Raw genomic sequence first — 72,089 nt, forward strand, 5'->3', positions numbered from 1 at the left:
ACCACTAAGCTAATCCCAATTGCCCGCATTTGACCCATATCCCTCAATACCCATCTTACCCATGTAACTGTCTAAATGCTTTTTAAAAGACAAAATTGTACCCGCCTCTACTACTACCTCTGACAGTTTGTTCCAGACACTCACCACCCTCTGTGTGAAAAAATTGCCCCTCTGGACACTTTTGTATCTCTCCCCTCTCATCTTAAACCTATGCCCTCTAGTTTTAGACTCCCCTACCTTTGGGAAAAGATATTGAGTATCTGGCTGATCTGTGCCCCTCATTATTTCATAGACCTCTATAAGGTCACCCCTCAGCCTCCTATGCTCCAGAGAAAAAAGTCCCAGTCTATTTAGCCTCTCCTTATAACTCAAACCATCAAGTCCCGGTAGCATCCTAGTAAATCTTTTCTGCACTCTTTCTAGTTTAATAATATCCTTTCTATATAACCTGTGCTTTGTTTTTAAATAACATTCTTGTGTTTAAACTGCATGCATTTACATTCTATTTTACAATTATTAATATGTAACACAAATATCTTTGGCCCAGTTTTTATGCTGGACAAGTTGTAGGGTTTTGAATGTGTTAAAATCTTGTCTTGTATTAGTGGGAATTGTAACTGCTTACAGCTTTGTAGAGTTGCATAAACGTTAGTCTCTGGTGAAAATAACATTGTGTATCATGGACTGTCTGAAATGCCGCACATTAAAATCAATGTGTATAATTTCCGTTTGGATTTTTATTTTTAGATTCTTCAAAGCTGAGCCCCACTGAACGATTTTCTCTTTGAGAATATTTCCACTGGCTGTAATTGGCTGTTGCTGAGAATCAGCTGATGGAAGTTCTGCCCCTTTGCTGCTGTCCACGATGAACTCAGTTTGGGTCATGGGAAAAATCCAACTTGAGCCTTGATGTCAAAGGAATATTTTCTGCTGCCGGATTCCCTCTGGGTCCCTCGCACAACATTTAACATTCCTGTATTGTCCCATTTGGAATCCAGGGGCGAGGAGTTGGACCAAACTGTGCGAGATCTTGTCCAGCTCTGGTTTCTCAGAATTCCTTCCTCTTTTCTGGTTCCTTTTGCTGGTCTTTACTCTGAAAGTCAGGCTCACAATTCCACATGCAGCAAGGGGGAGTTCCGTCAGGAGTGAGGAACTTCGGGATTTGGTGCCAGTTTCAAATATAAAAAAATTTAAACCAAATAATTGAAGGGAGCGCGCAAATAAATTTTATTTAAAAATGTGTGCATTGGACCGGAATCTCGGAAACCCTCCAGGTATATTCTGCAGGAGTGAGGGACTTTCTTAATGGGGATCATTTCAAACTAAGACCATAAGATGCAGGAGTTGAAGCAGGCCATTCGGCCCATCGAGTCTGCTCTGCCATTCAATGAGAGGCTGTGATAGAAGAAGTTAGGAATTAATTGGAGCATAACATGAAAATATTTATATTTACCCATTTTGTTTAATTCTCTCAAAATACAGTTCTGCTACTTTTGTTTCTCTTCCACTTTTTTGTTAAATGCTGCAGCTGACAACAGATCCTTGACACGATGTAGTTTAAGAGGTTGAGAATTTGCTTCGGGTAAGGTCTGCCACTGTACTGAGGGACCTTAGTTTTGACAATCTGAATATGCAGAAGCAGAGGAATCCTAGTGAGAGAGATACAGGAAGCCTTCATTTCAGAAGTATTATTCTATCCTTCATTTACAGGATGTGGGTGTCGCTGGCTAGCCTAGCAATTATTGCCCATCCTTCATTACCTTTGAGAAGGTGGCGGTGAACTGCTTTCTTGAACTGTTGTACTGTAGTCTAGGTACACCCACAGTGCTGTTAGGGAGGTAGGTGGACCCAGAGTTAGGGAGGGAGTTCCGAGATTTTGATGCAGAGACAGGTTAGGGTTGGAACAGTGATATATTTCCAAATCAGCATGGTGAGTGACTTGGAAAGGAACCTCCAGGTGGTGGTGTTCCGGTGTGTCTGCTGCCCTGGTCGGTGTCGATGTCTTGGGTACCAAATGACTGGGCAGGGAATTTTTCCAGTAATGTTTGTAGAAATTAGCAATGCCAAATAAAATCAATCAGGTGATTGGTGCAATAGGAACAGGAGTGGGCAATTCAACTCCTCAATTACATCATTCGATTGGATCATTGCCAAGACTCACTTTCCCAGACTCAGATTCACTTCCCTTCAGTAAAGAACATTCTGAGTATTGGAAGTTTCACAACTTCCGCTGTTCTTTAAGGGAGTGAATTGCAGATTCCCACAGGCCTTTGTGTGATGGTTTAATCCTGGAGATTTTGCATTGTGTAATCTCAATGGCCAATCAATTCTCCCCGAGTCATTGTGCCTAAAGCTGAATTCAGAATTCCACTTGTGTCTCTTCTTGCAGCCTTGAGAGAAAGGCCAACTTTTCATCAGCCTTTGTGTCTGTACAACAGCATTTACTGATTTCACTGGCAGTGCTTGGATGGGCACCATAAGTCTGCAGGGCAGTGCCGAGGGTGCGGCCGTGCGTTGTGCGGGGGTGGTTGTTCAGGGGTGGGGCATGCAGGGCGAGGGGCATGCCGGGGTGGTTCGTGAAGTGAATCATGACGAGGAGGGGATGGGGTGAATCATGTCGAGAGTCTGCCAGGAGACTCAGTGAGGGTACTGATGCGCCAATTCCGGTGACCTGCATTGGTATGGAGGTGAGACAATGTCCACGGGGGGGGGGGGGGGGGGGGGGTAGGGGTTTTGGGGCTGTGGGGGTTGGGGGGAGGTCTCCTGATTCACGAGGATGTGAGGGTGCCCTGCACAATGGCGCTCTGAAGCCGGCTTCACCGGTGCTTCACCAAGGCTCTGCCACATCCCCACCCCTCCCCCTCCCCAACAGAGCAACAGAGCAACAGAATGCCGTACTGAGTTCAGCCAAAAGACCCATCTGGAGGACTCCCTTTTTCACACTGTTATGTTACTTAAAGTTTAAAGTTTCTTTATTAGTCACAAGTAGGCTTACATTAACACTGCAATGAAGTTACTGTGAAAATCCCTCAGTTGCCACACTCCGGTGCCTGTTCGGGCCAATGCACCCTAACCAGCACGTCTTTCGGACTGTGGGAGGAAACCGGAGCACCCGGAGGAAACCCACGCAGACACGGGGAGAACGTGCAGACTCCACACAGACAGTGACCCAAGCCGGGAATTGAGTGCTAACCAGCGTGCCACCCATTCGAATTTGTTTGGGAAAATTCCACCTCTTATTCTTAAACAGTGACCCCATGTTCTAGATTCTCGCACAAGAGGAAGCATCCTCTCCACATCCACAGCTCTAATATTACACCTGTGCTGAAGTGCATTCTTCTGGCACATATTTTATCATTGTTTAGGGGTTATTTTCATTTTTGGGGGGTGAGGTTGAATATCTTCAGGCTCATTCCCCATAAATGTTACCCCAGGACCTCACAGTCCTCCCCAAGACCTCATAGTCCTCCCAATGACCTCATAGTCCTCCCAATGACCTCATAGTCCTCCCAATGACCTCTTAGTCCTCCCCACGACCTCTTAGTCCTCCCCACGACCTCTTAGTCCTCCCCACGACCTCTTAGTCCTCCCCACGACCTCTTAGTCCTCCCCAGGATCTCATAGTCCTCCGCAGAACCTCCGTCCTCCCCAGAACCACTTAGTCCTCCCCAGGACCTCTTAATCGTCCCCAGAACCTCTTAGTCCTCCCCATGACCTCTTGGTCCTGCCCAGGACCTCTTAATTCTCCACCATAATGGAGTACAACCGTATGGCCATCAGAAATGACATAGCTGTCTCTGAGATGGTTTCGCTGTTGTGAGTTACTGGCTGCCTCACATTCCCACGGGCAAGAAAAGTATGTTTAGACTCAAAACCAAAAATATAAAACTGCTCCACAAAACAATTCATGGCTGTAGTAATTTTATTTCAAATGATATTACAACTAACAGCTCAGATAGTGACAATGAGTTAAGTGAGTACATCCTGTTACAAATACATTCACCTAATTATGGTCAAAGACAGAGAAATTACTGAATCATACATGTAAATGTCTGTAAGTGACTTAACTTATTGGTGATAGAATATATTACACATAATGGTTGTTAATACAAGTTATTAGTATAGGTGTAATCAGTACAAAGTATTTTTCATCATCGATTTGGTTTTAATGTAACACTCCTCATCTTGTCAAACATCCTCTCATTACCCCAGGTTACTCACATGTTCCTCCAATGAGCAGCAAATAATGATACATAAAGGCAGAAAGATACGACTGATTGGCTAAACTGCTGGCCCTCATTTCTCTAATAATGTCAAGTTAACATTCTTAATTCAGAAAAAAAAGTTAAAATTCTAGAATCATTGTTTTCGAAAGCAGGTCAGAGTTTACGTGACTCCAATTCGATGTTAACTGTGCATTTAAATTTTCATTGTCCATTATTCTGCCCATGTATGAAGTCAGAAAAGAATGTGACTGGCCTATAGCAGTTCAATAAAAGAATCTTTCTTGAACTTTACAGACAGAAGAAAATAAATCCCTTTTTTCTTAACGGAACCTGTATTTCTTTGGAGTGTTGAACGGAGAGGATTCACTCTGTCTCGATGCGAGCCTTAACATGACGGGTGTAAACTGAATTTCAGAATCCCTGATATCCACTTTGTTTTTGGCCAGAATAAAGGAGGTGTCAAAACTAATCTTACCTTTCAACTGATGAGTCTGTTTTAATATTATACTCACCTAACCGCCCTTTAGAAAAAACAACTAACCAGTTTTATTGTAACTCAGGCAATCAAATAATTAAACCAATTGAAAATCCCCTTTTCCTCAAGGTTAAACTCAAAACAGCAGCAATAAGATAGATGGAAGTGATTGTGATAACAATGGATCTGTTGTTTAACCCCTTAACCGCTGGTAACACGCAGACTTGCTTAAACCCTTTGTAAAACTAATGTGATTTCATTTCACTCATTTAATCTGAGTCATTTACGTTCACTTTGCTAATGTTCCAGAAATTCTAAATGATCAAAACCTTTGATACATATTCACCAAAGTAAAGAATAAATTTACAGAAATGTTCAGTAGAAATGAAACCATCGCTTTCCCGAGAAACAGTAAAGGAGTTGCAACAATGCTTTGAGCAATGCCAGGTTAAAAATATATAGTTATGCGAAACCGGAATACATTCTGAGCATGCTAATTTAAAATTCCAGCCCTGTTAACCAGGCAATGCTGCCACTGCAATCCATGGCTGTCACTGTAAATATTATCACACAGAGGGAGATACATATTTCTGACTAACTGAAATTGCTTTAAGACTTTAACCTCCGTTACTGAGCATCCCCAGCAGGTGACTGGGTTCCATTCCAAGCTGCTGGGCGATTCTTTGAACATCAAAGCCCATGTTCATCAGGAGCTGGATCATGTTAACTTCCTGGCCTGTGACCTGGTCACGAAGAGCGGGGCAGGTGGGGTTACAGTGTGGCAACCGGCACTGATCAATCAAATGGAAGGAGCAGTTTCTCACAGGCGCTCTGGAACTTTTATTGTCCTGAAGACTTCGGTCCCAACACTGTAAAGCTCGGTTCAAGGAAATTCCCCTCACCTGAAAATCCAACCAGTTGCTAAAACAACAATATTGAAGAATGGTTATACAAGTACACATTGTTGGAGTAATAAAGAGTCTAGCTTGGCTCTACATAGAAACATAGAAGATAGGAGCAGGAGGAGGCCATTCGGCCCTTTGAGCCTGCTCCACCATTCATTACGAACATGGCTGATTGTCCAACTCAATGGCCTCTAATCCCGTTCGCTCCAAGTGCTATATCCAGCAGCCTCTCGAATACATTAAATATTTTGGTATCAACTGCTTCCTGTGGTAACGAATTCCACAGGCTCACCACTCCTTGGGTGAAGAAATGTCTCCTCATCTCCGTCCTAAATGGTCTACCCTGTATCCTCAGACTGTGACCCCTGGTTCAGGACTCCCCCACCATCGGGAATATCATTTGTGGTTTTAACAGTTTTATTGGTGTGGCCAAATAAAACTCTCTTGAAAGTTTCGAGCAAACTTTCAACTTCAGTACAGCGTTGGACCAAGTGTGTCCACCAATGGTGAAGAATCGGCACGGGTTTCTGTGCTTTTGGGGTATGTCTGAATCCAATCATATCATTCAAAGTAGTTTGAAAATATAACCATTTCATTTACTATACAGCAGTTTTGAAGATTTCCTTTATTATTCTTGGTAAAATGGTCAAGACTGAATTGAGAGTTTAGGATTTAAACAAACTGATTAATTTTAGATTCATATGAGTACACGAATGTCTTCAATTTTTACACAAATTGTCCAATGTAACCTTAGCAAAAATCCTGAAGAAATGTCCTAAAAAGTCATTGATCCAGTCATTTCCCCCAATTTTTCAGTCAGGTTATGGTGGGAGATTGGCACAACTCCATGCAAATTCGATCAACAAGAAATCACAGGAATGGTACATGTTATCAACCAGATCAGAAAAAAGTTAAACATCAATAAATCCCTTCATTAAAATAGCCGACGTTAATATTAATTAACCAGAACTGAGTTTACAATTCAATCCAACACCCATCCCAGAAAATATATATTTAACCGCACAGTGCAGAATAAATACTTTATGAAATTCTATTATTTTCAAAATGTGCATCTCCTTCCAGCTTTACAAGGAATTTTTTAATTGTTTTGGTGGTTCCTGATGACAGAACGGGAATGTATCAGAATAACATCGAGTTGACAATGTAAATTTAAGAGTAAAAGATTTCAAACAGCGAAATCTAATGCCCCGATTTCCTGTTCTGCTCACACGGAACCTGTCACGAAGCCTTATCACTGGACCATCAGCAAATTGAACACGTGTCTAATACAAGACTGTTAAGGTACAACAGTGTGCCATTCAGCCCCTCCAGCCTGTTTCACCATTCCTTCGGGTCATGGTGAAATTATACCTCTATTTCCCACCCTTAAGCCACATCTCTTGATACTCTACAAAATTAAAGCAAAATAGTGTGGATGCTGGAAAGCTTTCTTTTTGCAATTGGTTCAGCAGCAACAGCCGACTGGAGTCAGACTTCCATGTTTCACTCCCTTGTGAGTGAAAAGTGTTCCCTCATTTAGTTCTGAAAAGTCGAGCTCTTAATTTAAGATTGTGGACCCCACTAGAGGAATGAGCTTTTCTCCATTTAGCTTAGCGAATCCTTTTAGCGTTTCAAACACCTTAATTAGATAACTCCTTAACATTCTAAACAAAGGAAATAAAACCCATGTCACTGCAGCCTCTGTCTCTGTCCTCTGGCTCCACCCACAGATTGCCCCCTTGGTTCCTAATGGGCCCTACTCTTTCCCTGGTTATCCCCTTCCCATTGATATTCTATAAGTATATCTTGGGATTTTCCCTATTTTTACCAGCCAGAGCGCTCTCATATCCCCTCTTTGCATTCTTAATTGCTTTCTTAAGCTCCACCCAGCACTTTCTATACCTCACTAATGCCTCCACTGATTTGCTTCCCTTGTACTTTTTAACCCCTTTCTTTTCCTTCTCATTGTATCCTGAATGTCTCTGGTCATCCACGGTTCTCGGGGCTTGTTATTCCTACCCATCACCCTGGAGGGAACATGTTGGACTTGCACCCTCCCCATTTCCTTTTTGAATGCCCCCCACTGCTCTTCTGTGGATTTTCCCGTTAGTAGCTGTTCCCAGTCTGTCCTGGCCAGATCCTGTCTTATTTTACTAAAATCCACTCTCCCCCAATCCAAAACTTTTTTTTGCAGCTTGTCTATTTCCTTGTCCATAACTAGCTTAAATTGTACCATGTTGTGATCGCTATCACTAAAATCCTCCCCCACCATCACCTCAACCACCTGCCCGGCTTCATTCCCCAGAATCAGGTCCAGCACAGCTCCCTCCTGTGTTGGACCCTCCACATATTGATTTAAAAAGTTCTCCTGTACACATTTCAAGAAATCTACTCCATCCAAGCCTTTAACACTGTGTATATTCCCAGTTAATGCTGGGAAAGTTGAAATCACCGAATATGATAACCCTATTGTTATTGATTTTACACCCCCCCCACAAACTGAGCACAGATTTGCTCCTCAATATCTCGCTGGCTATCTGGGGATCGATAATAAACACCTAACAATGTGGCTGCCCCTTTTTTATTCCTAAGCTCTACCCACAAAGCTTCATTTGATGCCCCCTCCAAGATATCATCTCTCCTCACAGCAGTAACTGACTCCTTAACTAATAATGCAACGCCTCCTCCTCGTTTACCTCCTCCGTATCTCACCTGAAGATTCTATATCCCGGAATGTTGAGTTACCAATCATGTCTTTCCTTTAACCGTGTCTCTGTGATGGCGGCTATATCACACTGCCACGTGTCAATCATCGCTCTCAATTCATCCCTTTTACCTGCAATACACCTGATGTTAAAGTAAAGGCCCTCCAGCCTGGCCTTACTCCCTTGAAACTTAATACAGCTGCACTCCCTCTGACTGGTTTGTTTTGCTGGATAATTCCACGCTCTTTTTTTTTTTTCCCCCATATTGGCCCTGGGGTTTTTCACTCTGGGTTTTCGCCTCTCCCTGGAGATCACATGGTCTGGAATGGGGGGGTGGGGGTGAGTTAATAGGTTGTAATGAACAAAGCATCGTAGCTGTGAGGGACAGCTCGGTGGATAGGATATTGGTATGTAGATAGGCTGGAAAATTGGGCGGGGATCTGTGGTGGACCTCAGTTGTGCCTTTGTCCTATATGGACCACCGTTGTGTGTGTTTGTCATACCTGGACACATCCCCTTCCAGTTTGGTGCCTCCCCTCAGCACCTAGTATAAAGGTGGCTGTCTCCTCCCCCTTGTTCAGTCCAGGTCGGTTAATTGTTGGGATCTGCTCCTGATTCTGTTGTGAATAAAAGCCTACACTTATATTGGCATATCGGTAGTCTTTCGCCTTATTGATAGTGCATCAGGATCCTGGATTCAGGATTCAATCCTGGACCGGGGAGCGGGCTTGGAGGGCCGAGGGGCCTGTTCCTGTGCTGTATTGTTCTTTGTTCTTTGTTCTTTGTTCTTATTCTGCTAACAGTCTGTGTCCCCTCCCCCTGCCAAATTAGTTTAAACTCCTCCCAACAGCCCGAGCAAAACGTCCCTCAGGGATGTTCTTCCCGTTCTGGTTCAGATGTCGGCCGTCCCGTTTGCCCATCATTATTTTGTGACACTAAGGAGGAGAAAGGACATCACCAATTTTGATCGTATCAGGCAGGAACTTTCAGAAGTTAACTGGGGGCATCAGTGGGAAGGCAAAGGGACAGCTGGTCAGTGACACGCTTTCAAAAAAGTGTTAACCAGGGTTCAGGGTCAGCACATTCCTCTTGGAGTGAAGGGCAAGGCTGGGAGAAGCAGGGAACCCTGGATGACTCGGGATATTGAGGCCCTGGTCAAAACGAAGAAGGAGGCACATGACATGCATAGGCAGCTGGGATCAAGTGGATCCCTTGAAGAGTATAGGGGGTGTAGGAATAGAGTTAAGAGAGAAATCAAGAGGGCAAAAACGGGACACAGGATTGCATTGGCAGATAAGGCAAAGGAGAATCCAAAGAGCTTCTACAAATACATAAAGGGAGAGAGTAGGGCCTCTTAAGGAACAACAAGGTCATCTATGTACGGATCCACAAGAGATGGGTGAGGTCTTAAATGAATATTTCTCATCAGTATTTACTGTTGAGAAAAGCATGGATGTTAGGGAACTTGGGGAAATAAATAGTGATGTCGTGAGGAGTGAACATATAACAGAAAAGGAGGTACTGGAGGTGCATCAAGGTACATAAATCCCCGGGACCTGATGAAGTGTATCCCAGGACATTGTGAGAGGCTAGGGAGGAAATTGCGGGTCCCCTAGCAGAGATATTTGAATCATCAACAGCCACAGATGAGGTGCCTGAAGATTGGAGGGTGGCAAATGTTGTGCCTTTGTTTAAGAAGGGCTGCAGGGAAAAGCCTGGGAATTACAGGCCAGTGAGCCTCACATCTGTAGTGGGTAAGTTCGAAGGTTACTGAGAGACAGGATCTACAGGCATTTAGAGAGGCCAGTTCGCTTGTTGTTGACTCTCCTACTAGCCATTCCGTCTTTGCCTTCACAAACACTTTTCCCTTGCATCCCTATTTCCTGAATGGAAAAGACTTCTTCCAACCTTCCTGTCAAACCCACCCTGACTCATTAACTAATAAAAGCAAAATACAGCGGATGCTGGAATCTGAAACCAAATGAGAAAATGCTGGAAAATCTCAGCAGGACGGGCAGCATCTGTAAGGAGAGAAAAGAGCTGAGGTTTCGATCGGTTGGAGAAGGATATAGATCAGTTGGAGATTTGGGCGGAGAGATGGCAGATGGAGTTTAATCCGGACAAATGTGAGGTAATGCATTTTGGAAGGTCTAATACAGATAGGAAATATACAGTAAATGGCAGAACCTTTAAGAGTATTGATAGGCAGAGAGATCTGACACAGGTCACTGAAAGTGGCAACACAGGTGGAGAAGGTAGTCAAGAAGGCATATGGCATGCTTGCCTTCATCGGCCGGGGCATTGAGTTTAAAAATTGGCAAGTTAAATTGCAGCTTTATAGAACCTTAGTTAGGCCGCACTTGGAATATCGTATTGAATTCTGGTTGCCACACTACCAGAAGGATGTGGAGGCTTTGGAGAGGGTACAGAAAAGATTTACCAGGATGTTGCCTGGTATGGAGGGCATTAGCTATGAGGAGAGGTTGCAGAAACTTGATTTGTTCTCACTGGAACGACGGAGGTTGAGGGGAGACCTGATAGAAGTCTACAAGATTGAGGGGCCTGGACAGAGTGGATAGTCAGAAGCTTTTTCCCAGGGTGGAAGAGTCGATTACTAGGGGGCACAGGTTTAAGGTGCGAGGGGCAAGGTTTAAAGGAGATGTACGAGGCAGATTTTTTGCACAGAGGGTGGTGGGTGCTGGAACTCGTTGCCGGGGGAGGTAGTGGAAGCGGATACGATAGTGACTTTTAAGGGGCATCTTGACAAATACATGAATAGGATGGGAATAGAGGGATATGGTCCCTGGAAGGGTAGAGGGTTTTAGTTCAGTCAGTAGCATAGTCGGTGCAGGCTTGGAGGGCCGAAGGGCCTGTTCCTGTGTTGTAATTTTCTTTGTTCTTCTTTTTTCTTTGTTCTTTGAGTCCAGATGACCCTTTGTCAAAAGCTAACCCATTTCCTCCCCTGCTGTGTGTTCACCTTTAGTGAAATGCTGAGAAGTTTTACTCGTTGCGATTAACAGAATTCATTTTTCAAAAAGCATTTTTGATACCAAAAGTCCCTTGTGTTGTTCATCATTAAAGACCGTCTGAAAATCTCTAACATTGATACCGAATGTTCAGAACTCATAAATGTCTAGGTCCGTAACCAATAACAACAGGAGAAATAATTGTTTGTATCATTTTGTTTACAAACAAATGAACTAAGGTTATCTCAGTAAAACTTTGCAAAATTTGGATTAATCCATTTCCTATCATTTGTTACCTTATTTTAGCGAGACAATGATTAGTTTAACTGGAACTTTGCCCTCAATATAAAAGATGATTTAAATATAGCTGTGGCAATGTGCTAATCTCTTGTCTAACAGCGCTGTGAAGGCTGTGACTGACACAGTGCAGATGTGCTCTGACAGAAGCTGCTCTCTGTATGTGATTTAATCCTCACAGAAAAATACAAATCCAGTTGTACTTTTAGGTAACAGTTTTCAGATTGTTTAACATTTTAATATCTTACCTCTTTGAGATCATGGTGTGTGAGAGACAAGCTGGGGCAAAGACAGCTCTGAAATAAAGATAATTAGAATTATGCACAAACTCTTAGACGGTGAACATCTGTATAGTGCACACATTTACAAAACACTCGAACTATACAGCTCCTTTCTCAGGCATCTCAGGCCGTTGAAATGAAAGGATTTATGAGCATTGCGTACAGATTGAGTGATTTACAACACTCTTGTAAGACCCAGAAATGTGCTAACTCACGGTTTAAATGCTTCCACACACTGAGAACTTAAATTATTTCAAGTCCTGGCAACAGTTTATAACTATTTAAAAATAAATTGCTCGCTGTTCTAATGAATACTTTACAGTCTTCCATGCCAGATTGCCTGGGTGTTGTCAATATCGACATCAGGCTGTGAGCATGTAATCCAGGCTGACAATTCACAGCAACATTTAAACCTTATTGCTCAAGGAAACATTCTTCAGATGCAAATGTTAAACTGACTCTATCTGCCTGTCGTCGTGCTGCAAGTGGACAGTTACTATTCCTGAGCTCCCACATAAAGAACAGCACAGTGCTTTCCCAATTTCCCACACAACACTCTTCCTGGAATTTGAAATTTAGAACCAATCCCAGATACAAAGCGATTGATCACAGATCAGTTATTGGGAAGGAAACTCCAGCACCACATACAGCGAGAGATCGATCCACTGTCAGTTTAAAGTTTAAAGTTTATTTATTAGTGTCACAAGTAAGGCTTACATTAACACTGCAATGAAGTTACTGTGAAAATCCCCTAGTTGCCACACTCCAGTGCCTGTTCGGGTACACTGAGGGAGAATTTAGCATGGCCAATGCACCCTAACCAGCACGTCTTTCAGACTGTGAGAGGAAACCGGAGCACCCGGAGGAAACCCACGCAGACACGGGGAGAATGTGCAGACTCCACACAGACAGTGACCCAAGCCGGGAATTGAACCCGGGTCCCTGGCACTGTGAGGCAGCAGAGCTAACCACTGTGGCACCGTGTCACCTGCCTGTTTTGCAGCACTGCCCAAGATGAATTTTGACATTTCCATTCCACAAGAACTCCAACATTTTCCAGAGACATCTTTCTCAAAGAAAGTTTGAGTTTTGTTTTCCCTGGGATTAAGGCTGTGGGGGAACATGATCATTGAAAAGAACTTAATTGTCCCAATATGTCATCTGTGTTGATGCTTGCTCAGGTTTTTCAGTGTGCGTGTGATTAAGCTGTCACTCACTTACTCAGCTAGTGCTACGTGAATGTTTTTACATGTTCCATGGATGTGTTCAGGTGTGTATCAGGAGTGTGCATCCCTTTGCTGCAGGAACAGAGAGGAAGAGGTTTCCTCGCTGCCTGAATTAATGTAATGTGAGGCAGCGTCACTGAAACTTACAACAGTCTCCCACCTACCCCCCACCACATCCCTCCGTCCACACACCCCCCCTCAACCTCTTCCAGAAGTGGCCAGGGAGCAGTGGGTAACTCTTGTTTCACTGAAGGGCAGACTGTAGCCAGCTTCAGGGACGTGGAGACAGACTATACACTTCTCTTCTTCACTGTTCCAATCACTCAGGTGACCCGGCCAGAAGCGAAACAAATGCAATCCACAGGAGGTTCCTCTATGCTTCGTTACGGTGAGAGGGAAACCCTCACTCCTCAAAGCAGCTGCCCACCTCTTGTGATTGAAAAGAAAGGCAGCTTTGATATCCCCGTGATGTATATTTTAGGAGTAGAATGATTATTGATTATTGCTCAGACTGGAATGAGTTACAATAAAAGAGAAGGTTCTGCTGGAGTCAAAGAGACTTGAAGTTCCCGGAGGCTCCGCAAGGTATACTAGCTCGAGGAAATACTCACTGTATACTACAGTGTACAGTGTGATTCTATAATATATACTAGATGGAGGAAATACTGTATATTAAAATGTACACTGAGGTTCTACAGTATATACTACTTTGAGAAAATGGCCATTGATTTAAAGGTCAATGGGATGTCAATGATGTCAGAGGAAACTCGTACAGATACGCAGAGTTGCAAGGAGGAGATCAGATATCCCTTGCCACCATCATGAAGCATTTCTCTGACTGCGAGTCCCGCTCATAATCTATCACCTCCTTCTCCACCTCCAAAGCAACAAGGGCCACTTGCTCAGGGATATCCATTGGCAGGTCATTTTGGACACAGAAATTATGCTTCTCACAGTGCGCACCAGATTGGTGAGACACACACGCTGGGGCATATCCATCAATACAGCAACTTCACCTTCCATTCCTCTGTGCTACAGCTCCAGTGGGAGGTCCTTTGCTGTTGCACACTTCAGCTACTCATTATCTAGAGTAACAAGGTGCCGGTTTTGTCCAAGAAGAACAGAATAATTCAGGAGAAAAACATCAAAACAACACCTGAGTAAAAGGCTAACTCAAAATTCAGAATCAGCATCAATTGCAGTGGCTACAGGAGCAGGTCAGAGGCAGGAATCCTGCGGCGAGTTACTCACCTCCTGACTCTCCAAAGCCTGTCCACCCTCGACAAAGCACAAGTCAGGATGGTGATGGAATACTCTCCACTTGCCTGGATGGGTGCAGCTCCAACAACACTCAAGAAACTCGACACCATCCAGGACAAAGCAGCCCTTGATTGGCACCCCTTCCACCACCTTCAACATTCACTCCCTCAACATTGCCTGCAGTGGTTCAGGATGTGGGGATGCCAGTGTTGGACTGGGGTGAACACAGTAAGAAGTCTCACAACACCAGGTTAAAGTCCAACAGGTTTATTTGGTAGCAAATACCATAAGCTTTCGGAGCGCTGCTCCTTCGTCAGATGGAGTGGAAATGTGCTCTCAAACAGTGCACAGCGGCACAACATCAAGTTACAGAATACTGATTAGAATGCAAATCCCTAAAACCAGCCAGGTCTTAAAGGTACAGACAATGTGTGTGGAGGGAGCATTAAACAAGGAAGGCAGCTCACCACGACTTTCTCAAGGACAATTAGGGATGAGCGTTAAATGCTGGTCTAGCCAGCAATGCCACATCCCATAAATTAATTTGAAAGTATTATATTTTGCTGCTTTACTTACGAGACGTCCCGCAGAGAATTCCTCAGGTCTCTGCCCAGATTCTGGATATAGTTCCATTGGTTTTCTGTGAGGGAGTGGCTTCCAAGTTGGATATTCTCCATTTTCAACTGTTCTTCATCAAACAGCCACTGCACCACAAACACTGGCGCTGAAACAGGAACACTGCAGGTTACACTGAGCCTCCAACCCACACAGAAATACAGAAATCTAACATGTTCAAAGCTCCATTTACATTTTAGGGACGAATACATCCTGTAGCCAAAGAAACATTGCCATTCATCTCCACGCCTGAACTGTTGTCGGCACCTTTCAGGAACGACTCCATTCCACAACCTGCACAGAGAGCTCTCATTAGCCCATTGTAAAACTGCAGAATAATGATAACATTTAACAACACAAGACGACAGGAAGCTGCTATTGAACCATTTTTAAAATTCATAAAAAGACCACACTTCCCTAAACACAAACAACTGACCCGTTCAAATGTATTTTTTATTTTCATCGTAACCTAGGGGATTTTCACAGTAACTTCATTGCATTGTTAATGTAACACTATTTGTGACGCGGATAAAAATAATAAACATTAAAGTTCCACAACTTTTTCCGCTGTTGCCATTTTGAGAACAATATCTCAATGATCTCCTTCAGGATGCACAACATTACAAACAAAAACAAACTCCGACACATCAGGAGGTCCTTGGCCATCAGTGGGGTGGCTGACAGGCCCCAAATCACACACCCCACCCCACACACATCCCACTCCCCCTTCCCTCCCCCACACACCCCACATCCCCCTCCCCACACCCCCCTCCCCCACACATCCCACTCCGCCCTCCCCCACACCCCCCTCCCCCACACATCCCACTCCGCCCTCCCCCACACCCCCCTCCCCCACACATCCCACTCCGCCCTCCCCCACACCCCACTTCCCCCTCCCCCACACACACCCCTCACACACCCCAGTTCCCCCTCCCCCACACCCCACTCCCCCTCCCCCACACACCCCACTTCCCCCTTCCCCACATCCCACTCCCCCCTCCCCCACACACACCCCCACACACCCCACTGCCCCTCCCCCACACCCCCCCCACACACCCCACTCCCCCCTCCCCCACACACCCCTTCCCCACACACCCCTTCCCCACACACCCCTTCCCCCACACACCCCACTCCCTCCTCCCCCATACACCCCTTCCCCCTCCCCCACACACCCCAATCCCCCCTCCCCCACACACCCCAATCCCCCCTCCCCCACACACCCCAATCCCCCACACACACCCCTTCCCCACACACCCCACTCTCCCACACACCCCACTCCCCCCCCCACACATCCCACTCCCCCTTCCCCTCCCCCACACATCCCACTCCCCCTTCCCTCTCCCACACCCCCCCACGCATCCCACCCCCCCACACACCCCACTCCCCCTTCCCTCCCCCACCTCAATTTTCAACTCCTGGGTGACTGATTTGAACTGTTTGCCTCCGTCTCTTTGTTTTGTCTTCTGAGAAAGGGAAATGGGAGATATTGGCCGGACAATATCCAGCCCATAAATAGCCTGATATGTGGCTGGGTCTGGGCTACAATATTCACAGTTTGCAATTCCACATTGTGGATGTGTGGACTTCTCTCTTTTTGGTTCCTTCTCTTTATGGAGCTATTGTCATGCAGGAAATGACGCGGTGAACTGGGAAATTAAAAATAACAAACTCTGGGAAGTAATCTGCTGCATTCACAGCAATAAACTGAATCCCCACCTTGAGTTTTTACAGGTTTTGAAAGATAATGAATTCGTTTGTTTACCTGAGTCCCTTTTTAATGACATGGTTTGGACTGCAGGAAGTTACATCTGGGCATTCAGTCTGTCGTGGTTGTTTATTGTCCAGGAACCAGCCGGAATCCACCAAACCCCGGACCTGCACATCAGCACCCAGCTGTGCCAGCAGATTAGATACCCGTTCAATATTCAGCAACACTCCAGTCCCACCAGCACTGCACAGATTACAAACCGTAAAGTTAGAAAAACCTCAAGGACTTCCAAGGACATTTCTTACAAGTTTCATCATTTATTCAATCTTAATTTTTTAATGTATTCTTACTGCTGCTGCAAATACTTATTTTATTAAAATACTCAGCTCTCCATCTCATGGAGAATCCAATACATCATTATATCAGATAACAGGTTAAATATTTAATTACATAATTATATCAAACTGGAATCACATTCCCAATCTTGGCGACAACAATCTTTTTTTTTGTTCCAAAATTAAAAGCTTCAAGCCACCAACCTGACTCCGAGTTAGTAAAATGTTTCACTTAATTTAAAACGCAAAAGTCGCAAAGAGAATTTCACCAATCACAGGTTGATGCCACAGAGGCAAAGAATTGATTGGCTCAAGTGTCAGTGAAGTTGTGTATTAAAGCTAAACCAGACGGCCTGTGAAACACAGCTCACAATCTACTTCACACTGAGAGGGGAAGGAACAATTGACAAATGGCAGGCTGGTTATCCATGATGGTGCCTACTTGTTTTGAGAATGGTGAGGAATAATCTCTCAGAAGTCAAACCCTAAGGAGAGTGGAAAGGTAGACAGTCTTCTGGCAAAGCGGCACAGTGGCACAGTGGTTAGCACTGCTGCCTCACAGTGCCACGGACCCGGGTTCGATTCCTGGCTTGGGTCACTGTCTGTGTGGAGTTTCCACATTCTTTCCGTGTCTGTGTGGGTTTCCTCCAGGTGCTCCGGTTTCCTCCCACAGTCTGAAAGACGTGCTGGTTAGGGTGCATTGACCCGAACAGGCGCCGGACTGTGGTGACTCGGGGAATTTCACAGTAACTTCATTGCAGTGTTAATGTAAGTCTTACTTGTGACTAATAAATGAACTTTAAAAAGAAACGGAAATAGGTCAAGGGAATGTGTTCCCTCACAACAGAGACAAGAGGAAAATTGAGAAATCAGAACAGTTTAATAGTGGAAAAGGAAACTGCGAGATATGGAACTGATCCAGAAGCTGGAAACTAGGCTGCAGGAGATCATGTTTCACAGTTTCGGTTTGTTTGAAAAGAAACCTAGGGCCTGATTTTACCATTTTGATTCTAAGTGCTGAATCTGGGAGTGTTTCAGATCCGACAGGGAAACCTGTTCTCAAGCGCCCCCATACGCACTCTGCCTGAAAAAAGAATCGCGGGTCTGAACCGCGCTGTGGGCGGGGCTTGTCACGCCCAAAACGCTCAAAGCTCTGAACTGCGCATGCGCAGTGAGGAAAAAAATTTGAAAATCGCGCCCGTGTCACATCACTCCCGGGCCACAGAAAGCGGAGAAAGCTGCCCTTTGCGAAACAGACCTTTGCTGAGCATGTCTGTTTCGTGCCGAATCTGGACGGGCGAACGTGATGGTAAAGCGGAAACACTGGTAAAGTTGGGCGGGCAGCTCATTAATTCAATTTAAATGCATGCAAATTCATTTAAATCGCCGTTGCGCCCGTTTTGGGTGCGATTCGGATCGCGGCCATTTTCAGGCCTTGGTAAAGTGGGCATTTGTGTGGCCGTGGGCGCGAATCGCGTTAATGGCCTCATGCCCGACTTTACCAAGTTTTCGCGCCTGAAAACGGGCACGCGCAATGGTAAAATCGGGCCCTTAATGTCAAAAACAAAGTAATTCAATGGTAAGAGAGCGTTGTTAATGAATCTCTTTCTCACTTTTGAAGAAGGGAAGTGAAATTGAAGGTGAGGTTTCCTTATACTTGTTGCTCTTGTGACGGTCCCCTGGAGTAATGGTTAGCAATCTGGACTTTGAATCCAGCAATCCGAGTTCAAATCTCGGTGGGACCTCAACATGTTCTGTGGGTGGCATGGTGGCACAGTGGTTAGCACTGCTCCCTCACAGGGCCAGGGATCTGGCTTCAATTCCTGGTTCGGATCACTGTCTGTGGGGAGTCTGCATGTTTTTCCTTGTGTCTGCATGGCTTTCCTCCGGGAGCTCCGGTTTTCTCCCACACTCCAAAAATGTGTGGGTTAGGTATATTGGCCATGGTAAATTCGCCCTCAGTGTACCCGAACAGGCGCCGGAGTGTGGTGACTAGGGGATTTTCACAGTAACTTCATTGCAGTGTTAATGTGACTAATAAATAAACTTTACTTTTACTTGACTCTGTTTGCTACTTGCTGTTTGTACAATAATTCAGTTTAACAATGTGTAACTATTCCCATCTCATTGAAGAGGGGAAAGTGAATGGGAAGATGAGTGCATAGAAACATAGAAGATAGGAGCAGGAGGAGGCCATTCGGCCCTTCGAGCCTGCTCCGCCATTCATCACCATCATGGCTGATCATCCAACTCAATAGCCTAATCCTGCTTTCTCCCCATAACCTTTGATCCCATTCACCCCAAGTGCTATATCCAGCCGCCTCTCGAATACATTCAATATTTTGGCATCAACTACTTCCTGTGGTAATGAATTCCACAGGCTCACCACGCTTTGGGTGAAGAAATGTCTCCTCACCTCTGTCCTAAATGATCTACCCTGAATCCTCAGACTGTGACCCCTGGGTTTGGACACCCCCACCATTGGGAACATCCTTCCTGCATCTACCCTGTCTAGTGCTGTCAGAATGGGGCGCCACGGTAGCACAGTGGTTAGCACTGCTGCTTCACAGCTCCAGGGACATGGGTTCGATTCCCGGCTTGGGTCACTGTCTGTGTGGAGTTTGCACATTCTCCTCGTGTCTGCGTGGGTTTCCTCCGGGTGCTCCGGTTTCCTCCCACAGTCCAAAGATGTGCGGGTTAGGTTAATTGGCCATGCTAAATTGCCCCTTAGTGTCCCGGGATGCGTAGGCTAGAGGGATTAGCGGGTAAATATGTAGGGATGTGGGGGTAGGGCCTGGGTGGGATCTTGGTCGGTGCAGACTCGATGGGCCGAATGGCCTCTTTCTGCACTGTAGGGTTTCTATGATTTCTATGAATTTTATAAATCTCTATGAGATCACCACTTCATTCGTCGGAACACATGGGATACAGGGAATTAAATTTAATTTCAGTGATGGTGTGAAAAGGATTATAGGAGTTTCACTGGCAAACCTCACAGCCAATTTTACATTCCATTCAATTCCTCTTGGAAGGTGGAAATGCGACCAATCTGAACCCTGTCAAAATGTCGTTTTACCTCCAATATATCCAGTCCAGATCACAAGAGGCCCTGTCATTATACCCAGTGTTGTACCATTAGGTAATTAAATGTTGGGAAGTACAGACATATCCCTGAATATAAGATGGTTGTGCTGCCGATAGGAATGGTTGGTGTAGTTGTACCAAAGTCAAAGCTGGAATTAGTGATGGTCCCAGTGACCAATCAGCTAAAGTTTGTATTTTGTTAATGATATATACTTTTCTATAAATGTAGCTTGATTCAGTTTTTCCCACAACACTGTACAGAGCGTCGTACAGGAGCTTCCAGCAAGATGTAATTAAAGTGTATTGGGTATGGTGTAGCCCGGCAGGTTAGAACACAATCCTTTTATCTCAGAGATATGAGGGCGACTGCCTGGTAACACAACACATCAGGGTCCAGCTGCTGCACTGTAAAGTACGAGGACACGGGGTGATTCCACGTGGAGAGTTCCTGATTTAACTGCTCTGTCCTGGGGATGGAACAAACAGAAACAAGGATTCTCCACGGGAGGGAAGGGAATCAAGAATCTGATTCCTCTCATGATGAACAGCATTGACTGAAGAAAAAAATAAAAGCAAATTACTGCAGAAACCAAAAGAGAAAACGCTGGAAAATCTCGGCAGGTCTGGCAGCATCAGTAAGGAGAGAAAAGAGCTGACGTTTCAAGTCCAGATGACCCTCTGTCGAAGCCCCAGCTCGAATCATCAGCTCTTTTTTCTCCTTACATTGACTGAAGATTCGGAGTTAGCCTGGCCTTTCCGTTCTGACACGAGCATTTCATAATCTGCTCACCACAGTGCTATCAGCTTCCGTAGGAAACACTCTTTCCAATATAATCACATCAGATAGTTTTCACTGTCACTCAACTGCCTCAGAACAAGGTGCTGAACTATAAGCAGTTCCTAATGTCATTTTATATGCACCAAATGGTCAAAACATTTCAAAAAGATTGTGTTTACTATCTTTTAGACATTGGGTATCACAAATCTTCTTTCATTTCACTTTTGTGCTTAATAATAATAATTCTTTTATCCATTCATGGGACATGGGTGTCGCTGGCTGGGCCAGAATTTATTGCCCATCCCCAGTTGCCCACGGGCAGTTGAGAGTCAACCACATTGCTGTGACTTTGGAATCACATGTAGGCCGGACCAGGTAGGGACGGGAGATTTCCTTCCCGAAAGGGACATTAGTGAGCCAGGTGGGTTTTTCCGACAATCGACAATGGTTTCATGGTCGTCAGTAGATTCTTAATTCCAGAAATTTTTTATTGAATTCAAATTCCACCATCTGCCGTGGCGGGATTCGAACCCGGGTCCCCAGAACATTAGCTGAGTACTGGGTTAATAGTCGAGCGATAATACCACTAGACGATCACCTCCCCATAATGCATAATTAATTAGGAGTTAACCTAACATTCTCTCTTTGTATCTGCACTCCAATCTCTCCACCAACCTCGCCAACTTCTCTCATTGTCAAGGACTGTCCCCACAGTACTGATTGCTGTGCTGTCCAGCACTCTGCCAGACAACCAGAAAATTGAATCAAAGGGGATCTCTGCCTGTCTGGATGTTTGAGTCTCCTGTCTGTAAACGTACTCCACAGCCTCGCTATAACCGTTAGGGTCAATAATTTTGGAACAACACGGAAGCTAAGTGCTGGGAATGTCCAGTCCTGCCACCAGTGGGGGTGCAGTGGGACAGAAAAAAGACCATTGACTTTCGGTGGGACTGGACAATACCAGCAGCAAGCGGGATTGGTCAATCCCAGCAATGAGTGGGATTGGTCAATCCCGGCGGTGGACGGGACTGGACGATCCCAGTGGTGGACGGAACTGGACGATCCTAGCAGTGGACGGGACTGGGCAATCCCGGCGGTGGATGGGACTGGACGATCCCAGCGGTGGACGGGACTGGATGATCCCAGTGGTGGACTGGACTGGACGATCCCAGTGACGAGCGGAACAGGATGATCCCAGCCAAAGTCAGCATCAGATAAACACAAACGTACAATATAGGACCAGAGGTAGGGTATTCAGCCCCTCCAGCCTGTGATTCCAGTTCCGCATTACACCACTAGCACGGAAAATATTAGAATCTATTGTAAAGGATGTGATAAATAGACACTTGGACAATCATGTCTGATTGAACAGAGCCACGGGAATTTACGAATGAGAAATCAGGTTTGATGAAATTGCTGAAGTTTTTTGAGGATGTTACTCACAGAATCGATAAAGGAGAGTCGATGGACATTTAATTTTCAGAAGACTTTTGATAATGTCCCCAGAGGAGGTTGAAGAGCTTCAGGTTTTTAGGTGTCCAGATCACCAACAACCTGTCCTGGTCTTTCCATGCCGATGCTATAGTTAAGAAAGCCCCACCAACGCTTCTACTTTCTCAGAAGACTAAGGAAATTTGACATGTCAGCTACGACTCTCACCAACCTTTACAGATGCACCATAGAAAGCATTCTTTCTGGTTGTATCACAGCTTGGTATGGCTCCTGCTCTGCCCAGGATCGCACAAAACTACAAAAGCTTGTGAATGTAGCCCAGTCCATCACGCAAACCAGCCTCCCATCCATTGACTCTGTCTACACTTCCCGCTGCCTCGGCAAAGCAGCCAGCATAATTAAGGACCCCACACACCCCGGACATTCTCCCTTCCACCTTCTTCCTTCAGGAGAAAGATACAAAAGTCTGAGGTCACGTACCAACCGACTCAAGAACAGCTTCTTCCCTGCTGCGTATCCTATATTAAGTTGATCTTTCTCTACACCATATCTGTGACTGTAACACTATATTCTGCGCCCTCTCCTTTCCTTCTCCCTGATGTACTCTATGAACGGTATGCTTTGTCTGTACAGTGCGCAAGAAACAATACTTTTCACTCTATCCTAATATATGTGACAATAATAAATAAATTAAATCAAATCAAATTAGCAAAATTAAAGCTCATGGGATAGGAGGCATGAATTGAGGATTGGCTAACAGGTAGAAATCAGAGAGTAGGAATAAACGGGTCATTCTCACATTGGCAGGCCATGGCTAGTGGGGTACCACAAGGATCAGTACTTGGGCCCCAGCTGTTCACAATATAGTTCAATGATTTGGTGTGTGGATCAAATGTAATATTTCCAAGTTCACGGATGATACAAAGCTGAGCGGGAATGTGTGTTGTGAGAAGGATGTAAAGCGGCTACTGGAGGATTTGGACAGACTCAGTGAGTGGGCAAGAACTCAGCAGATAGAATATAATGTGGAAAAATGTGAGGTGATCCACTTTAACAACAGGAAGAGAAATGCAGAATATTTCCTAAATGGTAGGAGATTAGAAAGTGTCGATGTACAGAGGGACCTGGGTGTCCTTGTCCATGAGTCACTGAAGGCTAACATGCAGGTACAGCAAGCTATTAGGAAGGCTAATGGAATGTTAGCCTTTAACACAAGAGGATTTGAGTACAGAAATAGTGAGGTCTTGCTTCAATTGTACAGGAGCTTGGTTAGACCGCACCTGGAGCACTGTGTGCAGTTATAGTCCCCTTACATCAGAAAGGATATTACTGTCACAGACGGAGAGTAACAAAGGTTTCAAAATAAAGGGGAAGCCACTTAGGACCGAGATGAGGAGAAGTTTCTTTCTACAGAGGGTGGTGAGTCTTTGGAATTCTCTGCCCCAGAGGGCTGGGGAAGATCAGTCATTGAGTGTGTTTAATATAGAAATTGATCGATTCTGATTAACAATAATGTTAAGAATTATGGGGATAGTGTGGGAAAAAGGCATTGAAGTGGCCAATCAGCCATGATCATATTGAATGTTGGATCAGGCTTGATGGGCTGAATGGCCTACTCCTGTTCCTACGCTCCTACATAGCTGTGTCGAAAGATTTTTTTGCAAAAGTGCCCAAACTCAGGCTGCCAATCACATAAAGAAACAAAGTCTGTTCCAGTCAAGTCTGAGCAGATGGCTGGAATCTGTGGAGAATCCGGGAATAACAAATTAAAAATTCAAATCGAACACCTTAATGTGCAAATCATAACTTCCTCCTCATCCAATACAGGAGCAGTGATGAAAATTGATTTGTTCAATCATTTCTTCTGCAGTTAAATAAAGAGCAGCACCCGCAGGTGGAAACTCTCTCTAACTCACTCTCAGCACTGTTGGATTGATAATGATGAGTAAAACTTGCTTACCTGGTTCCAGTTAGCATGACAACCTTTGCCAGTTTAATCCCCTTGGGAACCAAATCTTTAATCACTTCCTTGAGGATCAATGAACCCATAAAAGCATAATCAACTGGAAAGAAAATGTCTACATTAAAGCACAGAACCACATTTACATCTGTTTCCCACAATAATACGTCGAAGAATAGCATTAAAATGTACCTTGGCGAGTTTTGGGTGCAGTTCCACTCCACACATCACTTGAACAGTACGGCACAAAGCTGTTCCATAAAAAATACAAATGAATGAACAGTTTATCAAGTTGCTTTCAGATTAACTCTTTCTGTCTCAAATATGAAACCCACATGGAGAAGCTCTTACAGACACCTGTTTAATATTCCACACCGTGTAGCTTAATCACCAATGTCAGATCATGTTTAAATGGATTGAATCAATCAGAGACCTCCAAACACCACAGGGTGTTCATAAAAATAAAAGATTATTCTTAAATATCCCCAATGTGTATTGTGTTTTATCTAAAATATTTACATTTGTGTGCAATATAATACAGGCCATCCCAAAGTGCTTTACTTTGTAAAGTGAATCATTGTTGTAATGGTGGAAATGTCTGAGTCAATCTTCACGCAGCAAGATCCCACAAACAGCAATATAGAGACATAGAGGTTTACAGCACGGAAACAGGCCCTTCGGCCCAACTTGTCCATGCTGCCCTTTTTTTTAAACCCCTAAGCTGGTCCCAATTGCCCACATTTGGCCCATATCCCTCTATACCCATCGTACCCATGTAACTGTCCAAATACTTTTTAAAAGACAAAATTGTACCCTCCTCTACTACTACCTCTGGCAGCTTGTTCCAGACACTCACCACCCTCTGTGTGAAAACATTGCCCCTCTGGACACTTGTATCTCTCCCCTCTCACCTTAAACCTATGCCCTCTAGTTTTACCTTTGGGGAAAGATGTTGACTATCACCTATTTCTGTGATATTGATTTTGGGATAAATCTTGTCGAGGACAGCAGGGGTAAGTCTGCTGCTCTGTTTGATAACAGTGTGCTGGAATATTTTATATCTACCGGAGAGGGCAGACAAGTCCCTGCTTTACTATCTCATCAGAAAGATGCACCTCCAACAGTTCAGCACCCCCTCAGTATTCCAGAGAGTGTCAGTTTTGGTGTTAAGCTTTGGGAGTTTCGGTGTTCAAGTCCTGGGAGTGGGATTTGAATCTGGAATCTTCTGCCTTTAAAGTTTAGTTTATTTATTAGTCACAAGTAGGCTTAGATTAACACTGCAATGAAGTTACTGTAAAATTCCCCTAGTTCGCCACACTCCGGCGCCTGTTTGGGTCAACAGGCGTTTCCTGTGGAAGGAAACCGGAGCACCCAGAGGAAACCCACGCAGACACGGGGAGAACGTGCAAACTCCACACAGACAGTGACCCAAACCGGGAATCGAACCCAGGTCCCTGGCGCTGAGAGACAGCAGTGCTAACCACTGTGCCACTGTGTCTTGGAGCTGAAGCCAAGGCGGCGATGCAGAGGATCTGGGACAGCATCAGAAACCCATCTCCAGTGGAATACTAAGATAACGGCAAAATACTAGAGCTCTGACGAAGAGTCATCCTGACTCGAAACGTTGGCTCGATTCTTTCTCCACAGATGCTGTCAGACCTCCTGAGATCTTCCAGCATTTTCTGTTTTTGTTCAAATGGGTAACTGATTGGAATTCCGATGTTTGTGGGGATTAGTTCTTCATTCATACAGAGAGGTGTGTCCTGCCCAATTGGAGGCAGTAGGGGCTGGAATGGAGGTGGGTCAGGTGAAATGTGAGACTTATTTAGACTGCCCACACTGCCGTCTCTGAGGTGGCTGATGGCCCTGGGGGAGAGAGGCCACTGCAGCAGGCGATGGTGGGGTGTTAGAGGGGAGACAACAGCCTGGGACAGAGGGTAGAACAGATCCTCGCTTCATCGATGCCAACCTGGATCTTTGGAAACAAGGGCACAGATGTTGGTGACCGTCTCCCTGGAGTCAGTCTCCTGGTTCTTGGTCATTCATAGGTAATTCTGTCTTCAGTAATAGATCCTGTGTTGTGGGTTTGGCCTCCAGTGTATTTCTGCCCCTCTCTCCCCGTCTGTACCTTCCTGATGCCCCTGTGTTTTGCCCTTTGAAGGATATTGCCCCTCATTGCCTAAAATCTGATGGACATGCCCCCACTGACAGCTGGAGCTGGCCTTCTGAGCATTGACTGAATTAGAAAGGTAATTCGAGGAAGTGATAAGCGGCTGATCCGAAACTGTCAGTTCACCCCTCCTTCCAAATTCAGAAGTTCCTCGTACATTCATTATCAAAATAAATCTCTTTGAAAACTGGCTGGTGACAGATTATTGATGAGTTCAGATTGTGGTTAAAAATGTGAAACTAATTTCCCTTCTTTCTTCACTGAAGTACAAATGGATCTGACTGGGTCTGAGATCATTCCTTCCCCTGGTCTATGGGTTCAGCTGGTGCAGGGTACGCACTGCGCACATTGCCATCACCAAGGGCAGTGTCCACCCACCCCCCCAGCCAGTGTGATGCTCGATGGGAGTGACGGTCAGGATGTCAGATACCCCCTGACCTCTCCCTGTTCCTGAGTGCGAACCGGTGCTGCCTAAAGTCAGATGGACAGAGTGTGAGCAAAGGCTGATGGGAAGGATGCCGGCACGTGTGTGTGGCGAGTGAGGTTATGGGCTGGATGAGGAGATGAGGTACACAGGGTGGATTGTACCTACGCTGAGGGAAGCCATTGGATCAGAACGAGGATGTGTCAGGCTCTCTATTATCAAGTGAAGAAAACCTCGATGGCTTCATGAGATCTGAGCCCTCTGCAGATCCCCAGGAACAGCCATGATGGTGACTGCCACTGCTCAAGAGGACATGTTGTAATCTGTGGCAGTAATATTTACACACGGATCTTCAAGAGGTTCCCACCCATGGAGAGGTGAGGATGAATGCAGGCCAGGATCCCAGAAATCAATGTCTTTGACAACAAGGAGACAGGGAGGATGCTGACAGGCCTGAATAGTTCTCTGCATGCTGGCTTTGGCACTCTTGGCCTGAGTGCTGCCTCTCAGTCAGGTTCCTGGATGCGAGACAGAGAATGTTGGACAATTGCTGCTATTGGATCTCATGAGGAGCTGGGCGATTTTGGAGACATGCGGTGGTGGGTGGGTCCAGTGAGAATCGTAGAGCAGCCATTGCCTCTTGCTGGTTTCCATTCCGACTGGGATGTGTGAGAGACACTGGAAAGGCAGGATCCATCTCCAGGACAACCTACTCCAACTGGCACACAGTTCAGGAAGGACATCTTCTCCCAAAGTCTCACCATTCTTCAGATGGCCAAACCACCTACCCGCACATCTTTGGACTGTGGGAGGAAACTGGAGCACCCGGAAGAAACCCATGAAGACACAGGGAGAACGTGCAGACTCCACACAGACAGTGACCCAAGCCGGGAATTGAACCCAGGTCCCTGGCGCTGTGAGGCAGCAGTGCTAACCACTGTGCTACCGTACCGCCCTTTGGATGGATTGCAGTGAGACTATTTGGCATGAGCTCGGTGTCCCCTGTACCAATCACCATGGTTAGTGTGACCCTCTGAGAGTTCTCTTACCCTGGCAGCTTGGCTGAGGAGATTCATCCGGTTCAGGGATTGGAGGGATGGCCTGTGCTGGAGGCTGTGGGCACTGACTGTGGTGGCGACTGCCTCTCATGCAAGTCTCCCTGCCCAGCCCCCTCCTCCCAGCAGCGAGGTACAGGATGTCCCTCCTGAGCTCCACGTGGTGGAGGAGGACGGCCAGGGGTTAGTCGCTAAACTTTGGCACCAGAAGTTCCAGTCCCCTTCCAGCCACCTCTATCACCCTTGTTAGAAAGTTACTGGCCGGGCACTTGGGTAAGATTCCATTCCATTCAGTTCACCAAGCGATACCTCGGGAGACCCCCAACAGGCCCGGGCCACGCAATACCCGCTCGAATTCCCAGTGCCCTCCTGGACCAGAAACACTCCCTGTCCCCACCCCCACTGGACTACAATCCCAGACAGGGAAACCCACACAGAGTACTGGGAAAACACAGCTGGTCTGGCAGCATCTGTGTCGGCAGAAACAGGGAGAATGTTTGGAGCCCAATATGAATCTTCTTCAGAACTGAGGAGAGGCAGAAATGTGACGGATTTGATGTGTTGACAAAGCTGGGAGGTCAGGAATAGGTTAAAGGGTGGGAAAGATCCAATTACAGGATGTCTTTCTGACTGAAATCTGCTGCTTAATTTTATTTAGTGAAGAAATATCAAAGCCATTGCAATCTCGTTCAGAATGTTCATTCCAGTGTGTGGCTCTCACAAGTTTGCTAAATTCACTGGATGCCTGTTATTTAGAAATTGAAATGCTTTTTAATGATTTGAGAATGGCTTTGTGAAGTCACATTGAAAACATGGTAATTAGATGTGGATGTTACAGCGATCGGGGGAATGAAAGGAGGTTGCTTTTTGAAAAATAAACAAAACACTCGGTAAAAATCTGATGAATAATGGGCAATTATCTTCAGCAGCTGAGTCTGAGCCAGTAATTTGCCGTGCGTTCAAGGGAAACCTGTGCAAGGATCAAAAGCAACTAATTGACCATTTCACTCATTTTGAACTCAGCGCCCAGTTACCGTGCCGTGTTTTTATTCAGCTGTGTAATTACCCTATGCATATTCAGTAATCCAGTATTGAAATTATTATTTTTCTGATGTATAATCTCCTGTTTGGGGCTCAATATTTCATTTAAGAAAATCGGTTTATTGTTACAAAGGTAACCGGCGCCCTGTTCAATGAAGCAGCTGGAATTATTGAACTCATTATTCACTTTGTGAAGTATATTTGACTAAGTTACTCCTCTCCTCTTTCACCCTCTTGGTGAAACCTCTTGTGCCGCCTATGTTGCCCCGTTAAGATAGGCTGGAACTCTTCTCTATAACTTGTGACCTGGAGTTTGCAAGACTAAGCAAGGGGAAAGTGTTCTGCCTCGATCCCCGGGGAAATCCCCCATGCTGCTGCCATCTCTCATTAAACTGAGGCAAAGTTTGATGACTCCATGGTTCTCATGCACTGGGTGCTGAGTAGAGGGAGGTTAGGTCAGAGGGTGAGCAATGTGTGTATCTCCTAACAACTGCCTCCATTGACACTGCCGAGAAAGGCTTTTTTGCCTTTAGTTTGAGAATTTCACACGTCAAGGTGGAAACTAACTGCAAAGATAACTAAACATGGGAGGGACGGGGAATATTTTGTCTTAAATATATAAAATAGAAGCACTTTTTAGTCATGGTTTTATTTCAAAGTAAAGTTTAAAGTTTATTTATTAGTGTCACAAGTAGGCTTACATTAACACTGCAATGAAGTTACTGTGAAAATCCCTTAGTCGCCACACTCCAGTGCCTGTTCAGGTTACACTGAGGGAGAATTTAGCATGGCCAATGCACCCTAACCAGCACATCTTTCAGGCTATGGGAGGAAACCGGAGGAAACCAAGGCAGACACGGAGAGAACGTGCAAACTCCACACAGACAGTGACCCAAACCAGGAATCGAACCCAGGTCGCCGGTGCTGTGAGGCAGCAATGCTAACCACTGTGCTACTGTGCTGCTGTGAGGCAGCAGTGCTAACCACTGTGCCATCGTGTCGCTGTGAGGCAGCAGTGCTAATCACAGTGCCACCTGGGTCCCTGGCGCTGTGAGGCAGCAGTGCTGACCACTGTGCCACCGTGCCGCCCCAACCATTCAACTGTTTGAGCAAAATAATTCCTCACTGGTTACATTTGAAGTTTTGCCAGTTTCACCTCGCTTCGTGTGAAACAAGTTCTTGACAAACAGAAAGTAAAAGAGGAACTTACACAGTGTTTGCATTCCACCAGTGTGGGTTTTCTTCCGGTTGGGCTGATAGGATGCCAGAACCTGCCATGGTGAATAAACAGTGTAAGCAAGCTCTTTCCCCAGAGCTATCAGAGCTGATATTTTCCCATTGACGATAATACTTCTTCCTTAATTTCAAAAATAAATTACTTCTAGAAGCTGTTTTAGATAAATCAGCATCAAAGGAAATAATGGATCAGGATTTGTTGCCAGTGTAACAGTCGGGTTAATGGGGCTCCACCTTATTTCTGTGTAAATTTCACAGCCCTTTAGGTGAAGGGAGAATCACAGTCAAACCTGGAAATCCAAGGGCCGCTCTCCGAGATGCCATTAGCTTTCTGAAAATCACATCTCCTGGTCTGATCTACTATTAAATGCAGCAAATGGTGTGACACTCCAGTATATCACAGAATCCCTACAGTGCAGAAGGAGACCATTCAGCCCATCTAGTCTGCATCAACTCTCCAACAGAGCATCTTACCCACGCCCTCTCTCCCGCCATATCCCTGTAACCCTGCACATTTAGCATGGCCAATCCCCTAACCTGCACACCTTTGATGTGTGGGAGGAAACCGGAGCACTCGGAAGAAACCCACACGGACACGGGGAGAACGTGCAAACTCCGCACAGACAGTGACCCAAGGCTGGAATTGAACCCGGGTCCCTGGCGCTGTGAGGCAGCAGTGCTAATCATTGTGCCACCATACGCATGGTTAATATGAATTAAACTTACCACAGACAGTTTGGGTTGTCTATTTCAGTCTTAATATCCTTTTTCTAAGTATGATAAGTCTCAACCATTGACAAAAAAAACCTCTCAGGCTCCGAGAATTAACTTTAATAAGTGTGGAGTCTCATTGCCCCAAATTCTAATTGTTGTTAAATATTATAAATGCAGATAATAAAGCAAGTGAATGGAATGTTGGTATTTACAGCTAAAGGAATAGAATATAAAGGTGAGGAAGTATTGCTGCAACTATACAAGGCATTGGTGAGGCCACAACTGGAGTATTGTGCACAGTTTTGGTCCCCTTATTTGAGGAAAGATGCAGTGACATTGGAGGCCGTTCAGAGGAGGTTCACTAGATTGATTCCAGAGATGAGGGGTTTGTCGTATGAAGAGAGATTGAACAGTTTAGGCCGATACTCTCTGGAATTTAGAAGAATGAGGGGAGATCAAATTGAGGTATACAAGATGATAAAAGGTCTGGATAAAGTAGACGTGGAGCAGATGCTTCCTCTTGTGGGGCATTCGAGGACGAGAGGTCATAGTCTTAGGATAAGGGGCAGCAAATTTAAAACAGAGTTGAGGAGAAACTACTTCTCCCAAAGGGTTGTGAATCTGTGGAATTCGCTACCCCAAAGTTGTGGATAGTCTGGAGGGATGTCAGAAGTTACAGAGGAACATAGATAGGATGCAAGACTGGGCGGACAAGTGGCAGATGGACTTCAACCCAGATAAATGCGTCGTGGTCCATTTTGGTAGGTCAAATGGGATGAAGGAGTACAATATAAAGGGAAAGACTCTTAGTACTGTAGAGGATCAGAAGGACCTTGGGGTCCGGGTCCATAGGACTCTAAAATCGGCCCCGCAGGTGGAGGAGGTGGTTAAGAAGGCGTATGGTGTGCTGGCCTTTATCAATCGAGGGATTGAGTTTAGGAGTCCGGGGATAATGATGCAGCTATATAAGACCCTCGTCAGACCCCACTTGGAGTACTGTGCTCAGTTCTGGTCGCCTCACTATAGGAAAGATGTGGAAAAGAGGTGCAGAGGAGATTTACAAGGATGTTGCCTGGATTGAGTGGCATGCCTTATGAGGATAGGCTGAGGGAGCTCAGTCTTTTCTCCTTGGAGAGACGAAGGATGAGAGGAGACCTAATAGAGGTATATAAGATGTTAAGAGGCATAGATCGGGTGGACTCTCAGAGGCTTTTTCCCAGGGTGGAAATGTCTGCTACAAGAGGACACAGGTTTAAGGTGCTGGGGGGTAGGTACAGGGGAGATGTTAGGGGTAAGTTTTTCATACAAAGGGTGGTGGGCGAGTGGAGTTGGCTGCCGTCAGTGGTGGTGGAGGCGAACTCAATAGGGTCTTTTAAGAGACTCCTGGATGAGTACATGGAGCGTAATAGGATGGAGGGTTATAGGTAGGTCTAGAAGGTAGGGATGTGTTCGGCACAACTTGTGGGCCGAAGGGCCTGTTTGTGCTGTAGTTTTTCTATGTTTCTATGTTTCTAAAGTGCGGTGGATGCTGGGACAGTGAGTAAATTTAAGGAGGAGTTAGACAGATTTTTAATTGGTAATGGGTTGAAGGGTTATGGGGAGAAGACAGGAAAATGGGGATGAGGAGCATATCAGCCATGATCGAATGGCAGAGCGGACTCGATGGGCCGAATGGCCTCATTCTGCTCCCAGATCTTATGAATTTATAAAGAAGGATTTACTTTTAAAACTTTCTCTTTCCTTTTCTTTCTCTCTTAATCCAGACTTTCCTTCCTTCCATTGACTTGTCTTTCTGCGCTCGATGTCCGACTATTGTGAATTCACTCTGTGCTTATTCAGAGTGATATATCAATCTGATTGGTTAAAGAGTGCCCCAGTTGCTTACCCTATTCACACAGGCTGTGCAGAGGGTGACAGGCTGGAGAAACCTCAGCTCACAGCAACGTACAGCACCAAGCTCTCAGAACTGAACCAGACCAGACCGAACAAATGGCGTGTTCCTGGGCTACAGTTAAATTCAGGTCCGTCAGAATATCTTTACCTTTGTGAACTTGTGGCCATTCAGAGGAACTCATGAGCCGTGGAATCGATCTGTACCTTGCATCACAGCTTTCCTTGTTATAACAACACCAGCCACCTATGTTCATTCACAAAAGAAATAGAAAATAAATAAGGCTCAACTCCTCACTTGACTAACAATATTTATCCAACACTGAAGATTATTTATTTATTAGTCACAAGTAGGCTTACATTAACACTGCAGTGAAGTCACTATGAAAATCCCCTAGTCGCCACACTCCAGCGCCTGTTCGGGTACACTGAGGGAGAATTTAGCATGGCCAATGCACCTAACCAGCACATCTTTTGGAATGTGGGAGGAAACCGGAGCACCCGGAGGAAACCCTCACAGACACGGGGAGAATGTGTAAACTCCACACAGACAGTGACCCAAGCCAGGAATTGACCCCCCGGTCCCTGGCACTGTGAGGCAGCAGTGTTAACCACCGTGCCACCGTGCCGCCCCCTGCATAATTTATCTAATACAAATGGAGCTTCATGAAAGCTTTTTTTATTCATTTGTGGGACATGGGCGTCGCTGGCTGGCCAGCATTTATTGCCCATCCCTAGTTGCCCAAGGGCAGATAAGGACAGCAGATTTCCTTTCCTAAAGGGACATTAATGAACCAGATGGGTTTTTCTGACAATTGGCAATGGTTTCATGGTCAAGAGTAAATTCTAAATTCCAGATATTTTTTATTGAATTCAAATTCCACCATCTGCCATTGGTGGGATTTGAACCCGGGTCCCCCAGAACATTAGCTGAGTTTCTGGATTAATAATAGTCTTTTTCCTTGGAGCGTAGGAGGCTTAAAGAGGTCTATAAAATAATGAGGGGCATAGATCAGCTAAATAGTCAATATCTTTTCCCAAAGGTAGGGGAGTCTAAAACTAGAGGGCATAGGTTTAAGGTGAGAAGGGAGAGAGACAAAAGTGTCCAGAGGGGCAATTTTTTCACACAGAGGATGGTGAGTGTCTGGAACAAGCTGCCAGAGGCAGTAGTAGAGCAGGAATTTTGTCTTTTAAAAAGCATTTAGACAGTTACATGGGTACGATGGGTATAGAAGGATATGGGAAAAATGCAGGCAATTGGCACTAGCTCAGTGACAAAAACTAGGTGACATGGACAAGTTGGGTCGAAGGGCCTGTTTCCATGCTGTAAACCTCTATGACTCTAACAATAATACCACTCGGCCATTGCTTCCTCGTAAATAATGAAAATTAAAGTAATGAAATTGAGTGGGATTTTGATTTGGTTAAAGAGTTTACCATTGATGTCAGCATATAAATCAACCTATGAAGCCTCGAAATAACTGTGAGACTAAGGTCGATCTGTACGCCGAGTATAAAACTGAAACACTAGCGTCGATGTGACAGGCCACCATTTTGAATTGTCTTCCACTCCTGATACAAAGAGGGATCATGACTCAAGCACACAAACATTTTCACACCACAGCTGGTTTCGCCTGCTTGCTTGCTTGCTCCCAGTTATAAGGTATGGGAAGTAAGGAATGCATTTGCAAGGTGCAACATTGAAGTTGGCAGCTAACATGAGCATGGCACATTGTGGCTGGAAGTGGGAGTTAACTTATACACTAGTGTATGCATCCACCTCACCTACACACTAAGGGCAATTTAGCACGGCTAATGCAACTAACCTGCACATCTTTGGACTGTGGGAGGAAACCGGAGCACCCGGAGGAAACCCACACAGACTCAGGGAGAACGTGCAAACTCCACACAGCCAGTGACCCAAGCTGGGAATTGAACCCAGGTCTCTGATGCTGTGAGGCAGCAGTGCTAACCCACAGTGCCACCCCAAAAACATTTTTTTGGGCCAGAAATATTGACTGGGTTATACACTGGGTTGTCTTATATGCTGCAGTTTACAATATATAGAAACTAGAAGCAGGAGTAGGCCATTCAGCCCTTCGAGCCTGCTCCACCATTCATTTTGATCATGGCTGATCATTGAATTCAATATCCTGTTATCCCCCTTCCCCCCGATATCCCTCGATCCCTTTAGCCCCAAGAGCTATATCTAATTTCTTTTTGAAATCAGACTACATTTTGGCCTCAACTACTTTCTGTGGTAGTGAATTCCATACATTCGCCACCCTCTGGGTGAAGAAATTTCTCCTCAGCTCAGTTCTAAAAGGGGTAAATCTTTTATCATTTCTATGATAAAAGGTTTACCCCTTATCTTCAAACTATGACCCCTAGTTCTGGACTCCCCCACCATCGGGAACATTCTTTCTGAATCTACCCTGTCTAACCCTGTTAGAAATTTGTAATGTTCTTATTCTGTTAAAATGGAAATGTTTTACTTCAATTTTAATAAAAATGACACTTATTTATCACTTACCTTGCTACTTTCTTATATAATTGAGTTTACCAGATTAAAGATAAAGTCCAGATAAATCCTAAGATAACTGGAGGCCAAGAGAAAGGGGCGAGGTATTAAATGAGTATTTTGCGTCAGTATTCACCAAAGAGAAGGACTTGGTGGATGACGAGTCTCGGAAAGGGTGTGTAGATAGTTTGAGTCACGTTGAGATCAAAAAGGAGGAGGTACTGGGGTACTTGAGAAACATTAAGGTGGACAAGTCCCCAGGGCCTGATGGGATATACCCCAAAATACTGAGAGAGGCAAGAGAGGAAATTGCTGGGGCCTTGAGAGAAATCTTTGTATCCTCACTGGCTACAGGGGAGGTCCCAGAGGATTGGAGAATAGCCAATGTTGTTCCTTTGTTCAAGAAGGGTAGCAAGAATAATCCAGGTAATTACAGGCCAGTGAGCCTTACATCTGTGGTAGGGAAATTACTGGAGAGGATTCTTCAAGACAGGATTTATTCCCACTTGGAAATAAGTGGACGTATTAGTGAGAGGCAACATGGTTTTGTGAAGGGGAGGTCGTGTCTCACGAACTTGAACAGGTTTTTTGAGGAAGTGACGAAGATGATTGATGAGGGTAGGGCAGTGGATGTTGTCCACATGGACTTCAGTAAGGCCTTTGACAAGGTCCCTAATGGCAGACTGGTGCAGAAGGCGAAGTCGCATGGGATCAGAGGTGAGCTGGCAAGGTGGATACAAAACTAGCTCGGTCAAAGAAGACAGAGGGTAGCAGTGGAAGGGTGTGTTTCTGAATGGAGGGCTGTGACAGGTGGTGTTCCTCAGGGATCAGTGCTGGGACCTTTGCTGTTTGTAATATATATAAATAATTTGGAGGAAAATGTAACTGGATTGATTAGTAAGTTTGCGGACGACACAAAGGTTGGTGGATTTGCGGATAGCAATGAGGACCATCAGAGGATACAGCAGGATATAGATCGGATGGAGACTTGGGTGGAGAGATGGCAGATGGAGTTTAATCCGGACAAATGTGGGGTAATGCATTTTGGAAGGTCTAATACAGATAGGAAATATACAGTAAATGGCAGAACCTTTAAGAGTATTGATAGGCAAAGGGATCTGGGTGTACAGGTACATAGGTCACTGAAAGTGGCAATGCAGGTGGAGAAGGTAGTCAAGGAGGCATACGGCATGCTTGCCTTCATCGGCCGGGGTATTGAGTTTAAAAATTGGCAAGTCATGTTGCAGCTTTATGGAACCTTAGTGAGGCCGCACTTAGAATATAGTGTTCAATTCTGGTCGCCACACTACCAGAAGGATGTGGAGGCTTTGAAGAGGGTACAGAAAAGATCTACTAGAATATTGCCTGGTATGGAGGGCATTAGCTATGAAGAGAGGTTGGAGAAACTTGGTTTGTTCTCACTGGAGCGACGGAGGTTGAGGGGAGACCTGATAGAAGTCTACAAGATTATGAGAGGCATGGACAGAGTGGATAGTCAGAAGCTTTTTCCCAGGGTGGAAGAGTCAATTACTCGGGGGCATCAGTTTAAGGTGCGAGGGGTAAGGTTTAAAGGAGATGTACGACGCAGATTTTTACAGAGAGTAGTGGGTGGCTGGAACTCGTTGCCGGGGGAGGTAGTGGAAGCGGATACAGTAGTGACTTTTAAGGGGCGTCTTGACAAGTACATGAATAGGATGGGAACAGAGGGATATGGTCCCCGGAAGGGTAGGGGGTTTTAGTTAGTTGGGCAGCATGGTCGGTGCAGGCTTGGAGGGCTGAAGGATCTGTTCTGGTGCTGTAATTTTCTTTGTTCTTTGTTCAAAGATTTTCTATCACCAACTTCTCAACAAAATGCAATCATTTTAGTCCACAATCACTTCTACAACTTTCGCTCTCGTAACATCCTCGCTTGACCAAGTTATTTTTTTCAGATTTTCTTTCTATTGGTTTTATCCCCATGTGTTTGACCTCACGGTGTCTCCGAATGCGTCACAGCTAATTTCAAAGAGTAGTCATTGTTGTAATGTCAAGAATGCGACAAAGAGTAATGAGGTCATGATCAGATTTGGTGGAGTTGTTTGAAGGATTAAAGGACATCACACTCGGGAGAACTCTTCCTCAAATAGCCTCGTGAGATTTGATTTTACATTCACCTGAGGGAGTCGACCTCAGCTTCACATCTCATACGAGAGACGGTGAGCTCTGAGAGGGCACAGAAGTGTCAGCATAGATTATCTGCTCAGGTCACTGAAACTTTCTGACCTGGGGATGAGCTGGTACCCATTGAACCATTACTGAAACATGTCAGCCTATCGTGATGCCTGATACCATTCAGGGACTTTAACCAGAACTTGCACGAGAATTTAAATATACTGCAGACATAAATAATGTTTCAAAACCGTCTGCATAGCATACCAGCACACTGAAACTCTGACTGGCTAGTAAACAGATTGAAACTGGGGTCTACACTGAGACTGCTACAACCTATTTGCAACTAATTTCAGAGGGCAAGTAACTGCCCTCTGAAATGGCCTAGCCAAGGGCAACTAGTGATGGGCAATAAATGCTGGCCAACCAGCAACGCCCATGTCCTACGAATGAATTAAAAAAAAGTTATCCAGTTCCACAATGCCAGTCGCAGAGCAGGAAGTGTACAACAACATAAGGTCAAAATTCTGAGTTGAAAGCTTCACAAAAACAAAGGGGCAATTTTAACCCAACCGTGAGACTGTAAAACCATTAAATGTAGGAGCAGAAATAGGCCATTCGGCCCATCGAGCCTACTCTGCCAATCAATGAGCTCATGACTGGTCTGATGTGATAATCCTCAACTCCACTTTCCCGCCTTATCCCCTCGATTCCCTTACTGATCAAAAACCTGTCTGTCTCAGCCTCAAACATACTGACCCAGCCTCTACAGCCATCGGCGGTAAAGAATTCCACTGTTCCATTACCCTCCACATCTCTGTCTGAAATGCACAACCCCTTAACTCACCAGGTGGAAAGCCCATAGGATGGGGTGAGATGTTGATATTACACCCTGTCCAATATCATTCAACGGGCAGGAAAATCAGGCAGGGTATGAACCCAACACTGTACCCAATTGCTCCAGTTTCTCGACATGCGAGTCAGGTTAAAATTGTCCCTTTCCAGTGAATTCACTGCATTCCTGTGGACATTATTAATGGATTATTGCCTGTATTAAAATAGCACGCGAGGTATAGCATTGCGCTAACTGCTTTTACATAGAGTTCATAGGTTGAAATTTCTAATGTTGTTTCAATAAAACATCGACCTAATAATTAACTATCGAAAAATTTCATAAATTCATTAAATGCATTATCTATGAACTCAGTTCAAACAAATTATAGAACATAGAACATAGAAAAGCTACAGCACAAACAGGCCCTTCGGCCCACAAGTTGCGCCGAACAATTTCCTTACCTTCTAGGCTCATCTATAACCCTCTATCTTACTAACCTCCATGAACCTATCCAAAAGTCTCTTAAAAGACTCAATCGAATCCGCTTCCACCATCACAACCGGCAGCCGATTCCACGCACCCACCACCCTCTGAGTGAAAAATGTACCCCTAACATCTCCTCTATACCTACTCCTCAGCACCCTAAACCTGTGGCCTCTCATGACAACCATTTCAGCCCTGGGTAAAAGCCTCTGAGAATCCACTCTATCAATACCCCTCAACATCTTATACACCTCTATCAGGTCACCTCTCATCCTTCGCCTCTCCAAGGAGAATAGACCTAGCTCTCTCAACCTATCCTCATAAGGCATACCACTTAATCCCGGCAACATCCTCGTAAATCTCCTCTGCACCCGTTCTATGGCTTCCACATCCTTTCTGTAATGAGGCGACCAGAACTGGGCACAGTACTCCAGGTGGGATCTGACCAGGGTCCTATACAGCTGCAGCATCATCTCCCGATTTCTAAACTCAATTCCTCTATTGATGAAGGCCAGTATTCCATACGCCTTCTTAACCACAGCCTCAACCTGCGACGCCGCTTTGAGCGTCCTATGAACCCGGACCCCAATATCCCTCTGTTCTTCCACACTGCCAAGCATCTTACCCTTAATATTATATTCTTCCATCCTATTCGACCTGCCAAAATGAACCACCACACACTGGGTTGAAGTCTATCTGCCACTTCTCCACCCAGTCTTGCATCTTATCTATGTCCCGTTGCAACTGCTGACATCCCTCTACACTATCCGCAACACCTCCAACCTTTGTGTCATCAGCAAACTTGCCAACCCATCCTTCCACTTCCTCATCCAGGTCATTTATAAAAATCACAAAGAGCAAGGGTCCCAGAACAGATCCCTGGGGCACCCCACTGGTGACCGACCTCCATTCTGAAAAAGACCCATCTACAACCACTTTTTGCCTTCTGTGGGCAAGCCAGTTCTGAATCCACAAAGCAACGTCCCCTTGTATCCCATGCCCCTTCACTTTCTCCATAAGCCTTGCATGGGGCACCTTATCAAACGCCTTGCTGAAATCCATATAAACTACATCTACCGCTCTTCCCCCATCTAAGTGTCTAGTCACATCTTCAAAAAACTCAATCAGACTCGTAAGGCATGATCTGCCTCGGACAAAGCCGTGCTGGCTATTTCTGATCGTACTATTCCTTTCCAAATGTTCATAAATCCTGCCTCTCAGGATTATTTTCCAGTTAATGTGGTGATTTTAATAATTCCATTCACACATAAAGAGTCTACATCCATTAGTTTGCTATATTTCACATACCTTCTAAAAATATTAACCAGCGCTTGCTCCCTTTGGACTCCCTTATGTAATATCTGTGAATTAACAAGTCATAAATGCAACAAAAGTCAATATAAAATCCATAATACACAATCACAGCAGCCATATGTTGTGTTAATTTGATTCTAATTTAAAAATGTCAGTTTGAATATTTTAATCTTTAAGTAGACACAATCAAACTGGAGACATGTGTACTTTTTCTACATTTAACATATTTAAAATGTATTTTATACCCTGCTGGAGTTCCATCATTGCATGTTACTGTTGTACTCTTCAGAAAGTTAAGTTTCATCTCATCAGTAGAGGCTGATTTGGAGCATTGATACAGGGTCTGGGCGAGAGTCCTGACATGAGACACTAGGTTGTTGCTGTTATCTTGCGACGCAGTGAGATTACCATGCGGTGGGTCTTCATTATTGACTGTTTGTGTTGCTTCACCAGCTGGATTCGGAGCCCTTCGACTTGGGTTAGAATTTCTGGATATACCCTTTGAATTTGACCTGTTCTGGGACATTGCTGCTCCCAGCAAGGCGATGAACAAGACAAAGCTGAAGAGGTTCATGGCACAATGTGAGCTGCAAAAAATGACACACTTGTTAAGCAGTGAACTTTGTCAACTTGAAAAAGAAAGTTTCAAATAATGCATACCTTTGTAAGTGTGCGGAAGGAAGTCGTTGCAATGGTGATCTTAGTTAGATTCGGAAGCCTTTTGGTCTCAATACTCTTTGAAAGACAGTGAATGAGTGAGGATTAGTCTTGATGCCAACCTAGTGCAAAGAAAGAAATATTGGATCTACTCAAATCTCGGATGTGAATTTGATTTTATATTGTTGCCATCTGGATCAAATTTCTCTTTCTTAAAGCTTGCTTTGAGCTGGTGCCAAGAAGGTGAAGATGACATGGATTGGACATAAAGGCATGAATGTGAAGGCTATAAATCTCGCCTTTGTTCTGACACCTACAATCCCGCTGCTTCTAACTTCCTTCTTTTACTCTTCCGGAGAAGCTCGGTTGTGGGGCTGTTTAAATCAGATTCCGTTCTTATATGGAATTCACTTTGCAGAATCCACAAAAACAAACTAGCAAATAGAAAGATCACAGAAAACATTCTCAACACAAAGATTTCTATAAATCTGCTCTGTCACTTTCTGCTTCTACTCAAACTCATTGATTCTTTAGAGCGCTCAGCTGTAATTAAAATTTTAAAAATAAAATCAACTACCTGCTTGTCATTATGCTAAATGACACAAGTTGAAGAAAGCATTGTGTGTTTTACAATTTTTTCACAGTATTTCAGACCAATGCTTTGGAAGCAACGCAATCCACTTTCAAAATAAATTCAGCAAGACAACTTCACAAAGATTCTTTCTACTTCTTGTCAGAAGCAAATTAAGAAATATCCTAAAGTAAGTTGAAATAATCGCAATACTTGGACAATGTGGTAAGGCTACATTGGAACAATTGATTCAATAAATATGGCAAAATTCTACATAAAAACCTAGCTGGGAATAGCTCATTCTGTTAAAAAGCTCAGAAGTTATTAATAATCACAACATCATTTGGCAATATTAGGTGTGGCACAACATAGATTACTGAAGCAGGTTTCGTGGCTTTACCTTTGAATTCAGATGCAGAGTTCCTCTCCAGAGAGCCTGAAGTAAATAGCCATCAGCACCAAGTTTCTGTTGAACACTTTGAAGGAAAACAGTGGCTATTTGAACCTGTCCTGCATATCATTCAGATAGCAGGAGGATGACGTATTGATCATTAAAGGAGATCACGAGTGCTGTGCTCTAACCAAACACTCATCAATGAAATGCTGGACATTCACATTTGTCAGCCCTACTAGTTGAGCCAGTGCTAAGATCCATCATTAGAACCAGTCCCCCATTACATCAAAGATTGACAGGATCTGTCATTACAGGAAAGCAGGGTCTTTTAAGTGTTTATGGGGAGCGACACCAGACTCCAGTATCTTTCAAGCAATCATTTAATGTTGACAGATTGTTTTTTGATGCCAAAACGTGGCACAATTTCTCACTGAGTGCTAACCAGTTACTAACAACCTTGAAATTAGCATGGCTTTAAAGTTACTGAGATCTTCCTGTCAATCATTGTGTGGCTCAGGCATTTATCTGATTTTTATCATTGAAAGTCGGGAAACAAATGAATTTTCAAACATCTTTGGGAATTGTCTCTTTGCATTTTATTTACGCTGCCGTATTGTTATTGCTGAAGGAATGTTGCTGAATTAAGATTTTTCACAAGGTCCTGGGGAGGCTGGGAATAGCTCAGTCTGAAAGCTCAATGGAAAATTGCAATTCCATTGACCAGGGGACACATTTCCCGGAGCGGACGCTGGATCACCCACATCTCCAGTGTTTTACGTGAGGTTTTTTCGGGGAGGGCAATACATTAATGTATTGAGGCTGATGCAATCCAATCATTGACTGGATTTTGTAACTGCATCACCAATTGTGTCCTCATGGACAATGCTTCTGTCCCAAACGAGAACGTTCCTTTAATGCAACGAATTGTTTATAAATAAAATAAGTCTGAATATCGGAAGCTGTTATTGACAATTATCAAGGTTTAGCTAATTCACAGAGTTATGACTCCTCATCTATTGTGAATAACATCTTACTCTTTGAGTACTGGATTCCTGAGTCTGAGGAACTGACAGATAACACTCCCTGTTTAATGTCTGTTCAGGAATTGAGCTCAGAGATGGACAATTTGATCAATTTACTGGAAAATGTTACCAACACCTTTTAGAAGCACATCAAACGGGTTTAATTTCAACTGGATTAACTGCTCCAGTGGAATACCTCACAACAGAGAACAGACATTAATGTTTTATTATCTTAGAATAATTCTTGGTTTTATAAGATGAAAGATGTACATTTACTTTGTAACTTTCTTACTCCCTTATCATCTGTAACACGAAACAAGAGCTCGGTTTGTGTATGTGTGAAAATACTACCTTGTATCTGCTGCATTCAGTCCACAGGTGTTTGATGGAATTAATCATGGCTTTTGCTTTACCCATGTAAAAATCTCTTTGATTTTGTAAGGCAAGGGGCTAGATTTCCAACATTCCAGGCATTCTAGATCTCAAAGCCCATCGCAGGAACCACCCAAGGGGAATGGAGATACAAAATTGGACAATTTTTAAACCAGCCACAAGGTCCACTTGCTGGTTTGCTGCCTGGATGGAACGTGAAAATCAACGCAAAGATCTCTAAAACACATCAAGGCCAATTGAGTAACTAAGGGAAGTAACTAAAGTTAGTCTTTTATTTAATTTATAGTTTTCAGACAACTTGGCCTGGAGTTTCCACTGGATGTTTTAGTTATTTCAGCACAATTCACCTGAAATCTGCTTAACTAGGGCAAAAGATCGAGGAATTTCAGGAGTAAATGAGGTCCACTGCAAATTGGATTTCCATGGTCTTTTGTTTAAGTGAAACACTAGAAGCTGCCCGAACCCATGTGATTGATAACAGCCCCACATTGGTTCATTACCGTGGCTAGTTCCCATCAATTGTCTCTCTTTGTGGGTCTGAGAAAGGAACTTTATTCTAGGCATAGGCCTTAATAATCACGTGTTTACTTTGCTGCCTCACTCCGATGTGACATGAAGTGGTTCTGTATTGTTCTTCTGGAGTTTTTTATTTAAAACTGAGTTACTCACGCGAGTGGTGGACTAGAACCTTCGATCAAACATGCTTTGTTTTCAGGCTGATAAACCCAACTCACTGGATGAATAAAGCTGCACTGCATTACTCGTCTTCCACATACACAAGGAAAAAATGTTACTTTTGAAAAAGGCTACATTCTGAAATCCTGCCCGCTTACACTTGTTTATGATACTTTCTGAGTTTGGTAAATACAAATGACGATTACTTCATCAAAATGGACGCTTGCTGAAGATGGTGCAAGTTTCACCTGAACTGAAAATCTTAGCCCTTAAGCACCAATCCATCACACAAACCAGCCTCCCATCCATTGACTCTGTCTACACTTCCCGCTGCCTCGGCAAAGCAGCCAGCATAATTAAGGACCCCACGCACCCCGGACATTCTCTCTTCCACCTTCTTCAGTCGGGAAAAAGTTACAAAAGTCTGAGGACACGTACCAACCGACTCAAGAACAGCTTCTTTTTAAAGTTTATTTATTAGTCACAAGCAAGGCTTACATTAACACTGCAATGAAGTTACTGTGAAATTCCCCTAGTTGCCACAGTCCAGCACCTGTTCGGGTCAATGCACCCAACCAGCACATCTTTCAGACTGTGGGAGGAAACCAGAGCACCCGGAGGAAACCCTTGCAGACACGGGGAGAATGTGCAAACTCTACACAGGCAGTGACCAAAGCCAGGAATTGAGCCCGGGTCCCTGGTGCTGTGAAGCAGCAGTGTTAACCATTGTGCCACCTTGCTGCCCCTGCTGCCATCAGACTTTTGAATGAACCTACCTTGCATTAAGTTGATCTTTCTCTACACCCTAGCTATGACTGTAACACTACATTCTGCACCCTCTCCTTTCCTTCTCTATGAACAGTATGCTTTGTCTGTATAGCGCACAAGAAACAATACTTTTCACTGTATACTAATACATGTGACAATAATAAATCAAATCAAATCAATATCAAATCAAATAATCCTTCTGACGTTTAGCTTGAAACTGTAACCCCTAGCTTTTGAACCCTCTCCCAAGGGAAACAGATTCCTTCTGTCTACTCTACGTGTGACGATAATAAATCAAATCAAATCAAATTAAACCATCGCTTCAATAATATTCATTTTGCCGAGATCCAAAATGGTAAAAATTGTTTCCAGCAATTAGGGGCAAGGGCTTTGATCGAAGAATAAATATTGAATTGAAATTATCAAGCGATGTGAATGGATAGTACTTTGACAGCTGGAGATTTAATTTGTGATAATTCATGGAACCATGAATAGACGTTTTCCGAACATAAACTTTAAAGGGAAATTTCTGTAATAGTAATTTGCAACCTGACCACAGGAGGGCACACATCAACAGTGTGGTTTAAATAGCCTCATGTCCAGATCACAAGGACCATCTGAAGAAGCTCATCTCCACGATAAGGTGATCTGTACCAGCGCTGTTGCACTGGCAATGGTTCTGATGTTTTTCGAGGACATTTGATTAGAAAATCATCGCTTATCTCAACATTTTGAAAGAGGAAATCTCATATTGCCACTTTAGAAATATTACAATTCCTATGGGACAACTTCAAATAATAAAAATTGTTGAAACTCTATAAGATTATGCAAAAATGTAATTTATTTCCTCTTAGCTTGCTTAGTTTGACATTCTCTTTGTAGTTTTGAAGAATTGTACCATAATTATTTAATCAGTGTTATCATTTTAGGCACACTTAAACATGTCAGAGGCAGCACCTGGAATCCTGATTCCATTAACACGTGAAATTATTAGGATTTAAAAGATAGAATCCTTACTTCAGAATACCAACAATCATTTGGAACAAATATCAGATTTAATCTGAAAATATGTAAACAGATTCAGTTGCATTTTTTTGAACAATTCAGAAACTGGTACCTGGAATCATAGAATCCCTACCGTACAGAAAGAGGCCATTCAGCCCATTGAGCCAGCACTGACAACGATCCCACCCAGGCCCTATCCCCAAAACCCCATGTGTTTACCCTGCTCTGACACTAAGGGGTAAGTTAGCATGGCCAATTCATCCTACACATGATTGTCCATGTTAAATTGCCCCTTAGTGTCAACTTTGGGAGGAAACTGGAGCACCCGGAGGAAACCCACGCAGACACGGGGAGACTGTGCAAACTCCACACAGTCACCCAAGGCTGGAATCAAACCCAGGTCCCTGGCGCTGTGAAGCAGCAGTGCTAACCACTGTGCCACGTACCGCCCACCACTGTGCTACCATGCCGCCCTCTTTGATTCCATTCATTATTTTGTTAAAAGGATATTTCAAACACCTCAGGACACAAGGAACCACATAAAGTGATAAGTGGTCGGTTTGCATGAGTTTCTTTTATCATCATGAGAAGATATCTCAGAGTTCCCCTCCATACTTTGCTATTCGAACATAAGAACAAGCAGGAGGAGGCCATTCAGCCCCTCGAGCCTGCTCCCCCATTCATTACAATCATGGCTAATCTCATCTCAGCCTCAATCCCATCTTCCTGCCGACTCCCCATAACCCTTCATCCTGCCACTAATTAAAGGCCTATCTGTCTCCTCCTTCACATTGACAGAACTGTTCCTACCCTCTTCCTTCACACCACACATTGGGTGGGGTTTTACCGCCTCACTCGGGCAAGACCAGAAATCCCTGCCTGAGGTCCACAGAAATTTCCTGTTGTCGGACCCTCGCCCGCTTCGATTCCGTGACAGGAGAGCTGGTAGAGTTCCAGCCCTTGTGTCTGGTCCAGTACGTTTGGGCAAAGGGAGGATCATGGGGGGTGAGGGGGCTTGTTCTCTCCAAGAAATTAAAAAGATAATGCTCTCTCCATAGTTCTGCAAATGATGAAAAATTTCTCCCTCCTTGAACCCAAATGAACAAAAATGAAAATTTTCGTTAGAATTATAGAATCCATACAGCACAAAGAAAGGCCCTTCAGCCCATCATGGGCTGGTCAAAGACATACCACCCAAATATTCTAACCCCATTTCCCAGTGCTTGGCACACAGCCTCAGATTCCTTGACTTTGCCAGTGCCTATCTAAATACTTCTTAAATTGCATCCAGGTTATTAAAATTAATTTAAATGTGTGGCAAAGTTTTAATTTCAAAGAGAATGTTATTTCATTATTGCACGATGCAGCGCTAAGTATACCCCTGTCTCCATTCAAATACAAAACTGTCTTATTGTGACGGGAGATAAGGAATACCGTAGGTTGTGTTGCCTGCCTGGTGCTCGGGTCCAGGATGTATCATCTGGGTTGCAGAGGAATCTGGAGTGGGAGGGTGAAAACCCAGTTGTCGTGGTCCATGTAGGTGCCAATGACATAGACAAAACAGGAACGAAGGATCTGCAGAGGGAGTACGAAGAGCTAGGGAACAAATTAAAACGCAGAACCAACAAGGTGGTAATCTCTGGATTACTACCTGAGCCATGTGTGAATTGGTGCAGGGTTAATAGGATTAAGGAGACGAATGCGTGGCTTAAGGATTGGTGTGGGAGGAATGGGTTCGAATTCATGGGGCATTGGCACCAGTATTTGGGTAGATGGGACCTGTATAGATGGGATGGTCTCCGTTTGAACCGTGCTGGGACCAGAGTCCTAGCGAATCGTATCACTAGGGCTGTAGATAGGGCTTTAAACTAATTTATGGGGGGGAGGGTGCAGAGGTAAGAGGAATTATGAAATCAATGGTAGAGGAGAGGGAGCGAGTGCAAGTGAATGAGGGCATTCAAGTATTTAAAGGAGTAGAGGGCGAGGGAGAGGTTGATAGCGTTTCATCAAATCGGGTCCAGATAAAAGCTGGAATAAAGACACTTTGCCTGAATGCACGAAGCATTCGGAACAAAGTTAATGAGTTGATGGTGCAAATCAGCATTAATGGGTATGATCTAGTGGCCATTACAGAAACGTGGCTGCAGGGAGACCAGGACTGGGAGATGAATATCCAGGGGTATCAGGCATTTAGGAAGAATAGACAGGAAGGAAAAGGTGGTGGGGTAGCTCTGTTAATAAAAGATAATATCAGGGTACTAGTGAGGGATGACATAGGCTCTAAGGAACAAAACGTGGAATCGTTATGGGTAGAGATAAGGAATAGTAGGGGGAGAAAGACACTAGTAGGCGTGGTCTATAGGCCCCCAAATAATAATGTTGAGGTGGGGAGGGCTATAAACAAGCAAATAATGGATGCGTGCAAAAACGGAACGGCAATAATCATGGGGGACTTCAACCTGCATATTGATTGGCTGACTCAAGTCGGTAAGGGTGGAATGGAGGAAGAGTTCTTAGAATGCTGTCGGGATAGTTTCCTTGAACAGCATGTTACGGAGTGGACGAGGAAACTAGCTATTTTGGATCTGGTATTGTGTAACGAGGTAGGTAGAATTAAGGATCTTATTGTGAAGGACCCTCTTGGGTCTAGTGACCACAATATGGTCGAATTTCTGACTCAGATGGAAGAGGAGAAAGTTTGGTCCCAAACCAGTGTCCTCTGTTTGAACAGAGGGAAATATGATAGGATGAGGGATGAATTGGCTAAGGTAGACTGGGAGAGCAGGCTGGCAGGTAGGATAGTTGAGGAACAGTGGAGGATTTTTAAGGAGATCCTTTTCAGTTCTCAGCAAAAATATATTCCAGCAAAAAACAAGGATTGTAAGAAAAGGGAGAACCAGCCGTGGATAACGAAGGAAATAAAGGAGAGTATTAAAATAAAAACAGCTGCGTACAGAGTGGCCAAAAATAGTGGAGAAACAAGTGATTGGGAAAAATTTAAGAAACAACAAAGAGAGACTAAGAAAGCGATAAAGAAAGGAAGGATAGACTATGAAGCTAGGCTAGCAATTAATATAAAAAATGATAGTAAAAGTTTTTATAAATATATAAAAAGGAATAGAGTGGCTAGAGTGAATGTTGGACCCTTGGAGGACGAGAGGGGGGAGTTAATAGTGGGAAATGAGGATATGGCTGAGTCTTTAAATAAGTTTTTTGTGTCGGTCTTCACGGTGGAGGACACAAATAGTTTGCCAAATATTAACGATAGAGGGTTGGCAGCAGGAGAAATACTTAATACAATTAATGTTACCAGAGAGGCAGTGCTGGGTAGACTAATGGGACTGAAGGTGGACAAGTCCCCGGGTCCGGATGGAATGCATCCCAGGGTATTGAAAGAAATGTCAGAGGTAATAGTGGATGCGTTAGTGATTATTTATCAAAACTCGTTGCATTCTGGGGTAGTGCCGGTTGATTGGAAAACAGCTAATGTTACGCCGCTGTTTAAAAAAGGAAGGAGACAAAAGGCGGGTAACTATAGGTCGGTCAGCTTAACGTCTGTAGTAGGGAAAATGCTGGAATCCATTATTAAAGAGGAGATAGCAGGGCATCTGGATAGAAATGGTTCGATCAATCAGACGCAGCATGGATTCATGAGGGGAAAGTCGTGCTTGACGAACATGTTGGATTTTTATGAAGATGTGACTAGGGCGGTTGATGGAGGAGAACCGGTGGATGCGGTGTTTTTGGATTTCCAAAAGGCGTTTGATAAGGTGCCCCATAAAAGGCTGCTGAAGAAGATTAGGGCACACGGAGTTGGGGGTAGTGTGTTAAAGTGGATTGGGGACTGGCTATCCGACAGGAAGCAAAGAGTCGGAATAAATGGGTGTTTTTCCGGTTGGAGGAAGGTAACTAGTGGCGTGCCGCAGGGATCGGTACTCGGGCCGCAACTGTTTACCATTTATATAGATGATCTGGAGGAGGGGACGGAGTGTAGGGTAACGAAGTTTGCAGACGACACAAAGATAAGTGGAAAAGTGAATCGTGTGGAGGACGGAGAAGATCTGCAGAGAGATTTGGACAGGCTGAGTGAGTGGGCGAGGATATGGCAAATGGAGTATAACGTTGAGAAATGCGAGGTTATACACTTTGGAGGAAATAATAACAAATGGGATTACTATCTCAATGGAAACAAATTAAAACATGCTACCGTGCAAAGGGACCTGGGGGTCCTTGTGCATGAGACGCAAAAGCCCAGTCTGCAGGTACAACAGGTGATCAAGAAGGCAAATGGGATGTTGGCCTATATTGCGAAGGGGATAGAATATAAAAGCAGGGATGTCTTGATGCACCTGTACAGGGCATTGGTGAGGCCGCAGCTGGAATACTGTGTGCAGTATTGGTCCCCTTATATGAGGAAGGATATATTGGCATTGGAGGGAGTGCAGAGAAGGTTCACCAGGTTGATACCGGAGATGAGGGGTTTGGATTATGAGGAGAGGCTGAGGAGATTGGGTTTGTACTCGTTGGAGTTTAGAAGGATGAGGGGGGATCTTATGGAGACTTATAAGATAATGCGGGGGCTGGATAGGGTGGAGGCGGAGAGATTCTTTCCACTTAGTAAGGAAGTTAAAACTAGAGGACACAGCCTCAAAATAAAGGGGGGTCGGTTTAAGACAGAGTTGAGGAGGAACTTCTTCTCCCAGAGGGTGGTGAATCTCTGGAATTCTCTGCCCACTGAGGTGGTGGAGGCTACCTCGCTGAATATGTTTAAAGCGTGGATGGATGGATTCCTGATCGGTAAGGGAATTAAGGGTTATGGGGATCAGGCGGGTAAGTGGTACTGATCCACGTCAGATCAGCCATGATCTTATTGAATGGCGGGGCAGGCTCGAGGGGCTAGATGGCCTACTCCTGCTCCTATTTCTTATGTTCTTATGTTCTTAGATCAGGGAACAATAGGAATTACATTTCAAATTACTGTCGGGAAACATGGCAATGCTTTCATTTCAATCATTGTATCAGATAAATTGGAGACAGAGAGCCAATTAAAGACTTAATTTTAACATTGTTCCATATGGACTGGGCGCTGTGTAATGAGAAGGGAATCATTGCCAATCTAGCTGTACGAGGCCCCTTGGGGATGAGCGACCATAACATGATAGAATTTTTTATCAAGATGGAGAGTGAAGTAGTTGATTCGGAGACTAGGGTGCTGAATCATAATAAAGGAAACTATGAGGATGAGGCATGAATTGGCCTTGATAGATTGGGGAGAGTTACTTAAAGCAATGATAGTGGATAGGCAATGGCAAACATTCAAGGAAAGCATGGGGAACTGCAGCAACTGTTTATTCCTGTCTGGCACAAAAGCAAAATGGGTAAGAGGCCAATCCATGGCTTACAAAGGAAATTAGAGAGTGTATCCGATCTAAGATAAGCATACAGATTGGCCAAGAAAAATAATAGCTCTGAGGATTGGGAGCAGTTTAGAATTCAGCAAAGAAGGACCAAGGGATTGATTAAGAAGGGGAAAATGCAGTACAAAAGTAAGCTTGCAGGGAACATAAAGACTGACACTAAGAGTTTCTATAGCTACATGAAGAGAGAGGTTGATGAAGACAAATGTTGGTCTGGCAGATGGAGTATAACGTTGGCAAATGCGAGGTTATTCACTTTGGAAGAAATAATAGCAAATTGGATTATTATTTAAATGGAAAAAAAATTACAACATGCTACTGTGCAAAGGGACCTGGGGGTCCTTGTGCATGAGTCGCAAAAACTCAGTCTGCAAGTACAACAGGTGATCAAGAAGGCAAATGGGATGTTGGCATTTATCGCGAGGGGGATAGAATATAAAAGCAGAGAAGTCTTGCTGCATCTGTACAAGGCATTGGTGAGGCCGCAGCTGGAATACTGTGTGCAGTTTTGGTCCCCTTACTTGCGAAAGGATATATTGGCCTTGGAGGGAGTGCAGAGAAGGTTCACCAGGTTGATACCGGAGATGAGGGGTGTAGATTATGAGGAGAGATTGAGCAGATTAGGTTTGTACTCGTTGGAGTTTAGAAGGCTGAGGGGTGATCTTATAGAGGCATATAAGATAATGAAGGGGCTGGATAAGGTAGAAGTGGAGAGATTCTTTCCACTTAGAAAGGAAACCAGAACTAGAGGGCACAGCCTCAAAATAAAGGGGGGTCAGTTTAGGACAGAGTTGAGGAGGAACTTCTTCTCTCAGAGGATGGCGAATCTCTGGAATTCTCTGCCCACTGAAGTGGTGGAGGCTACCTCGTTGAATATGTTTAAGTCACAGGTAGATGGATTTCTGATCGGTAAGGGAATTAAGGGTTATGGGGAGCAGGCGGGTAAGTGGAACTGATTCACTTCAGATCAGCCATGATCTTATTGAATGGCGGGGCAGGCTCGAGGGGCTAGATGGCCTACTCCTGCTCCTATTTCTTATGTTCTTATGTTCTTAAGTCCCCGACAGACAGAAACAGGGGAATGTATAATAGGGGACAAAGAAATGGCCAAGCAACTGAATACATACTTTGGTTCTGTCTTCACAAATCAGATGCCAGAAATGTTGGAGAATGCAGGATTTAGTGAGAGGGAAGAACTGAGGGAGATCAATATTAGTAGAGAAATGGTGCTGGGAAAATTGATGGAATTGAAGGGGATAAATCCCCAGGGCCTGATAATCTACATCCCAGAGAACTTAAGGAAGTGGCTCTAGAAATAGTGGATGCATTGGTGGTCATCTTCCAGGATTCTATAGACTCTGGAACAGTCCCTGCAGATTGGAGGGTAGATAATGTCATTCCAATATTCAAAAAGGGAGGTAGAGAGAAAGCAGGGAATTATAGACCAGTAAGCTTAACATCAGTAGTGGAGAAAATTCTCAAATCTATTATCAAGGACTTTATAGCAGAGCACTTATAAAGCAGTGGCAGGATCAGACAGAGTCAGCATGGATTTATGAAGGGAAAATCATGCTTGACAAATCTGTTGGAATTCTTTGAAGATGTAACCAGTAAGAGTTGACAAAGAAGAACCAGTCGATGTAGTATATTTGGACTTTCAGAAAGCGTTTGACAAAGTCCCGCATAAGAGATTATCGTGCAAGATTAAAGTACATGGGATTGGAGGAAGTGTATTGAGATGGATAGAAAACTGGTTGGCAGAGAGGAAACAATGAGTATGAATTAATGGGTGCTTTTCAAATTGGCAGGTAGTAACTAGTGGGGTGTCACAGGGAGCGGTGCTGGGACCCCAGCTATTCACAATATATATTAATGATTTGGATGAGGGAACATAATGTAACATCTTGAAGTTTGCAGATGATACCAAGTTGGGTGGGAGGGTGAACTGTGACGAGGATGCAGAGATCCTTCAGAATGATCTGGACAGGTTGGGTGAGTGGGCTAATCAATGGCAGATGCAGTATAATTTGGATAAATGTGAGGTTATTCACTTTGGAAGCAAAAACAAGGCGGCAGATTACTACCTGAATGGTTGTAAATTGGGAGAGGGGAGTGTGTAGCGGGACCTGGGTGTCCTTGTGCACCAGTCACTGAAGGTAAGCATGCAGGTGCAGCAGGCGGTAAAGAAGGCAAATGGCATGTTGGCCTTCATTGCGAGAGGTTTCGAGTACAGGAGCAGGGATGTGTTGTTGCAATTATACAGGGCCTTGGTGAGGCCACACCTAGAGTATTGTGTACAGTTTTGGTCTCCTTTTCTGAGGAAGGATGTTCTTGCTCTCGAGGGAGTGCAGCGAAGGTTTACCAGGCTGATTCCGGGGATGGTGGGACTGATGTATGAGGAGAGATTGACTAGGTTAGGATTGTTTTCACTGGAGTTCAGACAAATGAGTGAGGATTTCATAGAGACTTATAAAATTCTAACAGGACTAGACAGGGTAGATGCAGGGAGGATGTTCCCGATGGTGGGGGAGTCCAGAACCAGGGTCACAGTCTGAGGATTCGGGATAGACCATTTAGGATGGAGGTGAGGAGACATTTCTTCACCCAAAGAATGGAGAGCCTGTGGAATTCATTACCACAGGAAGTAGTTGATGCCAAAACATTGAATGTATTCAAGAGGCAGCTGGATATAGCACTTGGGGTGAATGGGATCAAAGGTTATGGGGAGAAAGCAGGATTAGGCTATTAAGTTGGATGATCAGCCATGATCGTGATGAATGGCGGAGCAGGCTCGAAGGGCCGAATGGCCTCCTCCTGCTCCTATCTTCTATGTTTCTATACCTGGACCTGAACTTGAGTCTAATCCAGAGTGATGGAATGGGAAACATCTCATTGCTGCTGGAAGTATCCCATATCTCACGAACTTGTTCAGTACTTCCAGTGGAGGAAGAACCAATAATTCACCACAGATTGGCACAAAATTTCTGTCTGATTCAGGGACAGAAAATTGCCAACATAGAAAAAAACGAAGCTGATTCATTTGAGATCTTTCTGAAATTATTGGTACAAATCGAAAGATTTTACTCCACACCAGTTAGAAGGTGGCTGAATGGGAATTGAGTCACATTTTCTTTCTAAAACTCAGACACTGACCCATCAATCTATATTCGTGGCAGGTCCCAGATACGAGAGCAACAACTGTTTCAATCCTCCCCCTGACAGTTATCTTTCGAAGACTCTGTACACTGAACTACACTGAATGCAAGAAACTACAAAAGGTCATGAATGTAGCCCAGTCCATCACACAAACCAGCCTCCCATCCATTGACACTGTCTACACTTCCCGCTGCCTCGGCAAAGCAGCCAGCATAATTAAGGACCCCACGCACCCCGGACATTCTCTTTTCCACCTTCTTCCTTCAGGAAAAAGATACAAAAGTCTGAGGTCACGTACCAACCGACTCAAGAACAACTTCTTCCCTGCTGCCATCAGACTTTTGAATGGACCTACCTTGCATTAAGTTGATCTTTCTCTACACCCTAGCTATGACTGTAACACTACATTCCGCACTCTCTCCTTCTCTAGGAATGGTATGCTTTGTCTGTATAGCGCGCAAGAAACAATACTTTTCACTGTAAACTAATACATGTGACAATAATAAATCAAATCAAATCAAATCACTGCAGTCAACCTCAGTATTAATCAGCTCACCTAATTAACTCCTAAAAAACCTGTTCTGCTGGACTACAATCACATTATTATTTTTCGTAGAGATCGGAAAAGCTTAATTTGTTGAAAGTTTATTTATTGGTGTCACAAGTAGGCTTACATTAACACTGCAATGAAGTTACTGTGAAAATCCCCTGGTTGTCACACTCCGGCGCATGTTCGGGTACACTGAGGGAGAATTTAGCACGGCCAATCCACCTAACCAGCACATCTTTCGGACTGTGGGAGGAAACTGGAGCACCCGGAGGAAACCCATGCAGACACGGGGAGAATGTGCAGACTCCGCACAGACAGTGTCCCAAGCCGGGAATCGAACCCGGGTCCCTGGCGCTGTGAGCAGATGTATTTGAGAAGTAAATGCTCCCACAGCCTAACGTGGTTTTAAGAAGAATTTCCTTTGGACTTTTACTTTGTAACTTCATTAGTTTGTCTTTTTTCACAGCTCCAAAGATAAGGAGCTGGAAAGATAAAGACAAAAGATGGAATGCATGCTGGGATTTTATTTAATTCAGGCAAACCGGCCAGTGAATGGCGAATGCAGCATTGGCTGAACATGAATCGTTTCGATTTTAAGGAGGGTGAGAGATCAGGCATCTCTGACCTCACTTCAAGATTGACATATCTTTGTGAAAAGCACCTCCCCTGTAAATCCCAGAATCATTCCCCAGATTGGAGATGATGGCTGGGAGAAATCCAGACAAGGCACCTCGGTTTTCCAATGCTATGTATGAAGCCCTACTCCAGGGCAGAGAGGTGAAGGATGCTTTTCCCCAAGGAACGGGAATCTCTCCGGGATCCAGAATCCCTCAATCAGTGGGAAGTAGTTTGCCTTGGAGATAATTCCAGATCCCAGCCTCCAGTGCCAATGGGAATTCAATGATCTCAGCACAGTTGGCATGGAAAGGGTATTGTCATATGTTGTCTGTCCAGTAAGAGGCTGTGAGTCTTGTGTGATTCCCGGACACATATACAGGGTATAACTCAAGCTAAGAGCTAGCTCCGTGCTTCCTCATACACAGGTCTCTGTCTCATCCACGACTGTCTCTGGTCTCAGGTCATGTGTCTCTTTACATCACACTGTGGGAGGTACTCTTTCCCAATCCCACATTAACCCTTGCTATGCCAGATACCTTTATTCTCTTTACTCTCTGCTCATGCCCCCGATATCTCTGAGCCACACTCCCACCCCAGCTCCCCTTCATTCTCTATAGTCACTGATCCACACCTTTCACTACAGCTTCTTACCAAACTGACAATCCCAGTACCATGGTAACCCTCACTTCCACATACCTCACATCTTAGTGATAGGCAAATTCCACAAACATCTCCCAAGACTGTCACTATGGGGAGCGGTGGTGTTATGGTATTGTCAGTGAACGAGCAAACCAGAGACCCAGAGTAATGCTCTGGGTTCCAAACTCACCACAGCAGATGGTGGAATTTGAATTCAATAAATATCTGGAATTAAGAATCTACTGATGACCATTGTTGATTGTCAGAAAAACCCACCTGGTTCACTAATGTCCTTCAGGGAAGGAAATCTGCCGTCCTTACCCGGTCTGGCCTACCTGTGACTCCAGACCCACAGCAAAGTGGTTGACTCTCAACTGCCCTCTGAAATGGCCGAGTGAGACACTCAGGTCAAGGGCAATGAGGGATGGGCAACAAATGCTGGCCCAGCCGGCGACGCCCAAATCCCCATAAAAAATGTTTTAAAAGATCATATTCAAACTAATACAAGTAGGAAGAGACAGAAAAATAAAGCCAACACACTTGGTTTGGATTATTCATTACATCCAGCAGCTCTCATTATACAAGTAATGAAAGGATATATCAATGGATGGGGAAATATTAGGATATCAGGATAACAGGATACACCACAATTGTCAGAGCAGTGTACAACCGATCTCACACTATAACGGTGATAGAGCTTCTATTGGAAAGCAAATCATTAAAGTGGCAACTGCCATTGATTATTCAACAATAAAAAATACAGGTAAATACAGATAATTACAGGTAAATACAGGTAAATTCAGGTAAAATGGCAGTTATACCACCATGGATTTTTGCACCACACTTGGACATGCATCAAAGAAAGCTTCCCCCATCTCCAGCCACCTTAAAGGCACCAACGATACAATACAATGGGCGAAATCTTACCTGCCATTCACGCACCCACTGCAGCAAGGCTGCAAAAGTTGGCAGCCAGCTAAATCTCCATTCACTGCAGCGGGCTGGGAAAATCCAGGATAGTTCTGGTCGCCTCATTACAGGAAGGATGTGGAAAAAATTGAAAGGGTGCAGAGGAGATTTACAAGGATGTTGCCTGGATTGAGCAGCATGTCTTATGAGGATAGGCTGAGGGAGCTCGGTCTTTTCTCCTTGGAGAGACGTAGGATGAGAGGAGACCTAATAGAGGTGTATAAGATGTTGAGAGGCATAGATCGGGTGGACCCTCAGAGGCTTTTTCCCAAGGTGGAAATGGCTGCTACAAGAAGACACAGGTTTAAGGTGCTGGGGGGTAGGTACAGGGGAAATGTTAGGGGGAAGTTTTTCACACAGAGGGTGGTGGGCAAGTGGAATCGGCTGCCATCAGTGGTGGTGGAGGCAAACTCAATAGGGTCTTTTAAGAGACTCCTGGATGAGTACATGGGACTTAATAGGATGGAGGGTTATAGGTAGGCCTAAAAGGTAGGGATATGTTCGGCACAACTTGTGGGACCGAAGGGCCTGTTTTTTGTGCTGTAGTTTTTCTATGTTTCGTTCTATGTTTCTATAGGCCGATATTTTACCACCTCGCTCGGGCGAGGCTCATAAAATCCCGCCCGTGGCCAATGGAGAACTCCGTTCTGTGAGCCTCACCCATCCCGATTCCGGGGCGGACTTGCCGGTAAAATTCCGACCATTTAGTCTGTCTGCACCATAACAGAGGTTAATCAGAGATTCTATAACCCCGAAACTACTGAAATACCAATAATACACGAGCCCATAAGTTCCAGCGGGGTTTTCCTCACCCGCTGTGAGGACTTTATGCTCCTTACTCACTACCTCCATATTAAACCAGCTCTCCACCTCCCTGCAATGGCACTATCCATTATAACCATAATTGTGATAAAGGTTAACAGATAAAAAACTCCACCCTATAAATGCCAGGATTATATGATGAGAAGACGGATAAAAATCACATGGATCTCGTACCTTACACCCTAACACACTCCTCAGAAATGGGAAGGACACTACAGAATCCATTCCACTAAGGATACATGGAGGTTCCTGGATTCACCAGGATATCAGGACAACTGGATAACAGGATAACAGGCAAAAATTCACTCCCGTGCACACTCAGAGGATTGCCCCATCAATGCGATACATCATGTAATAGGATCAATGAAATTAAAGGAGATACATTCAGTGATTAACAAGGGTTAATGAAGAGCTGCAGAATGTGACTCTACACAGGATAGACAGTGAAATTTGCCTCTGAGCTCAGTTACAGGATTGCCGCATCAATATGTAAAAGCACAGTGCAGGATCAACACCAGGATATCATTACAGAGGGAACAGTCCAGGATTAATGAATCCTGATTTTTGCAGGATAACAGGATGGCAGGTGACAATGCCTCTGTGCTCAGATACCACACACTCCTGTCAGGATTACAGACAGTGGGCGGGAGTTTACAGCCTTGCTTGTCCCGAAACCATAAAATTCCGTCCGAGGTCAACGGACCTCCTTCCCATGCTCCGCCCCTCGCCCGCTCCAATTCCTGTGACAGGCGGGCCGGTAAAATTCCGGCAAATATCACTAAATCAGGAGTATAATCGCAAGATTAATTATGAAGTTTTCCTGTTATCCTGACATCTATCCTTCGATATCGATATCCTGACATCTATCCTTCAATATATCCTTTAATTACTTGTACAGTGAGAGGTGCTGGATAATATAACCATCCATTCATGATAGGTTTGTTGAGAAACATTCAGGATCCATCCAGAGTTTCACCAAAGCCTTTGCATCTCCGCCATGTCATTGTCCCGAAACCCGGTAAAGAGAAACCTCGACTCCAGCAGGTGACGACCCATCACGTTCAGCAGCCTCCAGCCTCTCTCAATGAACACTGAGGACAGGACAACGTTAAGACCAGTGGTCAGAGTCATTGACCAACCCCAGGCCTCAAAGACTGGAGACAATGTACTCCATGGAACCCGATACTCCCAGCATTGTGATACAGAACATCTCGGTGTTGGAAATCTACTTCCAGGGTTACTGATAGCTGTCGGCTCTCGGCTGTGACTTTGCGAGATGTTGATCAGAGGAGGTCGGAAAAGGGGGAAATCAGAGACTGAGTCACCACACACGACTCTGACATGTTAACTGAATTGGGAGAGGATTAGGAACATGTCACTTGGCCAATTGTTTGATCCAGGTATCTCAGTGGTACAGCATGTGGTATAGAAAGACTCAAAAGATAAAGAAATGAAACACTTAAAAAGCATAAAATATTTAACAATTAGAATTTATTTGAAGATAATTGAAGGTCCTTTGATTTTAATTATTTCAATTTTAATTGCAAAATAAAGTTGCGTTGTACCTTGCACCAAAAGCAATCAGTCAATTTTTACAGTTCATACAGAGATAAATCAGTGTGTTGCCTTGCAGAGTGTGAGGGACCTGTCTGACAGAGCCACACTGAGCACACTCACAGTTACCTCTCATGTGCTGCCAAATCCCAACTTGATCTTCATGACTTCCAGTAAGCAAGTATACAATCATCTAACCAGGAACAAATCAAATAAGCACGCACCATCATAGAGATCAGAGCCTCCAAATATTTCACACTGTCATAAATTAGCCTTTCATTTTTTTTAAGTCTGATTTTAGATTTCACACAAACATCTCATCCATCTTTCGCCAGCGCTGTCTTGCAATGTGTTAAACAGATTCAAATATCTCAGAAATGAAGGAATTGTAGTAAATCGTTTCTGATACTTTTCAAATGTAGACATTGTCAATAATTCACTAGATTTCTGGCTGATGTGGAATATAATCCGAACATTAAAGTGAGGAACCAGCTGGAAATCATAAATGTGTAATCCACTTCAAAATGTGAGTGTTGTCTCCAAAGATATTTTGATAAGTATTTAATATAAATCCAAGAACCTAATTCTCAAATGAAAAGAATGCACACAGTTTTTCAAAATCATTTTAAAAATATATTTGGATGTCACAGAGATTAGATTTTGGTCTTTCAGACCTGAATATTTGAAAAAAGGTATGGCCTCCAAGTCATTCAGTTTTATGGAAAACTCTTTTCTCAAGCCAATAAGGTTTGGGCTGACAAGTGGCAAGTAACATTCGTGCCACACAAATGCCCGGCAATGACCATCTCCAACATGGATGGGTACAGATCCAACAACACACAAAAAGCTCATCACCATCTAGGACAAAGCAGCCCTGCTTGATTGGCACCACATCCGCAAACATCTACTCCCTCCACCACCGACGCTCAGTAGCAGCAGTGTGTACTATCTGCAAAATGCACTATAGCAATTCACCACAGATCCTTAGACAGCACCTTCCAAACCCACGACCACTTCCATCTAGAAGGATAAAAGCAAATGACTGCGGATGCTGGAATCTGAAACCAAAAGACAAAATGCTGGGAAATCTCAGCAGGTCTGGCAGCATCTGTAAGGAGAGAAAAGAGCTGAGGTTTCGAGTCCAGACGATCCTTTGTCAAAGCAGCTTTGACAAAGGGTCAGCTGGACTCAAAACGTCAGCTCTTTTCTCTTCTTACAGATGCTGCCAGACCTGCTGAGATTTCCCAGCATTTTCTCTTTTGGTTCCATCTAGAAGGACACGGGCAGCAGATACATGGGAACACCACCACCTGCAAGTTTCCCTCCAAGCCACTCACCATCCTGACTTGGAAATATATCGCCGTTCCTTCACAGTCACTGGGTCAAAATTCTGGAATTCCCTCCCTAACGGCATTGTGGGTCAACCCACAGCACGCGGACTGCAGCGATTCAAGAAGGCAGCTCACCACCACCTTCTCAAGGGCAACTAGGCATGGGCAATAAATGCTGGCCAGCCAACGAAGCCCATGTCCCACGAATAAATAAAATGAATAAATGAGTAAATTCCGTATTTCAACTTTTGAATTTGTTAATAACTCCCATCATTTTAACCAATGCATTTTTTTTAACTTGTCACAATCTTCTCCTTTACTGAATGATGATTGCATGTGGCTATGTCCCCAAGTTAAACTATAATCATTGATTTGCATCAAAAATGAGTGCCTTGCCGCATTATGGTACATTTTCTTTTATTCATTCTTGGGATGTGGGTGTCACTGGTTGGGTCAGTGTTTATTGTCCATCTTTAATTACTCCTGGGCTGAGTGGCTTGTTCAGCCATTTCCCGGGTCAGTTAAGAGTCAACCACATTTCTGTGGGTCTGGAGTCCCACAGAGGCCGGACCAGGTAGGGACGGCAGACATTTTACGAATTTAAACTTCACTACCTGCCATGGTGTGATTTGAACCCAGGTCTCTGGATTACTAATCCAGTGAAAATATCACTGCCCCCCTCCCCCCCGCCCGGAGCTAGCTTAGAGCTAGCTGTGGAATAACTGTTAATAATAAGGTTTTCATTTACACTGGAAATTATTGCACACTTGAAAAGGCTGTGAGGTTTCAGCCAGTTTAGTCAGTCAATAGCTGTACCATTTCGAGTCTAAAACAGGAACCTCCCAGAGTTTGTACCTTGAATTAGTTAATCTGGATTCAGCAACAAGGAATCTGATTACAAAGAACAAAGAACAAAGAACAATACTGCACAGGAACAGGCCCTTCGGCCCTCCAAGCCTGCGCCGCTCATGTGCCCAACTAGACCATTCGTTTGTATCCCTCTATTCCCAGTCTGTTCATGTGGCTATCCAGATAAGTCTTAAACGATCCCAGCGTGTCCGCCTCAATCACCTTGCTTGGCAGTGCATTCCAGGCCCCCACCACCCTCTGTGTAAAATACGTCCCCCTGACATCTGTGTTGAACCTTGCCCCCCTCACCTTGAACCCGTGACCCCTTGTGTTTGTCACCTCTGACCTGGGAAAAAGCTTCTCACTGTTCACCCTATCTATGCCCTTCATAATTTTATACACCTCTATTAGGTCGCCCCTCTTCCTCCGTCTTTCCAGGGAGAACAACCCCAGTTTACCCAATCTCTCCTCATAGCTAAGACCCTCCATACTAGGCAACATCCTGGTAAACCTTTTCTGTACTCTCTCCAAAGCCTCCACGTCCTTCTGGTAGTGTGGCGACCAGAACTGGACGCAGTATTCCAAATGTGGCCTAACCAACGTTCTATACAGCTGCAACATCATATGCCATTTGAGAACCTTTAGGATAGAGGAAGGAAAACTGGCTTCCAGTCCCGATTCTGATCTCTATTTAAGCAAACCAGCTGTGTGCAAATTAGATATCAGCGAGATTAAACTCAATGATTACTTTCCTGTGATTAAACTCTCTTGGAGTACTCAATTTCCAAATCCAGCATGGATTCATGGCAATGTGAGGAGGTAATAAAAGGAGAATCATATTCCAGCAACTAAAACAACCTCTTCACCAGAGAAAGGAGAAAATTAGTTGAGCAAATTAGCAAAGGATAAAATCCTGTAGAGTGTAAGGTCACAAACTAAAGGTCACAAACACTTCCCTATCCCATGAGAAGGAACAATGGATTAAAGAGTATTCTGCTTTCTTAATGTTGTTAAATAATTATTATCTCTGTTTTTTAAAGAAAACCTTGGAGTAATATTCAATTGCAGCAACCTATGAAGGAAATATCAGAGTGTTTGGTGCATTTGTTCGATTTGTTGACTAACACTTTGCTTTACTTTCCTTTAGAATGGATTCTTTATCACGATTTTAATGAAACTAACAAAGGGGGTGTTCCTCCCCACAGCATCAGTTTTCCTGTCAGAAAGAGGATGAGCTGAGTCTTTGCTGATAATAAAAGTTAATCTTCAATAACTGGAATATTGATCAGAATCTTAATGAAACAGAGACACACTGAGCGGTAAAGCCAGCACCAGATTTCCGTTAGTGACTGAAACTCGATTTCCTCTGAATCCATGGCATTAACATCATCTTGTAGGTTTCCCAGCCAATCACAGAGTCCGGGTCTGATCAATTTAAAGGGACTCTGGAGGGTAGAATAGCTGCAGAATTTTTTTACCTTGAAACACTCTGAAGACAGTAAGATGGAAGGAAGATGTGGGAAGATTGATCTTTATCTTCTAACTCTTCCCGGAAGGCAGTGAGGGCGAGAAGGGATGTGTCTTTCCTGTGTATGGGGGGAAGAAATCAGTCACGAAGCAGGCATGGCCAGAAGTAATGAAGGCTATGAGCAGCAGGGGTTTGGAGCATGGGACTATCCAAATTAGGAGCAAGAATAGGCTAGTCACCCCTTGAGCCTGCTCTGCCATTCAATAAGACCATGCTGATCTGAATGTAACCTCCCACCTATACCCTAGTTCCTGATGCTTCCACAGAAAGCCATTCAGCCCATCAAATCTACACCAACTCTCTGACAGCGTAACTTACCCAGCCTGACCCCACCGCCCCACCCCCCTCCCCCCGCCCTATCCACATAGCCCCACAAATTTAACATGGCCCACCCACCTAACCTGCACAGCTTTGGAGTGTGGGAAGAAACCGGAGCACCCGGAGGAATCCCACGCAGACACGGAGAGAACGTTCAGACTCCACACAGTCACCCAAGGCCGGAATTGAACCCGGGTCCCTGGCCTGTAGTTTCCCGCTTTCTGTCTCCCTCCGTTTTTGAATAAAGGAGTTACATTTGCTACATCCTAATCTAATGGGACTTTCCCCAAATTTGGAGATTTTTGGAAAATTAAAACCAGTGAATCAACTATCTGACTGGACACTGGGACAAAGTCCCTCAGAACCTGGGCATTTGTCAGCCCACAGCTCCAACAATTTGCTCAGTACAGCCTCCCTGGCGATTTCACATCTCTACCCAAACTTCCTCTACATCCTGGTTTCCTGAACTTTGGTCATCCCTCTCTAACGTGCTAACACCATCATTAATGAACAGAACTACCCCTCCACCTTCTCCTAACTTCCCATCCTCCCGAAATGTCACGTCCCTTCAATATTCAGCTTCCAATCTATGTCATCCTGTAGCCATGTCTCTGTAATGGCTACCAAACCATATTTAATTATTTTTATTTGAGCTAATGGTTCATTTGTTTTGTTTAGAATGTTACATACAATCAGATATAGAGCATTTAGCTTTATCTTTTATTTTATTTTTGTAACCTTTAACCTAGACTGTTGTTTTACTCTTAGGTTTGTACTCTCTGTCCCTTCCTGTCATGGTCTGTTTCTCATTTCCTGTAATAATATCTTGACACTACTCTTTGATCTTTGGTTTGATTTGATTTGATTTGATTTATTCTTGTCACGTGTATTAGCATACAGTGAAAGGTATTGGTCCTTGTGCGCTATACAGACAAAGCATACCGTTCATAGAGAAGGAAAGGAGAGAGTGCAGAATGTAGTGTTACAGTCATAGCTAGGGTGTAGAGAAAGATCAACTTAATGCAAGGTAAGTCCATTCAAAAGTCTGACAGCAGCAGGGAAGAAGCTGTTCTTGAGTCGGTTGGTGCGTGACCTCAGACTTTTGTATCTTTTTCCTGACGGAAGAAGGTGGAAGAGAGAATGTTCGGGGTGTGCGGGGTCTTGATTATGGTGGCTGCTTTTCCGAGGCAGCGAGAAGTGTAGACAGTGTCAGTGGATGGGAGGCTGGTTTGAGTGATGGACTGGGCTTCATTCAGACCCTTTGTAGTTTCTTGCGGTCTTGGGCAGAGCAGGAGCCATACCAAGCTGTGATACAACCAGAAAGAATGTTTTCTATGGTGCATCTGTAAAAGTTGGTGAGAGTCATAGTGGGCAAACCAAATTTCCATCTTCCCAAATTTGACCCCTTACTATTTAGTTCCAAACCCTCTCCATTTCTCTAGTTATGCGGGTCACGAGAACACCAGCTCCAGCACGGTTCAGATGTAGACTGTCCCAACAGTGCAGATCCCACTTTCCCCAGTACTGATGCCAGTAGTCCACGAACCAGGAGCCACTTCTCCCACTCCAGTCTTTGAGCCATTTATTCATCTCTCTAATTTAATGTACCCTGTGCCAGTTAGCACATGGCTCAGGTAGTAATCCAGAGATTGTTACCTTCGAGGTCTGCTTTTTAATTTGATGCCTTGCTCTTCATACTCTCTCTGGAGAACCTACTTCCTAATTCTACCTATGTTGTTGGTACCTACATTGACCACAGCAATGGGACCCTCCCCCTCCCACTGCAAGTTCCTCTCCAGCCCAGAGTAAATGGAGCCCGAACGCTGGCACCACGTAGGCAAAACAGCCGTCTGGATAGTGAGGGCAGCAGAGAATAGAAATCAGTGGAGAAAGATTGCTCATGATGCAGCCAACCTTCAGAACCAGGACAGATGAAAGACAAGACACTGATCATTTAAAGTCACTACGTTAAACTGATGTCACCATTCATCGAAATGCCATGATTTACACAATGCTGAGATCTTTCCTTTTTTAACGACAACATTAACTTTTGTCTCCCATTGAGTCCTTCATGGAGGGTGAAGTTTATGCCAGTTGAAATTGACTAACAAAGTAGTGAATTCAGGATCTTACAACCAATGCTGCAAGCACAAACTGCTTACTGGCCAGAAACGTTGAAATTTCATTCTTCAAAGGCTTTTAAACACATCAGTTGCACCGATTAATTGTTATGTTCCCACCTCCTTGACTCTGGTAAATTGCAGCTAGTTTGGGAAAGTCATGCACTGGCTGTTCAAGACAGAATACTGGGTTCAATTCACACTTTATTACCTTGCACATTGCGATGACTTGCCGTCTTGCACAATGGGGTTTTCCCCTCGCTCACAAGCCCAGCCAGGACAAATCTGGAAGTGTCCGTTTCTTGATTTGAAGCTACTTCACTGAAACACCTCCCCTCGACAGTTTCAATGTTGTCCCTTGATTTAGCGTCATTGGGAGCAAGTTTTCCTGTTATTGCTTAAGTGCTGCAGGATCAGCTGAGTGAATGAAATCAGAGCAGCTGTAATACGGATCTGGGATCCTACACAGCTCGTTTCTCCATTCCTATACTGAGGTCAGCATTAAAACCCAAGGAAAGTAACAGGAAAACCTGTTGCACAGCCAGATATTACTGCATTATCCTTGTTATATATGCCTCTAATTTCCTGATTTATATATAGCACCACTATTTATTGGCCTATAAACAATTTCCACCAATGTTTAAAAGCGAAATTCTGTGGATGCTGGAATCTGAAACAAAAACAGAAAATGCTGGAAAATCTCAGCAGGTCTGGTAGCACCTGTGGAGAGAGAAACAGAGTTAATATTCTGAGTCCAATATTGACCCTTCTGCAGGACTGACCGCTTCACATTCAGATTATCAATTCCCATATTGCTACCTTGCTCTCTCCCTCAAATTTATCACATCTTCCCTCACTTGATCCCTCACCCCATTATTTAGTTTCAAGTTCTCTCTGCTGCCCTATTTACATGACTGACTGGTCCTGGCACAGTTCAGATGAAGACCATTCTAACCATACAGCACCCACTTTCCCCAGCACTAGGGCTAATGCCCCATGAATCAAAACCCATTTTTCCCACATCAATCTTTGAACCACACATTTAACTCTCGAATCTCATTTACCCAACGCCAATTTGCTCCAATTTTATTTGGAACGAAACAAACTATAACACAAAAGAAACAGTATTTCCCGACAATTTTGTAGAAGAGTAATCTAGCCTCCGTTCATTCTGAAGAGTGCCGATAACTACAACAGAATTCTGCTGTGCTTTATGTTGGGTTATGAAGCATTCAGTTCACTTGCAGGAGCCTGAGTTAGAACAAAAGTAACTGACATTTATATAACCTGGTAAACCGGGGCAAGGCACCGAAAATTATAAACCAAAATTTGATACCACAGCACATAAGGTCAAAACAAGACAGATGAAATAAAGCTTGTTCAAAGAGGAGTGTCTTGAAGGAGAGAGGGACAGAGAGGCTGAGAGGTTTAGTGAGGGATTTTCAGAGCTTAAGGTCTTGACTACAAGTGTTGGAATAATTAAAATGAGGGATACTGAAGAGGCCAGAATTCGAGGAGCACAGATATCTTAGAGGTTTGTGGTGCTGGAGGAGATTACAGAGATAGGGAGGAGTGAGGCCATGGAAGGATTTGAAAACAAGGCTAAGAATTGTAAATCAAGGGGTTACAGAGTCATAAAGTCATAGAGGTTTACAGCATGGAAACAGGCCCTTCGGCCCAACTTGTCCATGCCGCCCTTTTTTTTAAAGCCCTAAGCTAGTCCCAATTGCCCGCATTTGGCCCATATCCCTCTATACCCATTGTACCCATGTAACTGTCTAAATGCTCTTTAAAAAACAAAATTGTACCCGCCTCTACTACTACCTCTGGCAGCTTGTTCCAGATACTCACCACCCTCTGTGAAAAAATTGCCCCTCTGGACCCTTTTGTATCTCTCCCCTCTCACCTTAAACCTATGCCCTCTAGTTTTAGACTCCCCTACCTTTGAGAAAAAATATTGACTATCGAGCTGATCTATGCCCCTCATTATTTTATAGACCTCTATAAGATCACCCCTCAGCCTCCTACACTCCAGAGAAAAAAGTCCCAGTCTATCCAGCCTCTCCTTATAACTCAATCTATCAAGTCCCGGTAGCATCCTAGTAAATCTTTTCTGCACTCTTTCCAGTTTAATGATATCCTTTCTATAATACTGTACACAGTATTCCAAGTGTGGCCTTACCAATGTCTTGTACAATTTCAACAAAATATCCCAACTCCTGTATTCAATGTTCTGACCGATGAAACCAAGCATGCTGAATGCCTTCTTCACCACTCTGTCCACCTGTGACTCCACTTTCAAGGAGCTATGAACATGTACCCCTAGATCTCTTTGTTCTGTAACTCTCCCCAACGCCCTACCATTAACTGAGTAAGTCCTGCCCTGGTTCAATCTACCAAAATGCATCGCCTCGCATTTATCTAAATTAAACTCCATCTGCCATTCGGCAGCCCGCTGGCCCAATTGATCAAGATCCCGTTGCAATCCTAGATAACCTTCTTCACTGTCCACTATGCCACCAATCTTGGTGTCATTTGAAAACTTACTAACCATACCTTCTATATTCTCATCCAAATCATTATTATACATGACAAATAACAGTGGGCCCAGCACTGATCCCTGAGGCACACCGCTGGTCACAGGCCTCCAGTTTGAAAAACAATCCTCTGCGACCACCCTCTGGCTTCTGTCATCAAGCCAATTTGGTATCCATTTGGCTTCCTCACCCTGGATCCCGTGAGATTTAATTTTATGCAACAACCTACCATACGTTACCTTCTCAAAAGCCTTGCTAAAGTCCATGTAGACATCAACTGCACTGGGTTGTTTTACTGGGAGCCAAGGTAGGGTCAATGAGTAGAAAGAGTGAAGGGTGAATGAAACTTGGTGTGAATAAAGACATGGGTAACAGGATGTTGGATGAACTCAAATTCATGGAGCATAACAATATGAGAGATCAGTCTGGCGTGTACTGGAATAGTCGAATCCAGAGGTAACAAAGGCAAGGATGAAGGTTTCAGCAGCAGAAGAGCTGGCATAGGGGAGGAGTTGATGATCTAATGGAAGTGGAAATAGATCATACAAAGAGGGTACAAAGAACAAAGAAAATTACAGCACAGGAACAGGCCCTTTGGCTCTCCAAGCCTGCACCGACCATGCTGCCCAACTTAACTAAAACCCCCTACCCTTCTGGGGACCATATCCCTCTATTCCCATCCTATTCATTATTTGTCCAGATGCCCCTTAAAACTCCGGTGATGGGGTGAAAGTTCACCTTGGGATCAAATATGACAGGAAGGTTATGAACCAGGTGACTCAGCCTCAGGCAGTGCAGGGAGAGGGATGGAGACACGCCAAGAGGATTGAGTTTGTAGCAGAGAGCAGAGGAAATGGCTTTGGCCCTCCCAATATTTAATTGGAGGAAGTTTTCTCTCCTGCAATACAGGATGTCAGTTGTCTGCTAATCTACCAGCAGTGAGGGTGTTGAGAGAGATGGCGGTGAGGTGGGGCTGAATATGAGGAGGGGACTAAAGGTAGATCTTTGGGTGACACCAGAGTAACAATGCAGGAGTGGGAAGAGAAGTCATTGCAGCTCATTCTCTGGCTTCATATAGATAAATAAGAAAGGAACCAGGTACGTGTAACAAACACGTGTCGGATCCGAACTCGAAGAAAGCAACATCATAGCTCCATTTTACAAGCTCCTCCCAATAATTAATGGCCTTAGTTTCTGCTTTAAAGTTCAATTAAGTAAAAGATGTCAGAAAGGGCAACAGTTGATTATTTCAGCACAGCAAGTGTTGTTCAATTGCTGACATGGAGAAACTCACTGTGAAATATTGTACTGTCCGTGTTCACCAATGTCCATAATAAACACTTGGTTAACTGTAAAACACCCTGAAACTAGGAATAAATAACTCAGTTAGTTTATTCCATTACTTATATCAACAGTTTATTATCATACCGGGGGTTATCACTACTCAGAAACTGACTGGACTCACCACATAAACCAGTGGCTGCAAGAGTGGGTCAGAGGGTGGGAATCCTGCGGTGAGTAACTCACCTCCTGACTCCCCAAAGCCTATCCACCATCTACAAGGCATGGTGGCACAGTGATTAGCACTGCTGCCTCACAGCACCAAGGACCTGGGTTCAATTCTCGGCTTGAGCCACTGCCTGTGTGGAGTCTGCACGTTCTCTACGTGTCTGCATGGGTTTCCTCCGGGTGCTCCGGTTTCCTCCCATAGTCCAAGGACGTGCTGGTTAGGTGCATTGGCCGTGCTAAATTCTCCCTCAGTGTACCTGAACAGGTGCCGGAGTGTGGTGACTAGGGGGATTTTCACAGTTACTTCATTGCAGTATTAATGTAAGCCTACTTGTGACTAATAATAAACTTTAACTTTAAGAATGTGATGAAATACCTTCACTTACCTGGATGGGTGCAGCTCCAAAAACATTCTCGAAGCTCGACACCATCCAGGACAAAGCAGCCCCGCTTGATTGGCACCCCATCCGCTACCTTCAACATTCACTCCCTCCACCACCAACAAACAATATCACAGTGTGTACCATCTAGAAACTGCACTGTTTCATCCAGGCTCCCTAGGCCGTACCTTCTAAACCCCGGACCACTCCCATCTAGAAGGACAAGGGCAGCAGATGCATGGAACACCACCACCTGCAAGTTCACCTCCAAGTCACACACCATTCTGACTTGGAAATATATCGCCGTTCCTTCACTGTCACTGGGTCAAAATCCTGGAATTCCCTCCCTAACAGCACTGTGGTTGTACCTACTCCTCAATGACTGCAGTGGACTCAGGAAGGGCAACTAGGAATGGGCAATAAACGCTGGCCTAGCCAGCAATGCTCACATCCATGAACGGATAAAAGTTTTAAAATGTTTACGTTATAAATGTTTGCATTTTATTTATACAATTGCTTAGCTGACACTAAGACTAAATCGCCTGCCCTTGTACCCTCTGAACTGTGATCACCAGAACTGTTAAGTTGCTAACTACCTATTACGTAATCTTTTTAATAAAACCAATCAGTAAGAAACTTTCCTACAACACTAAATACTTGTGGTAATTGCATTGGATTCCAACAAATGCCTGGATTCGATTCTGAAACACAGAGGGACCTAGGTGTGCAAGTCCACAAATCCTTGAAGGTGGAGAAGGTGGTGAAGAAGGCATATGGTATGCTTGCCTTTATAGGACGGGGTATAGAGTATAAAAGCTGGAGTCTGATGATGCAGCTGTATAGAACGCTGGTTAGGCCACATTTGGAGTACTGCGTCCAGTTCTGGTCGCCGCACTACCAGAAGGACGTGGAGGCATTGGAGAGAGTGCAGAGAAGGTTTACCAGGATGTTGCCTGGTATGGAGAGTCTTAGCTATGAGGAGAGATTGGGTAGACTGGGGTTGTTCTCCTTGGAAAGACGGAGAATGAGGGGAGATCTAATAGAGGTATACAAGATTATGAAGGGTATAGATAGGGTGAACAGTGGGAAGCTTTTTCCCAGGTCGGAGGTGACGATCATGAGGGGTCACGGGCTCAAGGTGAGAGGGGCGAAGTATAACTCAGACATCAGAGGGACGTTTTTTACACAGAGGGTGGTGGGGGCCTGGAATGCGCTGCCAAGTAGGGTGGTGGAGGCAGGCACGCTGACATCGTTTAAGACTTACCTGGATAGTCACATGAGCAGCCTGGGAATGGAGGGATACAAACGATTGGTCTAGTTGGACCAAGGAGCGGCACAGGCTTGGAGGGCCGAAGGGCCTGTTTCCTGTGCTGTACTGTTCTTTGTTCTTCTTTGTTCTTTGGTTTTTGATACACACAAAACCTTCTACATCGTCAAGGGATCGATTTCTGGTCAGTCAGTGACACAGAACCTCCGCTAAAAAAACTCTGCAAACAAGATGAATTGGTGTCAGTCAGTCGAGCTGTTTGTGCCCTCACTGAGCACATGGGAGTGTCCATTGGCAGCAGATTGGAAATTTCTCGTTCCACATTCCAAAAATGCTTCTCCAATTCCGTTCAGGAGTCAAGTGCTCAAAGCAGGAGCAGCCTGGCTATTCTGAGTAGATTAGTGTGGCAGCAGTTAATGTGTATCGAAACAATTCTCAGTGTGTGAAGAGAACACAGTTTAGACTGAGTCTCTTTAAGTTGTGATATTTATTACCTCTGGTGTGAAGGATAAAATCAGATGAATAGAGTGATGACAGCTTTACGACAGTGACTGTATTGAAGAACAATCTCTGTCATACAGTAAAAATGGTCCGCTTAAAAAAATGTTTACACCCTTTTCTGAGGGTGTGTTTGATGATCTAAGAATGATCTTTAACTGGGGCAGAATGAAACAGATGTCCAAGGTTTAATACAAAATGAGCAAATGACCCCAGACCCAGCAGATAGAGTCACAGAGTCATAGAGGTTTACAGCATGGAAGCAGGCCCTTCAGCCCTACCTGCCCAGGTCACCCTTTTTTTTAACCACTAAGCTAGTCCCAATTCCCCAAGTTTGGCCCCTATCCCTCTATACCCATCTTTAGACCCAACTGTCTAAATGCTTTTAAAAAGACAAAATTTTACCCACCTCTACTACTACCTCTGGCAGCTTGTTCC

At 44.4% G+C, this 72,089-nt stretch overlaps 1 protein-coding gene across 1 annotated transcript; it reads right to left on the reverse strand.

The window, feature by feature from the left end:
* Positions 1-3,906: 3,906 nt before the first annotated feature.
* On the reverse strand, positions 3,907-40,883 carry LOC144510882 (carboxylesterase notum2-like). Its single transcript, XM_078240928.1, has 12 exons — positions 40,765-40,883; positions 40,350-40,691; positions 40,099-40,151; positions 32,955-33,050; positions 30,174-30,234; positions 24,466-24,524; positions 24,274-24,376; positions 16,719-16,907; positions 15,150-15,250; positions 14,918-15,065; positions 11,823-11,870; positions 3,907-5,622 (listed from the first exon to the last, which is right to left on the reverse strand). The coding sequence occupies exons 2-12, from the start codon at positions 40,676-40,678 to the stop codon at positions 5,319-5,321; spliced, it is 1,491 nt and encodes a 496-aa protein (XP_078097054.1). The 5' UTR covers positions 40,679-40,691; positions 40,765-40,883; the 3' UTR covers positions 3,907-5,318.
* Positions 40,884-72,089: the final 31,206 nt, after the last annotated feature.

The sequence above is a fragment of the Mustelus asterias genome, chromosome 23 (assembly GCF_964213995.1).
Source record: "Mustelus asterias chromosome 23, sMusAst1.hap1.1, whole genome shotgun sequence".
In the NCBI taxonomy this organism is placed as follows: domain Eukaryota; kingdom Metazoa; phylum Chordata; class Chondrichthyes; order Carcharhiniformes; family Triakidae; genus Mustelus; species Mustelus asterias.

Excerpts from the sequence above, each read along its gene's own strand:
- LOC144510882 (XM_078240928.1), bottom strand. The coding sequence starts at position 40,678 with ATGAACCTCTTCAGCTTTGTCTTGTTCATCGCCTTGCTGGGAGCAGCA. Across the intron at positions 30,235-32,954 it reads ATGGCCACAAGTTCACAAAG|GTTCTGGCATCCTATCAGCC; the intron begins GTAAAGATATTC and ends TCACCATGGCAG. Across the intron at positions 15,066-15,149 it reads GATGTATTCGTCCCTAAAAT|CGCCAGTGTTTGTGGTGCAG; the intron begins GTAAATGGAGCT and ends TTCCTGTTTCAG.